We start from the raw sequence: 72,089 nt of genomic DNA on the forward strand, positions 1-72,089 counted from the left end.
CTCCTTACAGGCAGTGGTGGGAATTGATCACGGGTCACTGGTACTGTACTGCTCTAACCACTGTGCAACCACACCACTGCATTGACGAGTCCTTGAAAGAGAGAACCAGTCATGGGAACAATTCAGTGAGGGGGGCGAGTTCAATTTTTCCCTCTGGTTCAAGAGCCTGATGGTCGAGGGGTAATAACTGTTCCTGAACCCGGTGGTGTTGGCCTGCACCTTCTTCCTGATATCAGGAGCGGGAAGAGAACATGCCCTAGCTGGTGGGGGGTCCTCAATGCTGGATTCTGCTTTCTTGCAACAGCATTCCCTATAGAATTCCACATTAGCCATGAAGGACTGAGTTTCCATACCAACCTTTGATGCAATTACACATCTATCACGTTTGTCAAAGTTTTAGATGAAATGTCCAATTTTCACAAACTCTTAAGGAAGTAGAGGCATTGCAGGCTTTCTAAATAATGACACTTATGAGCTAGATCTCCTACAGATCCTCAGAAATTATAACACCGAGATTATGAAGTTGTTGACGCTCTCCACCTGTGATGTAGACTGGCTCATGGATCTTCAGTTTCCTTCTCCTGAAATCAGTAATCAGCTCCTTGGTTCTGCTGACATTGAGTGAGAGTGTTGTTGCAGGAACACTCAGCTGGATTTTTAATCTCCCAACTATATGCTGATTCATCACCACCTTTGATTTGGCCAACGACATCCGCAAACTTAAATATGGCATTGGAGCTTGGCTTAGCTTTACAGTGGTGAGTATAAAGTGAGTAGAGTAGGGGACTAAACACACAGCCTTGTGGTGCAGCTGTGCTGATGAAGATTATCGCTAATGTGAACTGACTGGCATCTGCAAGTAAATAAAATTGAGGATACAGTTCCATGAGGAGGTATTGAGGCCTAGATCTTGAAACTTATTGATTAGTTTTGAAGGGATGATAATATTAAATGCAAAGCTACAGTCAATGAAGAGCATCCTGATATATACATCTTCGCTGTCCAGACGCTCCAATGTTGAGTGAAGAGCTAATGAAATGGCACCTGCTGTCAACCTATTGTGCCAGTGGGCAAATTAGAGCAGATCCAAGCTGTTTCTTAGGCAAGAGTTGATGCTGTGTATTTCATCATCAGCCTTTCAAAGCACTTCATCAAAGTGGATGTAGGTGCTACTGGATGATAGAATAACAGGTTACTATGTTCTTCTCAGGTACCAACATAATTGAAGCTGGCACAAAGCAGGTAGGTACTTTAGACTGCCAAAGTGAGAGGTTAAAGATATCAGTAAACACTCCAGCTAGTTCATCAGCATAAGTCTTTAGTACTTGGCCAGGTTTGCTGTCTGAAAGATGCTCTCACATCACTCTCAGACTGAAATTACAGGGTCACCGGGCACTGTAGGAGTTTGTGAAGATGCCTGCTTTGTTTACCAGTCTAAGCAAGCAAAGACGGCATTGAGCTCATGTGGGAGCAAGACCTTCTTGTCACCTGTGTTGCTTGGTTTCACCTTGTAGGATATGATAGCATTCAAGCCCTACCACAGCTGTCAGGCATTCTTCAGTTTGGTCCAGAATTTCCCCTTTGCATATGAAGAAACATAGAAAACCTACAGCACAATACAGGCCCTTCGGCCCCCAAGTCCACAGACATGAAGCAATCCCATAGCCGCTCCTCTGCTTCTTGTGACCACTTCTCTGTTGTCCTTGCTTTTGCAGCTGTGCTCTTTATCCTCTCCCAGTCTTCAGGAGGAAGATGGCCAAGAGATCAGATTTCCCGAAATGTGGTCTAGGCAGGTAACGGTAGCATAGCAGAGGTAGAGTATGTTGGTGCCCTTAGTGCCACGGGTGATTTTGATTGATAATTGGTCAGCGATTTCTTCAAACAAGCCTGATTGAAGTCCTTGACAACGATTTGAAAGACGTCGGGGTGAGGTGCTTCTTGTTTGCTGATGGCAGCATTCAGTACCTTGAGTGCCCGCTTAACATTGACCTTTGATGGTATGGGTCACAGAGGAGAACTCTCTTGTTAAGTAGAACAATCAGCACATAATCCTTAGATGTTCCATGTTAAGAGAACAAGAGCACAGCAAGATCACTACATCTCAGCACCAAAAAGAGTTTATCATGAAACACAGATTCCCCACCTTTTGCCTCTTCCAAATCAGCAGTCGGTCCATCCATGTGTATTAAGAAGCCCTCGGGTCTTACCGACATATCCGGCATGTCTGAAGTGAGCCATGCCTCTGAGAAACATAGATGGTGGCAATTCCTCATTTCCCTCCAATACAGTAATCTTGCTCTTAGGTCCTCCATCTTGTTCTCCAGCGACTGTACATTTTCTAACTCAGCCCTGGAACATCTGGATAGTGAAGATGCCTATATCAGAATGATCTTCATGGGATAAAGCTCAACATTCAACACTATCATCCCCTCAAAACTAAATCAGCTCCATGAACTTATCCTCAATTCCTCCTTTATGCAACTGGATCTTCAATGTCCTCACTTGCAGACCGCAGTCAGTTCAGATTGGCAACATCTCCTCAACAATCACCATTAGCACAGGTGAACCTCAAACCTCTGTGCTTAGTCCACTGCCCACTTTCTAGTTATGACTGTGAAGCTAAGCACAGCTCTGATGCCAGATTTAAGTTTGCTGATGCCACCACTGTTGTTAGCCAAATCAAAGGTGGTGATAAATCAGCATATAGGAGGGAGATTGAAAATTTGGCTGAATGATGCCACAATGACAAACTCTCACTCAACATCAGCAAAACCAAAGAGATGATTACCAGGAGGAGGAACCAGTCTTCATTAGGTGATCCATGGTGGAGAGGCTGAGTAACATTAAATTACTTTCCTCTCCACCAATGAACCCCTGACGAGCACAGGATAGGGTCAGTAACTTTAATTTCCTCAGCGTTATCATTTAAAAGGATCTGGCCTGAGTCCAGCACATAAATCTCTTTAGAAAGATGGCACAGCAATATCTCTACTTTCTTTAAAGATTGCGAAGATTAGGCATGTCCTCTAAAACTTTGACCAGCTTCAATAATGCATGCTGGACAGTATCCTGACTGGTTGCGTCATGGCCTATTATGAAACACCACTGTCCTTGAATGAGAAGCCTACTAAAGTTAGTGGGCACAGGTAAAGCCCTCCCTATCACTGAGCACATCTACAAGGGACACTGCTGCAGGAAAGCACCATCCATCATCAACGACCCCACTATCCAGGTCTTCTCGCTGCTGCCATCAGGAAGGAGGACAGGAGCCTTCAGGTTCAGGAACAGTTATTACCCCTCAACCATCAGGCTCCTGAACCAGTGTAGATAACCTCATTTACCACAAGATCCCAATGGTTTCAACAACCTATGGATTCATTTTCAAGGACACAACAATTCCTGTTCTCAATATTATTCATCACTATTGTATATTTTTAACATCCCACTGCTACGGGCGGAAGTTCCCACTTGCTTCAAAAAGGTAACAATTATACCAGTGCCTAAGAAGAATAATGTGAGCTGCCTTAATGACTATCACCCAGTAGCATTCACATCAACAGTGATGAAATGCTTTGAGAGGTTGGTCATAGCTGGACTGAACTCCTGCCTCAACAGGAGTTGACCCATTGCAATTGCAATATTGTGCCTATCACCACAATAGGTCAATGGCAGATGCAATCTCAATGGCTCTTCACACGGTTTTAGACCATTTGGATGACACAAACACCTACATCAGGATACTGTTCATCGACCATAGCTCAGCATTCAATACCATCATTCCCACAATCCTGATTGAGAAGTTGCAGAATATGGTCCTCTGTAACTCCCTCTGCAACTAATTCCTTGACTTCCTAACCAGACCACAATCTGCGGATTAGTGATAACATATCCTCCTCGCCGACGAACAACATTGGCGCAACTCAGGGGTGTGTGCTTAGTCCACTGCTCTACTCTCTATGTACACATGACTGTGTGGGTAGGCATAGCTCAAATACCATCTACAAATTTGCTGATGATACAACCATTGTTGGTAGAATCTCAGGTGGTGATGAGAGGGCGTACAGGAGTGAGATATGCCAATTAATGGAGTGGTGCCACAGCAACAACCTGGCACTCAATGTCAGTAAGACGAAAGAACTGATTGTGGACTTCAGGAAGGGTAAGACAAAGAAACACATACCAATCCTCATAGAGGGATCAGAAGTGGACAGAGTGAGCAGCTTCAAGCTCCTCAGTGTCAAGATCTCTGAGGATTTAACCTGGTGCCAACATATCAATGTAGTTATAAAGAAGGCAAGACAGCGGTTATACTTTATTAGAAGTTCGAAGCAATTTGGCATGTCAACAAATACACTCAAAAACTTCCATAGTTATATAGTGTAGAGCATTCTTATAGGCTGCATCACCATCTGGTATGGAGAGGCCACTGCATAGGACCAAAAGAAACTGCAGAAGGTTGTAAATCTAATCAGCTCCATCTTGGGTACTAGCCTACAAAGCACCCAAGACATCTTTAGGGAGTGGTGTCTCAGAAAGGCAGTGTCCATTATTAAGGACCTTCAATACCCTGGGCATGCCCTTTTTTCACTGTTACCATCAGGTAGGAGGTCCAGAAGCCTGAAGCAATTCAGGAACAGCTTTTTCCCCTCTGCCATCCGATTTCTAAATGGACATTGAATCTTTGGACACTACCTTACTTTTTTTAATATACAGTATTTCTGTTTTTGCATGTTTTTAAAAATTTGTTCAATTTAACTAATTGATTTATATATTTTTTAAAAATTTATTTGTTATTTTTTTCTGTTAGATTATGTATTGCATTGAACTGCTGCTGCTAAGTTAACAAGTTTCACATCACATGCCACTGATAATAAACCTGTTTCTGATTCTATATTATTACTATTTTGTTTTTGTATTTGCACAATTTGTTGTCTTTTGTATATTAATTGCTTGCCTGTCTTTGTGTGTAGTCTTTTCATTGATTCTTTGTATTTTAAAGATTCAAACGATTGTATAATCAAAGAATGTATAAATTATACAACCTTGAGATTTGTTTGCTCCACAAAGCAAGAAACCGGAAAGAATCCAATTAAACAAAAAAAAAGGCCAACACCCGATGTGCAAAAGGAAGGAGAACTAAAACACAAATCATGCAAACAATTGAAGCGAATAAGAATATTCTGAAACAAACCGAGTCCTCCAATCTGATCCATGGAGCAGCCCCGAGTAGACCCAAAGTCCCACTTATCAGTTCATCATATTAGCAGGCACGGAGCACAGCAGCTGGGGAAGTATTCATAGCAACAGCGCCACAGAAAGAGGAGTGACCATCACGGATAGCGAGTGAATTGGCTCTCTTTTCCAGTGGGCACTTATTGTGAGTGGCCTCTAAAAAATAAATCTGAGGGTAATCTAGACACTAGAATACTACAGCACAGTACAGGCCATTCGGCCTGTGATGTTGTGCCGACCCATATATTCCTTAAAAACAAGTACTAAACCCACACTACCCCGTAACCCTCTATTTTACTTTCATCCATGTGCCTGTCCAAGAGGCTCTTAAATACCCCTAATGTTTTAGCCTCCATTACCATCCCTGCCATGTCATTCCAGGCACCCATAACCCTCTGTGTAAAACTTACCCCTGATGTCTCCCCTTAACTTTGTACATATGCCCTCCGGTCTTTGCTATTCGTGCCCTGGGAAACAGGTACTGACTATCCAGCCTACCTATGCCTCTCATAACCTTGTAGACCTCTATCAAGTCCCCTCTCATCCTTCTGCACTCCAAAGAGAAGAGTCCCAGCTCTGCTAACCTTGCCTCTTAAGACTTGTTTTCCAATCCAGGGAACATCCTGGTAAGTCTCCTCTGCACCCTCTCCACAGCTTCCGCATCCTTCCTATAATGAGGTGACCAGAACTGAACACAGTACTCTAAGTGTGGTCTCACCAGAGATATGTAGAGTTGCAACATGACCTCTCTACTCTTGAACTCAATCCTCCTATTAATCTATCAAGACATACACAGTATGTACAGCGTATTCCCATTAATTGGACCATGATTAATTGGAACAGCCACTATTTTGGAGAACTTTTACAGAACAAACACTAATCGAGAAAATTGCTGAGATTCCCTTTCTCTATTTCGGATACTATGATGATTAATGGGGCAGTAGACTGTTGATCAACAGGTTCTAACTAACGCCAGCCACATGTACATTAAACACAACACCATACTTAGAGCATTAAATTCCATGTGTTTGTGTTCAAAGAACAATTTTTTGTGATAATTAACAAGAAATAAGCAGTGAGACAACTCCAAACTGCTCAGCTTGTTGACTTCATTAACTTTGCCTCCAATTTTCACCCTGCCCTCAAATTTACCTGGTCCATTTCCGACACCTCCCTCCTCTTTCTTGATCTTTCTGTCTCTATCTCTGGAGACGGCTTATCTACTGATATCCACTATAAGACTCTCACAGCTACCTGGACTGTTCCTCTTCCCACCCTGTCTCTTGCAAAAATGCTATCCCCTTCTCAAAATTCCTCTGTCTCCGCTGCATCTGCTCTCAGGATGAGGCTTTTCATTCCAGGACGAAGGAGATGTCTTCCTTTTTTAAACAAAGGGGCTTCCCTTCTTCCACCATCAACTCTGCTCTCAAACGCATCTCTCCCATTTCCCGCACATCTGCCCTCATCCCATCCGCCCGCCACCCCACTCAGGATAGGGTTCCCCTTGTCCTTACCTACCACCCCACCAGCCTCCGGATCCAACGTATAATTCTCTGTAACTTCCGCCACCTCCAACGGGATCCCACTACCAAGCACGTCTTTGCATTCCCCCCTTTCTGCTTTCCGCAGGGATCGCTCCCTACGCAACTCCCTTGTCCACTCATCCCCCCCATCCCTTCCCACCGATCTCCCTCCTGGCACTTATCCTTGTAAATGGAACAAGTGCCACACCTGCCCTTACACTTCCCCCCTCACCACCATTCAGGGCCCCAGACAGTCCATCCAGGTGAGGCAACACTTCACCTGTGAGCCGGCTGGTGTGGTATACTGCGTCCGGTGCTCCCGGTAGGGCCTTTTATATATTGGTGAGACCCGACGCAAACTGGGAGACCATTTCGCTGAACACCTACGCTCTGTCTGCCAGAGAAAGCAGGATCTCCCAGTGGCCACACATTTTAATTCCACGTCCCATTCCCATACTGATATGTCTATCCATGGCCTCCTCTACTGTCAAAATGAAGCCACACTCAGGTTGGAGGAACAACAGCTTTGGGTAGCCTCCAACCTGATGGCATGAACATTGACTTCTCTAACTTCCGTTAATGCCCCTCATCCCCTTCTTACCCCATCCCTGATTTGTTTTTTTCTCTCTCTCTGCCCATCACTCTGTCTGTTCTCCATCTCCCTCTGGTGCTTCCCCCCCCCTTTCTTTCTCCCTAGGCCTCCTGTCCCATGTTCCTTTCCCTTCTCCAGCTCTGTATCACTTTCACCAATCACCTTTCCAGCTCTTAGCTTCATCCCACCCCCTCCAGTCTTTTCCTATCATTTTGCCCTCCCTCTCTTACCTTCAAATCTCTTAGTATCTTTCCTTTTAGTTAGTCCCAACGAAGGGTCTCAGCCCGAAACGTCGACAGCGCCTCTCCCTATAGATGCTGCCTGGCCTGCTGTGTTCCACCAGCATTTTGTGTTTGTTGTTTGAATTTCAAGCATCTGCAGATTTCTTCGTATTTGCTCCAAACTGTTTTGATCACTGCTATTTCAATCATTCAGGTTTAGGGATGCTAGAAATAGCCAGTGAAAATGAAACAATTTCACTACTTCAACAAGTTAGGACCATTGAAGAATTTGAAGGTATCAGCACTCATCTTGAATGCTACAATGAAAATGAAGAGTTGGAGGGTGGAATTGTTGACTGCATTATATGAAGGTAATCCATTATCTACACTAGGTACTATTGTTAGTGTTCTAATTTGTTTTGTATTTCATTGAAATACATAATTTGATACTCACGTTTGTCATTTTTATACCTTTTTAACTACTTCCATGATACTTCGGCTAATGGGGGCAGAACTTAATTGGCCCAAAAAGCAATGGTCTCGATCTCTCAATTAACCGGAATTCACTGTACTTTGATGATAAATTACTTTGAGCATTACCTGCTCCACCCCCACCCGATCTGGACGTCAAAAGCGTAACGGGACCGTCCTCACTGATGCTGACAGAGCGGCGGCTCTCCTCGCGCATGCGCTCTGCCGAGGCGCTGTCTACACACTCACCAGTGCGCAGGCGTACTACCGTCTCCCCGCCCCACTGCCGGCTCTCCTTCCCTCCGGCAGCGAATGCTCTGGTTGCTGGCGGGCAACGGGTTTCTCAGCCTCCGAGATCCGAATTTTATCCCCGCGTTTCCAGGACCTCCGGTGTACCTATCTCTGTCTGGGGACCCAAATCCCCTTCCACGACGTTAAATGAGGAGTTAGCTTTAAAACTACAACTCCCAGCTTGCGCGGAGATTTTTTTTTCAACGTCACTACCGGCAGTTGGGCCGGAACGGAAGTCGTAAGGAGAAAGACGGCATCCGCGTGGAGTGAGGAGTGTAATGGACACTCCGTCTCCTCAGAACGATATAGAGACCCTACCACCCCTGGGTGGTGGGTCCTTGTGTCCCCAAGCCGGAGGTCCTCCGGGCGGAGCTGCCCAGTGTCCCCAGAGCAGAGGTGCTCCGGGCGAAGAGCCTCAGTGCTGTAAGTGTGGAGGTCCCCTGGGTGAAGTAGACCGGCCCCTGGGGGTGACTGCCCATGCCGAACCCGGACACCATATCTCTCGCCGCCGCCGGGCCCAGCGCCCCTTCGATTTTAGCCGGCATGGACGCCGGCACGTAGCGCTACGGCTGGCCTACCTGGGCTGGGACTACCAGGGCTTCGCCAGCCAGGAGAACACCAGCAACACGGTGGAGGCTAAGCTGTTTGAGGCGCTGACCAAGACCCGGCTGGTGGAGAGCAGACAGACGGCCAACTACCATCGTAGCGGCCGCACCGACAAGGGAGTCAGCGCCTTTGGACAGGTGGGGGAGGGTGCAGTTGGACCCTGGCGGGGCAACCGATTGGCATCTGGGGTGGACCGCATCGACCCCTTCCCCTTCGCCCCCTCTCCCTCCCCACTACCCTCTCCCTCTTCCTCCGATGTTGAACTTCAACGTCTGTCCGACCACCTTTGGGAGATCAAATATAAAGGGACAACACACAGTTAATCACAATCACGTTTATTATCATAGACATATGTCGAATTATCTTGTCTTACAGCAGCAGTGCAAAGAAAAATGTTTTAAATTACTATAAGTTACAAAAATAAATAAATAGTGCCTTACATCAAGGCAGTGTTCATGGACTGTTCAGAAATCTGATGCCTGAGGGAAAGAATCTGTTCCTAAAAAGTTCTTCATGATCCTATTCCCCCTCCCTACTGAGACAGGGCACATACCAATGATGAGGTGGATGCTGTCTCCTTGAGACACCGTTTTGAAAATGCACTTGATTGTGGGAAGAGTTTTGCCTGAGCTGGAGGTGTCCCAGTCGGCAAGCCTCCATAGCTCCTTTTGATCCTAATCCTTCTCTCCATACCAGGTGGTGATTCAAACTTCTAATGAAGTAGAGCCGCTGTTGTGCTGCCTTCATGATTATATTAATGTGTGGGCCCAGGATAGATCCTCTGAGGTTTAGTCACCCAGGAGCTTGAAGCTACTCACCCTTCCCACGGTTAACTCCTCAATGAGGACTGATCTGTGTTCTCCCGACCACCCCTTCCTGAATTCCACAATCAATGGCACCAATGTATGGAGGGATCTTGGGTTTCGGTCTGAATCAGGTTTATTATCACTGGCATGTGACGTGAAATTTGTTAACTTAGCAGCAGCAGCAGTTCAATGCAATACATAATCTAGTAGAGAAAATAATAATAAATAAGTAAATCAATTATGTATATTGGATAGATTTTTTAAAAGTGTAAAGAAACAGAAATACTGTATATTTTAAAAAGTGAGGTAGTGTCCAAGGGTTCAATGTCCATTTAGTAATTGGATGGCAGAGGGGAAGAAGCTGTTCCTGAATCACTGAGTATGTGCCTTTTGGCTTCTGTACCTCCTACCTGATGGTAACAGTGAGAAAAGGGCATGCCCTGGGTGCTGGAGGTCCTTAATAATGGATGCTGCCCTGAGACTGGCTGCACACAGTATGAAAGGATGGTAAAGAAGGCTTATGGCATGGTTGCGTTCATCAGTCAGGGTGCTGGGTGTAAAAGTCAAGTTATATTGTAGTTGTATAAAACTTCAGTCAGATTGTATTTAGAGTGTTGTATTCAGTTCCAGTCACCCCATTACAGGATGGATCTGGAGGTTTTGGAGGGGGTGCAGAAGAGTTTCACCAGGTCTCTGCCTTGATTATGAGCTATAATGAGAGGTTGGACAAACTCGATTGTTGTCTTTGACCAGGATTATGTTTATTCTTACTGACACGTCATGAAATTTTTGTTACGGCAGCAGTACAATGTGAAACAAAAATTACTATACGTTACAGTATAACTAATAAGTTTAACTCGTTAATATTATAAAGTTTTGAAGATATCCTTGCTGGTAGGGAGCTTGTGGATCTGACTGAATCTTTAACCCTCTGCAATATCTTTCGATGCCGTGTATCAGAGTCTCCGTACCAGGCAGTGATGCAACTGGTCAGAGTGCTCTCCACCTAACGTTTGCAGAGATGTGCTTGTCTTTGGTGACAGACCACTTCTCTCAAACTCCTAATGAAGTAGAGCTGCTGGAGTGGGGGATCCTGCGAGGAGAGCTGACAGAGACTTAGCAGATTAAGAGAGGCACAGATTTAGTAAATAGCGGTATCTATCCCCCCCACCCCAGGCTGAAATGTCTAATAGTCGAGAGCATGCATTTAAGTTCAAAGGAGATGTGTGCGGCAGGTTTTTTTTTACACAGAGTGGTGGGTGCCTGGAATGTACTGCCAGGGCTGCTGGTGGAGGAGGCAGATACAGCAGTAGAGGTGTTTAAGAGGCTTTTAGATTGGCAAGGGGGTGTGTTGGGAATAGAGGGTTGCCTCTGTGGGCAGAAGTGATGAAAAGTCATTACCTTAATTAATATGGCACAACATCATGGGCCAAAGGGTCTGCTCCTGTGGTGTACTGTCTGTTTTGTATTTTACAGATCAGATGGTCTGTGGGTTTGGAGGTTATCTTTGAGGGGTTTTTGCTATTCTCTGTATGTTTGTTGCCCTCATCCTTGCTGGGAGAGGTACTCGGTTTTGTAGCTGAGGGGCCACCTGGAGATGCTTCACTGTGTCCTGCAAAGAGAGAGATTGAAATGAATGGAGAGAGGGGCAGTTGAACAGATTGAAAGGGGGGTGACAGATGGAGTGGGTGCAAGACACAGGTGAACAGAGAGAGAAGGAAACGTACATGGAGATGGAGGGTGAGAGACAGCAGAGAGAGAACCTTGTACAGGTATATACACACACATAGAGAAGTATGGACATGCAGCCACGGAGAGAGGGAGAACAGGAGAAGGGATGGAGAGTGGGAGAGAAGTGAACAGTAACAGAGAGATGCTCAGATGGACACGCACACACGGACAAGTTCGGACACCTACACACATTCTGAGTGGAGGAGATCAGTATTGAATGTCGATTTCCAGGGGCTCTGCAAAGGATTTCATTTCCCTTCTGGTGGGCTATCTGAGGGAGTGGCCTCTAGAATTAAGGGAGCATGAAGTTTCAGATGTCCAGAGCTTGAAGTTCAGGAGGATAAATGTTGAACCTTCTGCTCCAAGGGTTTCAGCCCACGTGTGACACAATTTGCTCCAGCTGTAGGCATCTATCGTATCTCAGCGGGTAGAGACAGCAACACTCGGTCCCCAAGACCTGGCTTCAAACCTGAACTCTGCCTTTACGTGTGTCTCTGTGTCAATACTTTAGGAGCATGTTCTTCCCTTCTACCATCAGATTTCTGAGCAGCTGAATGTGACTTCACTATCCTCCATCTATTCACTTTTTGGAACTTATAGTTTTTATGTATTGCATTGTATGACTTATGTGAATGAGAGTAAACGTGATTTAGATTCTCTCTGCCCCCATGTCTCTCACTCTCTTTCTCGCTCAGTGTCCATATGTATCCCTCGTGTGTGTGTGTCCGTCCATCCATCCGTGTCCCTCTATCTGTTCACTTGAGGAGCTCTGAGATCCATCCACATAGCAACATTGCAGGATAAGGGAGGGTGGTGTGAGGGATGGTGAGGAATGGGTGGCGATGTGCGGAAGGGAGATGTATGGTTGGAGTAAAAGAGTGGAGGATTGGTATACAGAAGGGGATCTGAGGGTCCTACTTCAGTGTGGTGTGACCTTAACACTGTTATATCTCTTTCTCTTGTTTTCTCTCCCCGTTTTTCACTCTTCACCCCCCACCCCCTCAGGTGATCTCCCTGGACCTTCGCTCACAGACGCTGTCTCCGGACGGGACGGAGCTAGTGCCAGGTGCCAGGGAGGGGGCAGAGGGGGAGCTGCCCTACACCCGGCTGCTGAATCGAGTGCTACCGGGGGACATACGGGCACTAGCCTGGGCACCGGTGCCCTCAGACTTCAGTGCCCGTTTCAGCTGCCTACACCGTACCTACCACTACCTGTTCCCGTTGGCCGGACTGCGACTGGATGCCATGCAGGAGGCGGGTCGCCGACTGGAGGGCACCCACGACTTCCGTAACCTGTGCCGGCCAGATGTGGCGGGAGGCGTGCTGGAGTACCAACGCACAGTAATGCGAGTGAGAGTGCTGGGGGCCGGGCCTGGCCTTGGCTGCCTGGAGGTGCGGGCGCGTGCCTTTCTCTACCACCAAGTGCGCTGCATTGCTGCCGTGCTGCTGCTGGTGGGCCGTGGCCTGGAGGAGCCCGATGTCATCGACCAGCTGCTCGACGTCCATAGCCACCCCCGAAAGCCTCAGTACAGGTGAGCCCTCTGGCCTGCTGACCTCCAACTCCTGGCCTGTGACCTCTCTGCGCCCTCTAACCCCTAGGCTCCAACTTCACAGGCATTCTGATGCAAAACCACCAATCCCTGATTTATGATCTCTCCAGCCTGCCAACTTCTGACTCCTAAGCTCTGACTCTCAACCTCCCCAGTCCACCCTTGACCCTGGCCTTCCTGGAAGCCTGATCTCTCACTTCAGGTATTGACTCCTGACCCTCAACCACCTCAGGTTTCTGACCTCTGACCCCTGGTCTTCAACCTCCCCAGCCCTCTGACCCCGGCCCATCCCCCAAGGCATTCTGACTCACATCGGTGCATGCTTTACCCTTGTACACTGTTACTCCTCTGTTACTCTTACCTGCCAATCCTGGAGCGTGTCCTATTCACCCTCTGTTTCTTGGCCGGTCCTGGGACCCCCAACTCCCATTCCTCTTGCTTTTAACAGTGGGGATTTGGCATGTGTTCACTGATGTTACCCTCTCCACCCCTCTCTGCAGTATGGCTGTGGACTATCCCCTCATTCTCTACGACTGTGCTTATGAAAACGTGAAGTGGATCTTCGATCCAGAGGTACACGCCTTCAATGTGCGGCATCTCCAGGCTCTGTGGGCAAGTCACACCATCAAAACTCGGATCCTGCACACCATGCTGAGCGGACTGGGGCAGCCGCCCATTCCCCCGGAACCAGGTGGGGGGAAGGTGTGCGTGTTTGTTCTCCCCTCCCATATTTATGAGACGGGAAGGGGTACGTGTGTGTGAGAGACTGGGAGCAGTCTGTGAGCAAAAGAGGGGGTAAGCGTGAAAGGAGGGATGAGAATGAATGGGGGAGGATGTGGGTGTGTGTGGGGGAAAGTGAGTATGTGTGGGAGGAAGAGAGGAGGAGTGCATGTGGGAGAGGGGGAGAGAGTTTGTGTGTGGGGAGGGAGAGGGTGAGTTTGTGGGTGGAGGAGTGGGGTGCATGTGTGGGGGGGTGAAGAGATTGGGAAAGGGGAGTGTTTTAGTCTGTTTAAATGGGCACGTGGATGTTCTGGAACAGGACATATCTGAACAATGTGCAGGGAAAAGGGATTTGTTGTTAATTACTAGTTAATTGGTTTGGTAAAACTTCGGTAAGTGTGGTTGAGTATCAGGAAAAGTCAAGGGTATAAAACAATGGTAGGCCACGCACGCTTGGATATATGTACAGTTGTGATCAGTCTGTTATAGGAGGAGTGTGGGTTGGTTGCAGAAAAGTTTCAGCAGGGTGCTGTCTGGATTTGAAGGCCTGTTGCTGCAAGGACACGTTGGACAACCTTGGGTTATTTTGGGCGGAGCAGTTGAGACTGAGAGGGGAGTTCCGATAGAGGTTTATAAGATTATCAGAGGCACAGATAGAGTGACAGCTGGTATAATTTCCCCAGGGTGGAAACATCTAATGCCAGAGAGAATGATTCTAAAATGAGAGGGGGGAGTTCAAAGAAGGTGAAGAGGCAATTTTTATTTTACATGAGGAGCAGTGTGGAGTGTGCTGCCAGGGTGGTGATGGAGGCAGATATGATAGAGCCCTTTGATGTGCGAGGAACGGGGGCCGTGGGCGTAGTGCAGGGAACAGAGGGGCACGGGCAGTGTGCGGGCAGAAGAGTTTAGTAGGTCATTCACTGATGAATAAGAAGTTCAGGAGGTAGCTGCACGAACAGGCAGGGAACGGAGGAAAATGGATCACGTGAGGGAGATGGGATCAGTTTGATTGACATGGTGGTTGGTGAAGACCTTGAAGTTCAGGAGGATAAATGTTGCTCCTGTACTCCAGGTTTGCAACACGAGGTCCTAGTTCTTGACATGATGGCAGGTGTACCCAGTGCCTTGTGTATTAGTCTGTCCTCTGGTGCAGGGCAAAGGGTCGGTCCCCACCACCCTACAGGATTTGCACTTTGGTAGGTCAAACCATGGTAAGATTTGCACATAGAGCAATAGGGCACTAAGGAGGGGTAGAACAAAAGGATCTGGGAATTCAGGATGAAGAGGTCAATACTCCCCAATGCCATTAGGCTTTACAATTCTACCGCCAGGACTTAAGAACTTTTTAAAAGCTATTATTAATGCTTTTTGAGATAGTGATTTAGATGCATATCATATTTTTTACTGAGTTAAGTATTGTATGTAATTAGTTTTGCTACAACAAGTGTATGGGACATTGGAAAAAAGTTGAATTTCCCCATGGGGATGAATAAAGTATCTATCTATCTATCTAATTCAACAGGTAAATGCGGTTGTAAGGAGAAATTTTGGTACATTGGCTTTTCAAAATCAGGGCATTAAATACAGGAGTTGTGTTGTTCTGTTGAAGTTGTCCAAGACACTGGTTGGGGCAAATTAGAGGTATTGTGTAGTTCTGGTCACCTACTTGAAAGATATCAATAAACTTGAAAGCATACAGAGGGAATTTACAAGGATGTTGCTGGAAGACCTGAGGTATGGGGAAAGGTTGAATTGGTTAGGACTTTATTCCATGGAGTGTAGTAGAATGAGAGGAAATCTTATAGGGCAATACAAAATATTGAGGGGTATAGACAGGTGAATGAATGCAGACTTTTTCCCCTTCAGGTGGCATGAGACTAGAACTAGAGGTCTTAGGTTTATGGTGAAAGGTGAAATATTTAGGCGGAACTTGAGGGCAATTTTCTTCACTCAGTTGGTGGTACAAGTGTTGAAAAAGAGTTGCCAGTTGAAGTGGTAGATGAGGGTTCAATTGCAACATGTAAAGAAGCTTGGATAGTTATGTGGATGAGAGGAGTATGGAGGGATATGGTCTGGATGCAGATAAATGGGAGTGGGCAGAAGAACCGGCTGGCACAGAGTAGATGGGCTGAAGGGCCTGCTTCATGTTGTAGTGCTCTGTGACTCTATGACCTTGTAGGAGATGCTGGAACTAGAGGGGCAGTGAGACCCTAGCGCTTTCCACTAGCTGGAAGGGCAGTGTGAACTTTGGGAGCACCAGACACTGGGGGAAGGGAGCTGTAGGGAGCGAGCGGGAGGGGCAGCGAATTGGGCACCGAGGATAACTGCCATTCCTTTGCTTATGCTCCTGCAGAGCCAGAGGCCGAGGAGGAAGAGGAGAGCACTCTGACTACCTGGGCCCGGACCCAACCACCTGTCACCAACCTCTCTGATGTGCTGCTAGATGGAGTGAAGCCCAGGATCTACAAGCGGCTGATGGAGCGGCCGACTTGCGAGGAGCTCGACTCCCGGATCAGGCACTATGCCAAAAAGGGCCGTATCCAGCTGCCTGAAAGGATGAGGGAAGCAGAGGATTGCCAGGAGCTGGTAAAGCAGCAGGGCTCTGCTGAGCGCCAAGAGCTGAAGGGAAAACAGGACTCTGTAAAGCACCAAGACCTGAAGGAAAAGCAGCAGGACTCAGTGGAGATTCCCGAGGTGGAAGGATAGCAGGACAATATGGAGACGCTGTAGCCACAGTAGCACAGGGACCATAAACTGTAGAGTGCCTGGGTGTACAAGAAATTATAGATGTGGCAGGACTCTTGAGAGTCCCCAAGAACAAGAAGGGTGGTAGGACCCTGTTGTGGCCCATGAACTGGAGGGGCTGCAGGATCCTCTGCAGCTGATGGACCCAGAGGGACAGCAGGACCCAGGGGAGAAGCAGGGGCACAGGCAGAGGCAGGGGAGGTGTTGGTTAGCAGTATCTCAGGGACCCGGGATGAGGAACAACACTGGAGATGTATGGGGAGAGTTAGTTGGAAACCCATCCAGGGAGAGGGTCAAGGAGCAATGGGAGGGTTGGAAAAGAGGGGCTGGGGTCATAAAGGCAGAGCACCTAATACATTAGATGAATTCTGATACATCCCTCACTCTAACTGTGAATCTCCTCTGTGTGCTCTCCATTACCCTTTATTCCTCGATCTTGCAATTACTTCTGTTCCTATGTTCACAATGCTCCAATCACCATCCTGCTTAGGGGCTGGGGGGAGCAGGGAATTTCAGAGACTCAACAACCTCAGAAGGAACTTCTGCATATCTCAGTTTTTTAAGCTACCGACACCTTTACTTTGTCGCTTTATTCCCTTGATCGTGACTCTCCCACAAGTTACAGTAGAGACTTTTAAGGGACTATTAGTAGGGTACTTTATTGTCGCCAAACAATTGATACTAGAGCGTACAATCATCACAGCGATATTTGATTCTGCGCTTCATGCTCCCTGGAGTACAAATCGATAATAAATACAGGTGCCCCCCCCCCCCTTTTTACAAAGGTAGAGCATTCCTGTGAATCCTTTCTTAAGCCGAAATGGCGTAAAGCAAAGAACCATTCATTTATATGGGAAAAATTTTCATAAAAGCGAAAATCATCTTTGTAATGCGAAAACAGATTACTAATGTAGGTCTTTTGTAAAAGCCAAGTGGCGTAAAGCAGGGGCCACCTATAATAAAAATTTAAATTATAAATCATAAATTAAAAATAGAAATGGGAAAGTAAGGTAGTGTAGCGGTGTGCTACACGCAGCGCTAAAATAACGACACGGAGTCGGTAAACTGCAGTCAAAGATAAAGTTTATTCCAACTTCACAGTCTTGCTTTAAAGCCTCCCTCCCCCGCCGGATGCCTCGAGAGGCACGTACTGACACCACCTCAGGCTTTCTCCCTTTGTTCCGGACCTAGCCTTTGTGCCTGCACGCTGGCTAATTGTCAGCTGGTTCGAGTGTGCTAGTAATTGGGTCGCCACAGTAGTGCAAAAAAAAACCCCGAGAGACAGGTCCAGATATTTGGAAGGTACGGCCCAGATCCGGGTCAGGATCCATTCAGCAGTTGGAAAGAAGCTGTTCCCAAAGCTGGCCGTACGAGTCTTTAAGCTCCTGAACCTTCTCCCAGAGGGAAGAGGGACAAAAAGTGTGTTGGCTGGGTAGGTTGTGTCCTTGATTATCCTGGCAGCACTGCTCTGACAGCATGTGATGTAAAGTGAGTCTAAGGACGGAAGATTGATTTGTGTGATGTGCTGGGCTTTGTTCATGATCTTCTGCAGCTTCTTCCGGTCTTGGACAGGACAACTTCCATACCAGAAGAATGCTTTCTACGGTGCATCTATAAAAATTATTGAGGCTTTTAGGGGACAGGCCAAATTTCTTCAGCTTTCTCAGGAAGTAAAGGCGCTGGTGGGCCTTCTTGGCAGTGGACTCTGCTTGTTTATACCAAGTCAGGTCATTTGTGATATTCACCCCGAGGAACTTAAAGCTTTTGACCTGCTCCACCTGCACACCACCGATGTAGATGGGGTCGTGCGGTCCGCTACTCCTTCTGAAGTCAACAACCAATTCCTTCATTTTGCTGATGTTGAGGGATAGGTTATTGTCTTCGCACAATACCACCAGGTTCTTAATTTCCTCTTTGTACTCAAACTCATCATTACCCGAGATATGGCCTACAATTGTGGTGTCATCAGCAAACATATATTGAGTTCGATGGAAACTTGGCTACACAATCGTGGATATACAGTGAGTACAGCAGGGGGCTGAGTACACAGCCTTGTGGGGCACCGGTGCTCAGAGTGATTGTAGAGGAGAGCTTGTCCCCTATTTTTACAGCCAGGGTCCTGTCTGTGAGGAAGTTGAAGATCCAGCTGCAGATCTGAGTGCTAAGACCCAGGTTCCAGAGCTTAGGAATCAGTTTATTTGGAATGATGGTATTAAAGGCAGAGCTGTAGTCAATGAAAAGGAGCCTTACATATGCATCTTTATTCTCCAGGTGTTCCAAGGAGGAATGTAGTGCCAGAGAGATGGCATCTGCAGTTGACCTGTTGCTCCGATAGGCGAATTGCAAAGCGTCAAGGTTGACCGGTAGATGTGCGCCATAACCAATTGCTCGAAGCACTTCACAGCAATTGATGTCAGAGCCACAGGTCGATAGTCATTCAGGCATACATAGATGAAAGAAAATTCAAAGTCCAAAGTAAATTTATTATCAAAGTATGTATCCCGTATACTACCTTGAGATTCATTTTCTTACAGCCGTTCATAGAAATAGAAAAAATCAAAGAAATGTATTAGAATCAATGAAGAACTACACACAAAGATCGACAAACAATCGATGCTCAAAAAAATACAAACTGCAATAAAAACAAAATGGTTGATTGATTAATGCCGAGAACATGAGTGGTAGAGTCCTGGAAGCAGAGTTCATAGGTTGTGGAATCATTTCAGTGTTAGGTGTGTGAAGGTGTCCACGCCAGTTTGGGAGCCTGACGGTTGAAGCATAATAACTGTTACTGAACCTGGTGGTGTAGGACCTGCGGCTCCTGTACCTCCTCCCCAATGGCAAGGAGAGCAGCGAGAAGAGAGCATGGCCTGCGTGGTGGGGTTCCCCGATGATGGATACTGATGTCTTCCGGATGTGCTCAATGGTAGGAAGGACTTCATAGTATGTAGGTCTGGGAGTGCATTGAAGGGTCGAGGCAGAATGGGTCAGCGCGGACTACATGGCTGAAGGGCTTATGGTACTCTAAAGTTTTATGACTCTAGAACATAGAATGTACAGCACACAGTGGGCTATTTGGCCTACAATGTAATACCAACCTTTTAACGTACACCATGGTCTATCTAACCTTCCCATACAGTTGATAACCCTTCATGTTTCATTCATCTATGCACCTATCTAAGAGTGCCTTTAATGTCTCTAATATGTCTGCCTCTACTGCCATGCCTGACTGTATGTACTATGCACACTTTCCAGCATTCACTTTAAACAGACGTCCTCTGACATTGGCCATTGCCATGCTGAGGGAAAAAAGCACCGGCTGTCCACTTTATGCCTCTCATAATCTTGTACAGCTCTACCAGTTTGTCTCTTATCCTCCTTTGCTCCACAGAGCAAAGTCCCAACTGGCTGAACCTTTCTACATAAGACGTCTGCAGAAGTTTGGTGACATGCCAAATCCCCGTAGGCTTATCAGAAAGTAGAGGTTTTGGTGAGCCTTTATCTTGATTGAATCTGGCTGTTGGGCACAGTTTGAGAGACTAGATATTTCTACCTGTGTCCCCGACGTTCATAACTTCAATCCACACATATTTCACATCACAGTCTGTTGCCTCTATATTACAATTTAACTTTCTGACACCTTTCACCGCTCCACCTCCTTCCTCCTCTGTTGTGTTCTTTCACAGGCTTTTAATTTGGAGTATTGAGTTATTGTGCAGATAACAAAAAAATGTTGGTATTGGTTTATTATTGTCACATGTACCAAGATACAGTTAAAAGCTTGTCTTGCCAACCGTTCATGCAGAACAAATCACTGAACAGAATGTAGAATAAAGTTATCAGCTGCAGAGAAAGTGCAGTGCAAGTAAACAATAGGGTGCAAGGTCAAAGCGAAGTAGACTGCAATAGGATTTTATCTTATTGTACAAGAGGTCCATTCAATAGTCTGATAACAGAGGTAGAAGCCGTCCTTGAGCCTGGTGGTATGTGCTTTCAGACTTTTATAACCTGTCTGTGGGAGAAGAGAGACTGACTGGGGTGGGGGGGTGTGTAATCAATTGTGCTGACTGCTTTAGTCAGACAGCGAGAAGAATAGACAATGGAGGAAGGATGTTTTCTGTGAAGTGCTGTGCCCACAACTCTGGTTTCTTGCATTCTCGGTTATCACTTGTTACAATTTACATTAATCAGTGTTCAGTTTGGATAAGTAAAGTCATCTATGCAATCTCCATCAGCATAGGTGCACCACGAGGGTGTGCTCCACTCGCTTTATACTTGACTGAGGCTATGCACAGTTCGAATCAGTCAGGTTTAATATCACTGGCACATGTCATGAAATTTGTTCACTTTGTGGCAGCAGTGCAAGGTATTGCTTGATAACAGAGAGAACTGAATTACAGTTAACACACACACAAAAATATATATCATAGTTTTAAAGAAGTAGTGCAAAAACAAGGAAGGAAAAGAAAGAGATAGTGTTCATGGGTTCAAAGTTCTTTCAGAAATTGGATCGCAGAGGGGAAGAACCTTCCTGAATCGCTGAGTGTGTGCCTTCAGGTTTCTGTACCTCACTCTTGATGGTATTAATGAAAAGAGGGCATGTCCTGAGTGATGAGGGTCCTAAATGGACACTGCCTTGCTAAGGCACCACTCCTTGAAAACGTCCCCAATAGTACAGAGGTTCGTGCCCATCATAGTGTCCAATGCCATATTTGAGTTTGCTGACATCACCACCATGATTGGCTGAACCAAAAATGGCGACAAATCAGCATATAGGAGGGAGAGAGAAAATGTGCTGAGTGGTGCCACCATAACAATCTCACTGAATATCAGCAAGACCAAGGAGCTGATTATCAACTTCAAAAGGAAACTGGAGGTCCACTTTGGTAGATCAGAGGGGAGAGGGGCAGGAACTCAAATTCTTCAGCGCTATTGTTTCAGAGGATCTGTTCTGGGCCCAGCCAGTATGAAGAAAACACGGCAGCTGCCGTACTTCCTTGTGAAGATTAGACATGGCATCTAAAACTTTGACAAACTTCTATAGATATATGGCCCAGTTGCATCACAGCCTGCTATGGAGACAGCAATGCCCTTGAACGGAAAGTAGTGAATATGGCCCAGCCCAGTTCATCACGGGTAAAACCCTTCCCACTACATGAAGTGTTGATGAAGGAAAGTAACATCTATCATCAAGGACCCCAAACACACAGGTCATTCTCTCCACACTGCTGCCATTAGGAAGAAGCTGCAGGAGCCTTGGGACTTGCACCATCATGTTCAGGAACAGTTATCATCCCACAACCATAAGGCTCTTGATAACTTCCCTCGCCACATCACTGAACTGTTCCCACAATGAATGGACTCAACTTTCAAGGACTCTTCATCTCATGTTCTTATTGAATTCCTCTGTATTTGCACAGTTTGTACCCTTTTGCTCATTTGTTGTTGTCTTTCATTGATTCTATTGTTTCTTGGATTTATTGTGTGTGATTGCACGGTTGCATATGTTGACATATATGTACAGTGCCAATAAAAAGTATTCACCACCCCCCACCACCACCATCCTTGGGAGTTTTCATGTTTTATTGTTTTACAACAGTGGATTTAATTTGGCTTTTTTGACACTGATCAACAGAAAAAGACACTTCTCTACAGATCTTTACAATTAATTACAAATATAAAACAAAGTAATTTAATGCACAAGTATTTATCCCCTTCAAGTCAGTTTTCATTAGATGCACTGTTGGCAACAATTCCAGCCTTGAGTCTATGTTGATGGGTCTATCAGCTTTGCACATTTGGACACTAATTTTTCCCCATTCTCCTTTACAAAGCCACTCAAGCTATGTCATATTGCGTGGGGATTGTGAGTGATCAACTTTTTTCAAGTCCAGCCACAAATTCTCAGTTGAATTGAGGTATGGTCTCTGACTTAGTCGCTCTTGGACGTTAACTTTGTTGTTTTTATGCCATTCCTGTGTAGCTTTGATTTTATGCTTGGGGGTCATTGTCTTGCTGGAAAACAAATCACCCAAGTTGCAGTTCTCTTGTAGACTACATCAAGTTTTCCTCCAGGATTTCCTGTATTTTGCTGTATTCATTTTACCCTCTATCTTAACAGGCCTTCCAGGGCCTGCTGGAATAAAGCATCCCAACAATGTGATGCAGCCATCACCAGGCTTCACAGTAGGGATGATGTGCGGTATTTGGTTTACACCAAACATTAGACATTAGAACTTTTTCCAGCTTACTTCATAGTCTCCCACATGCCTTCTGGAAACTCTAGCCGAGATTTCATGTGAGTTTTTTCAACAGTGGCTTTCTCTTTGCCACTCTTCAATAAAGTTCTAACTGGTGAAACACCCAGGCAACAGTTGTATGGGCAGTATCTCTCATCTCAGTCATTGAAGCTTATAACTCCTTCAGAGTTGTCTGTTTCTTGCAAGGTCACTCGGTTTTTGAGGACAGCCTGCTTTTGGCAGATGTATGGCTGTTCCATATTCTTTCCATTTCTTGATGATTGGCCAAACTTTATTCCAAGGGATATTCAGTGACTTGAAAATTTTCTTATATCCATCTCCTGACTTGTGCTTTTCAATAACCTTTTCATGGAGTTGCTTGTCTTCATGGTGTAGTTTTTGCCAGGATACTGACTCACCAGTAACTGGACCTTCCAGATACAGTTACTACAATCAGTTGAAACACATTGACTGCACACAGATCTCCATTTAATGAATTATGTGACTTCTGAAACCAATTGGCTGCTGCACCACTGACTATTTGGTGTGTCATATTAAAGGGGAGTGAATATGCAATAAATTATTTTGATCATTATATTTGTAATTAATTTAGATCACTTTATAGAGATCTGTTTTGACTGACACGAAAGTCTTTTCCTGATGATCAGTATCAAAAAAAGAAATTAAATCCACTGTGATTCAATGTTGTAAAACTAAAACAAGAAAATTCACGGGGGGGGGGGTGGAGGAATACTTTTCATAGGCACTCTGATAATAAATTTACTTTGTGCTTTGTAATGAACCAGGATGGAACAAAAGGTAAGGCCTCCCAAGTTTTCTCATGATGCAAGAATTTTACAGATACATTTTGGTAAGGACAGTGTCATTGTACACTGGTATACAACATTACCTGGAGCTGAATGCAACCCGGACCGTGGTGACCAATGCTGCCCTGGAGGCACTACCTGGCTTGTGTGTCATGAAAGAGCTTGATGCATTGCTATCTACTGAAGAGCTCTGCAAAGCCATTGACTTGTCTCATCAGTAGAAAACCCCAAGGGAAAGATGGAATTCCCCCCACTCAGTCTATAAAACGGGAACCCTGCCTTGCTGCATCATCTACATAAGCGTCTGTGTCTTTGCTGGGAGAAAGGCCACATCCCTGAAGACATGCAATATGCCAACATTGTCACACTTTACAAAAACAAGGACAACCATAGTGCTTATAACAATTACCATGGACTATCTCTCCTTAGTATTGTGCGGAAATGTCCATCCATGTCGTTTTGGCACAACTTCAGAGCCTTGCATCTGGAGTCTCAGTGAGGGTTCAGAGCAGGCAAGTCTACAGTGGACATGATCTCACTGCTCCAGCTGTGGAAGTGCTGAGGGTGACAGAAGCAATTGTACACAGCCTTCATTGATCTGATTGAGGCATTTGACCTCATCAGCAGAACCGGTCTCTTCAAACTCGTACTAAAGTATGGCTCCCCACCCCACCCCAACAAGATTGCATAGCATAAAACCATCCTTCCATAAGGACATGCACAACACTACCTGCTTCAATGTAGCAACTTTTGATGCCTTTCCAGTGAGCAGCGGAGTGAAACAAGGTTGCCCTGGCACTGACACTCCTTGGAATCTTCTTCACTATGCTTTCACAGACTACACTGAAGGCATCTACCTTTGCGCAAGAACTGATGGCATGCTGTTTGCAGATGATGCAGTATTGATGCCACACACAAGAGGGACTCCCAACAACTGATTAACCACTTTGCCCATGCCTACAAGGAGTTTGGGTTAACCATTGTCTGAAGAAGACAAACGTCATGGTCCTGGGTGTAGAATCTCCTTCAAACTTCACCACTGATGGTTGCTCTTGATGTAGTCGACTCCTTCACCTATCAATGGGTCAACCATTACCAGTTCCCTGTCTCTCAAAGCAGAGGTGAACAGCAGGTTTGCCAAAACTGCAGCTGCCGTGGCCAGACTGAGCAACAGAGTGTGGAACAACAGACAGCTGACAAAGAAGACCAAGCTGCATGTGTGCTCAACACATTCCTCTATGCCAGTGAGGTTTGGACACCATGCATCAACCAGGAGAAAAGGCCAAACTCATTTAACGTGCTTCAGGCACATTTGGCAGGACAGAATCACTTGTAGAAATTTTCAATTGGTCACATACCAAATCCCTTCAAACTCCTACTGAAATTTAAATGCTACCATGCTTTCTTCCTGATTACATCCATGTGCTGGGCCCTGGAGAGATCCTCAGAGGTGTTGATGCAAGAATTTAAAGTGGCGCACCCTTTCCACTGCTGATGCCTAAATAAGGGCAGGTGTGGGTTCTTAAGATTTATCCTTCCTGAGGTGTTCCCAATCCTATATTGGAGCGCTCTGCTCCCCACAATCTCATTCTTCAGAAGACTGGGACCCAGAGGAGTTTTCATGAAACTTAATTCCCCTCCCTCTCTCCCTAAACTACCACCATGGACTGGTTTCCCTCCCCCTAACGTCATAGCCCTATGCCCTGAGACAGGGAACCTATAGATACAAGCTGAACCCATGTGCAGTGTGAGCTCTAGGAGATGGGAAGAAATCTAGTGAACAGTGAAGGGGGTATGGGGGACAGGTGAGGGGTCTGGGGAACTGTGGGTGGTGGTCTAGTGCCTTGGGGCAAGGTCCAAGGGGTCAGAGGTACCAAGGGTACTGAGTCTGGGTGACAGGATCATAGGAAAAGTGGCTCATCAGGAGGGGGAAGTGTGGAGAACCGGGGATAGGAGTGGTGGACAAGATCTGGTGAATGGGAAGAGGGATCTGGTAGGCCGATGTCAGGGTTTGGTGACGTGGAACAGGATCCAAGGTTGTGCACTTCTTCTTTTTCTTTTATTGCTTTTTACTGGTATATGGCAGACCAATCAAAAAGATGTATTAATGCCACCTACTGAATTGGAGTGTTTTTAAAATTTATTTATATACACCCAGCCCTATTGAGTTAAATTGTATTGAGTAACCCAACAAGTTCTAAGAATTTAAGAAGGGTAAAGTTGGAAAGTCCAATATTTATAGGGACTTGATAGTTAGGGGGTCAGAAAGGAGATTCTGTGGCCACAAAAGAGACTCCAGGATGGTCTGTTGCATCTCCAGTACTTGGGCCCAGGATGTATACATTTTGTATACAAATTATACAAAATGTATACATTTTGGGATGTAATGTTAAAATTGTACAAGGCATTGGTAAGGCCAAATTTGGAATATTGTGTACAGTTCTGGTCACCGAATTATAGGAAAGATATCAATAAATTAGAGAGAGTGCAGAGACGATTTACTAGGATGTTACCTGGGTTTCAGCACTTAAGTTACAGAGAAAGGTTGAACAAGTTAGGTCTCTATTCATTGGAGCGTAGAAGGTTGAGGGGAGATTTGATCGAGGTATTTAAAATTTTGAGAGGGATAGATAGAGTTGACGTGAATAGGCTGTTTCCATTGAGAGTAGGGGAGATTCAAACGAGAGGACATGATTTGAGAATTAGGGGGCAAAAGTTTAAGGGAAACACGAGGGGGTATTTCTTTACTCAGAGAGTGATAGCTGTGTAGGATGAGCTTCCTGTAGAAGTAGTAGAGGCCAGTTCAGTTGTGTCATTTAAGGTAAAATTGGATAGGTATATGGACAGGAAAGGAGTGGAGGGTTATGGGCTGAGTGCGGGTAGGTGGGACTAGGTGAGATTAAGAGTTCGGCACGGACTAGGAGGGCCGGAATGGCCTGTTTCCGTGCTGTGATTGTTATATGGTTATATGGTATCAGAATAGCTCAAGGGGAAGCAGAAACAGCCAGAGGCCATAGTGCATATTGGCACCAATGACATAGAGAGGTACACCACAGAAACAGGTCCTTCAGCCCATCTAGTCCATGTTGAAACCATTTAAACTGCCTACTCCCATCGATTTGCACTGGGACCATAGCCCTAAATACTCCTACCATCCATGTCCCTATCCAAACTTCTCTTAAACATTGAAATCGAGCTTACATGCACCACTTGTACTGGCAACTCATTCCACACTCTCATGATCCTCTGAGTGAAGAAGTTTCCCCTTATATTCCCCTTAAACTTTGTATCTTTCACCCTTAATCCATGACCTCTGGTTGTAGTCCCACCCAACCTCAGTGGGGGGAAAAGCCTGCTTTCATTAACCCTATCGATTCCCTTCATGATTATATATACCTCTATCAAATCTCCTCGCAATCTTCTGTGTTTTAAGGAATACAGCCCTAACCTCAATCTTTCCTTATAACTCAGGTCCTCCAGATCTGGCAACATCCTTGTAAATTTTCTCTGTGCTCTTTCATCCTTGTTTACATCTTTCCTGTAGGTAGATGACCAAAACTGCACACAGTACTCCAAAATAGGCCTCACCAATGTCTTGTAAAACTTTAACTTAACATCCCATCACCTGAGTTCAATATATTGATTTATGAAGATCAATGTGCCAAAAGCTTTCTTTACACCCCTATCCATCTGTGACCTCTTTCAATGCATAATGTACCTGTGTTCCCAGATCTCTTTGTTCTACCACACTCCTCAGTGTCCTACCATTCACAGTCTAAGTCCTACTGAAATGCAAAACCTCGCAGTTGTCTGCCTTAAATTTAATCTTCCATTTTTCAGTCCATTTTCCCAGCTGATGCAGATCCCTCTTCAAGTTATGATAGCCTTCCTCACAGTCCACTACACCACCTATCTTGGTGTCAACTGCAAATTTGCTGATATAGTTGATCACATTATCATCCAGGTCAGTGATATAGATGACAAACAACAAAGGACCCAGCACTGATCCCTGAAGAACACCACTTCACAGAGCTCCAGCCAGAGAAGCAACCATCTACTACCACTCTCTGGCATTTCCCACAAAGCCAATGTCTAATCCAATTTACTACCTCATCTTGAATACTGAGCATCTGAACCTTTTTAACCAACCTCCCATGCAGGACCTTGTCAAATGCCTTGTCCATGTGGACAACATCCACTGCCTTGCCCTCATCCATTTTCCTGATGACTTTCCCACAGATGTCAGACTCACTGGCCTATAGTTTCCGGGTTTATGTTTAGAACCTTTTTTGGACAGCAGACGACACTGGCCATCATTCAGTCCTCTAGTACCTCTCTTGTCGCTAAGGATGATTAAAATATCTCTGCTAGAACCCCAGTAACATCTGCACTTGCCTCCTGGAAGGTCCGAGGGAACGCCTTGTCAAGCCCTGGAGATGTATCCACCCTGATTTGCCTCAGGATAGCAAATGCCTCATCCTCCGTAATCTGTACAGATTCCATGAATTGATGCTGCTTTGCCTCACTTCTATCGACTTTGTATCCATCTCTTGAGTAAATACAAATGCAAAAAAAAAATCAAGATCTCCATCATTTGTTTTGGGTTCACACTTAGATTACCGTTCTGGTCTTCCAGAGGACCAATTTTGTCCCTTGCAATCCTTTTGCTCATTATACCCATAGAATCTCCTTCATGTTCTCTGCTAGAGAAACTTCATGCCTTCTTTTAGCCCTCCTGATTTATTTCTTAATTTGATCTCTTGCATTTCTTATACTCCATTAGCACCTCATTTGTTCCTACTATGCTCCTCTTTTTCCTCTCTTAACCAGGACCTTGATATCTCTTGAAAATCAAGGTTCCTGTTACATACCCTGAGGGTATCTTGTGACTGTCTTATGACTATGATATAATTGAGTATCTGGTGAGCATGATGTAATGGTCTTGTGATGGTGGGGTGATGTAATTTTCTGCCAGTGTGAGGTCACATGATGACAGGTTCCAACAGATATAAAACAGGAAAGCCTGCTGTGACGCAGGAGTTTTTGTGTTGAGTCATCGTTTAATTCATCAGTTACTCTGTTATGCTGCGTATTTGGTCTCTTGACGCAGTTTCATTTTAAAGTGGAGTTTTACTTTCTATTGTAAGGTACAGAATCATTGTGCCGGCAGTTTTGCCAGTTTGTTTGATGTATTTTTGATTTAATTTTAAAGTCTAAGTATTGGAGAGTGAAGACCTTACTGAAGTACGGGAACCCGAAGGATCGAGTAAAGTTGTTGTCGTCAGCAGTTTACTACAGGATCAACATTATTGGATCTTTGTTCAGGAAATAGTGACCTGCATCTGAGATAACCTCTACCTGTAAGAGTAGAAAGGGTTGTGCAGTGTTCATTTGCCGAGAAAAAGGTCAGTTCCTTTAAGCCGTTTTTATTTCCTTCATCGTGAATCCTTCGAACAAGGCTTATTTTGGCTGGGATCAGCAGTAACGTCATGTCGCCGAGGAATTTGTTAGTTCAGGAAAGTCTCTCCTAATTGACTGTATAAATCATTTGGACTTTCGTATTTACCACGTTTAAGACTGTGTTCACATTTATCACTTTAAGACTGTGTTCCAGAGTTGCTGTATAGCAGTTAACTTCTGGTTAAGTTAGTCGTTTGTTTACTTTTCATTTTTATTGAGCAGAGTTTAATAAATGTTAATTTGTTTGTAAAACCCCGACTCAATTTTATATTCATTGTGGCCAGATACATATCCTAACAGTTCCTCACACTTGTTATCTTTACCTTTTATTCTGATAAACTTAAAAGTTTATTATCAGAGTATATAGATGTCATCACATATAACCCTGAGATTCTTTTTCTGTGGGCATACTTAGTAAATCTATAGAACAGTACTAAAACAAAATGTAAATGTGGGTATAAATACATAGCAATAAATAAAGAACATGAAATAACGATATAAGACAGTCCCTAAATGAATGTAGCTATCCCTTTTGTTCAAGAGCCTGATGGTTGAGGGGTTGTAATTGTTCTTGAACCGAGTGGTGCGAGTCCTCAGTCCTGTACCTTGTACCTAATGGCAATAGTGAGAAAAGAGCGTGGCCTGGGTGGTGAGGATCTTTGAGGATGGATGCTGTTTTATCTACAGTAACGTTTCATGTAGATGTGCTCAATGTTTGGAAGGGTTTTGCCTGTGATGCACTAGGCCAAATCCACTACCTTTTGTAGGATTTTCCACTCAAAGGTATTGGTGTTCCCATAACAGCTATAATGCAGCCAGTCAACACATTTTCCCACCACATATCTATAAAAGTTTGCCAGGGTTTTTAATGACATGCCAAACCTCCGCAGACTCCTGAGGAAGTAGAGGCGCTTCCTCTACTGAAGATAGGAACATACAAGTTTTGTACTCTCAAAGTTTCAATTTTGTTGGCCTCCCATTTACAAAGTACACCTTTGCCAGGAAACAGTCTGTCCCAATCCACACTTGCCAGATCATTTCTGATACCATCAAAATTGGCGTTTCTCCAATTTAGAGTCTTAACCCGTGGACCAGATCTAGCTTTTTGCACATTTACTTTGAACCTAATGGTGTGGTTACTGGGTGCAAATTGTTTCCTTGCACAAGCTTCTGTTACCTGCCCTGTCTCATTTCCTAATAGAAGATCAAGTATCGCACTCTCTCTCATTGGGACTTCTATGTACTGATGAAGAAAACCTTTCCTGAATACATTTGACAAACTCTATCCCATCTAGTTCTTTTACATTATGGGATTCCCAGTCAACATGTGTAAAGTTAAAATGACTTCTTATAACAATCTTATTCTTCCTGCAACAGTCTGCTATCTCTTTACAAATTTGTTCCTCTAAATTGCTCAGACTGTTTGGTGGTCTGTAATATAACCCCATTAACATGGTCATACCTTTCTTATTTCTCACTTCCACCCATGACATCTCACTGGTGAATTCTCCAGTCTGCTCTGATGGCATAACATTTTCCGTTGTTAATAATGCCATCCCTTCTCTAATCCTTCCCGCTCTGTCACATCTAAAACAATGGAATCCCATAATATTGAGCTGCCAGTCCTGCCTCTCCTGCAACCAAGTCTCACTAATGGCTACAATATCATAATTCCAGCTGTTGCTCCATGCCCTGAATTCATCTGTCTTTCCTACGATACTTCTTGCATTGAAATACATGCAGTTCAGAACATTAGTTCCACTAGGCTTAGCCTTTGGATTCCTGACTTTGTATGAGGTCTCCACAACCTCTCCACTAATTGTTTTGGTACTCCGTTTCCAATCCCCATGCAACTCTAGACTTAATCCCTTAGCCACGTTTAAAATGCATAATCTTCCTAGTTCTACTGTAGCATGTGGCACGGGTAGTAATCCTGAGATCACAACCCTGGAGGTCCTGCACTTTTACTTAGCTCCTAATTCCCTGAACTCCCTACACAGAACCTCATTCTCGTCCCGCCCATGTCATTACTATCTACATGGACTACGACCTTTGGCTGTTCACCCTCCCTCTTGAGAGAGCATGAAACTTGATCCGAGATGTCCTGAACCCCCTATCACCACTGTATGCCTGACCTCCCCCACCCCCTTCCCTTCTGAGTCACAGAGCCAGACTCAGTGCCAGAGACCTGACCGCTGTGATTTTCCTCTGCTAGGCCTTCTCTCCCCAACGGTATCCAAAGTGGCATACCTGTTGTTGACTGGGATCGCCACAGGGGTATTCTGCACTGGCTCCTTAACCCCTTTCCCTTCCTGACTGTCACCCTTCCTATGTTCTGCACCTTGGGTGTAACTAACTTTCTACTACCTATCACCCCTTCAATTGCCAAATAACCAAATAACAATAATGCCAATTGTTAGAGGCTGCAGCTGGATGCACTTCCTGCAGGTGTAGTTGTCAGGCACACTGGAGGTCACCATATCCCACAAGAGGAGAATTCAACTGTCCTGCCTGGCATCTCTACTGTCCTAACTGAGCAGATAGAAAGAAGGGGGGGGGGGAATAAAAAATTTTCTGAGAGTTTTTCTTTTTTGTCGTCTCTGACTGAAGCCTCTAAGAGCTAAAGACTGAAGATCACTACTCTCTGTCCACTCCAACAATGGCAGCTGCGCTTGTCCCTGCCTTCCTTTAATTTGTTCCTGCTAGTCAATCCCAAATGCTGATTGATCACTGGTCAGAGCTCCAAAAATATTCTCAAAGAGGAGCGGGAACAGCCAGAGGTCATGGTGCATATCGGAGCCAATGACATAGGCGTAAAGGGGAAGAGGTCCTAGGCAGTAAGTATATAAGGGTTAGGAAAGAGGCTGAAGAGAAGGACCTCCAAGGTTAAAATCTCTGGATTACTCCCTGTGCCATGGGCTAGTGCAGGTAGGAATGGGGTGTTAGCATGGCAGGGTTTCAAGTGCTTTGGATCATTGGAACATTTTGTGGGAAGGGGTGACCAGTATAAGAGGGACGGGTTGCACCTGATTTGGAGGGGAACCAATATCCTGCCGGAGAGGTTTGCTGAAGCGACTTGGAAGAGTTTAAACTAGTTTTGCTTGGGGCTGGGAACTGGAGCCCAGGTAAGTGAGGGAAGATTTGGACTGGAAGGTAGATGTCAGAGAAAATGCTGAAAAGCAAAATCAAAATAACAGGATAGTTTGAAGTGTGTCTATATTTTAATGCTTGGGGTATTATGGGTAAGGGTAATGAACTTAATGCATGGATCGGTACATGGAACTATGATGTTGTAGCCATTACAGAAACTTGGTTGAGAGAGAAGCAAGAATGGGTGATTAATGTACCAGGTGTTTGAAGTTTTACAAAAGATTGAGGAGGTGGTAAGGGGTGGAGTTGAACTCACGGACAATATCACAGCTGCACTCAGAGTAGACGTAATGGAGGGGGTTACACACTGAGCCCATTTGAGTAGAACTCAGGAAAAGGAAGAGTGCAATCACACTGATGGGATTGTACTACAGACCCACTCCAACAGCCACTGAGATATTGAGGAACAGATATGTATCAGATTAAGGAAACGTGTAAAAATAATAGGGTTGTTGTAATGGGGGCTTCCAACTCGCTTAATATAAGTGGGGTCTTTTTTCTTGCAAGGGATTTAGATGGAGCATAATTTGTTAAGTGTATCCAGGAAGGTTTCTTAAATCATTATGTAGACAGTTCAATGCGAGGAGTGGCTGTACTGGACCTGGTGTTGGATAATGAGCCTGACCAGGTGACTGCCTTTCAGTGGGTGAGTAGTTAGGGAACAGTGACCACAATTCCTTAACTTTCAGGATAGCTATAGATAAAGATAGGTATGGTCCTTGCGGGAGATTTTTTAACTGGAGTAAGGCAAATTACAAGGACATTAGGCAGGAACTAAGAGTTTATTGGGAATACCTTTTCTCTGGCAAATCCACATCAGATATGTGGAGGGTGTTTTAAGATCAATTGCACAGAGTACAGGAAAGATATGTTCCTGTTAGAAGGAAGGATGGGGATGGAAAGATAAGAGAACCTTCGATGTCCAGAAAAGTGATGAATTTAGTCAAAAAGGAAAAGTATGTAAAGTTTCAGAAGTTGTGACCAATGAAGCACATGAGTATAAAGGAGCCAGAAAAGAACTAAAAGGAACTAAAGCCAGGAGTGGCCATGAAAAATCCTCGGCAAGTAGGATTAAGGCATTCTATTGTTATGACCTCAGCCCCCTCCTTTGTGAGAATCACAAGAGAGAGAGAGAGAGAGCCTTACGGTTTGGAATGTGGGCTGGTCGCTCAACAAGACAAAAGCCTTGGACATAGCCATTGTCTTGGGAGATACCTTTGTGGAATAAGGAACTGGCCTACGTGCAGACCCTCAGGGCAAGGTGAGATGGGTGATGGGGGAAAGATTGCCTCGCCCCCCGACCCTGATGGAGATCGACAACCCTGCCAGACCAGATAAAAGGTGGGCTGCCGAGGCGGGGCCTCAGACGCACCAAGGAGACGCACCAGAAGACACGCTAGAAATCCTGCGACAGCGTTTTGATAGCGACAGCCGGTGGTGGGGTTCGTGTGCGTCTTTTCCTTGCCTGGGATTGGCGACCTCGCCACGGAAGAACGGCTTAGCTACAGGGGAGGCCACAGATGAGAGTCCATTCCCCAACGAGACTTCCGACGAACCAAACTCCTACAGGTTGGAAAACCTGTCGGGTAACTGTTTCATTCAATCTCTCTCTCTCTTTCTAACAAAAGTGCACCAACGCGACACCACAACAGACGGCAGCTGGTGGAACTGCAGTGGCCGCAAGAGACTTTCAGATATACAGCGAACAATATATACATTACTCCTAGACAATGATAGAGCTTATTTCTGATTGATCATTACTATACCTGTGCTTTAGATTGAGTTGTGACGATGTATATGATCTGAATGTTTTGTATTAACCATACGTTTGTGCCCCTTTATAAATAAAAACGTTTGAAAATAGTAGCACCAGGCTTCAGCGGACCTATCTATCTTTGCTGGTAAGTCACCCGGTTACTGGGGAACGTAACACTATACATACATCAAAAGCAAGAAGATAACTAGGGAGAAGGTGGGACCACTCAAGGATAATGGGGGGAACATTTGCTTGGATGTGAAGAATGTGAGTGAGGTACTTAAAGAGGACTTTGCTTCAGTATTTACCAAGGAAAAGGATATGGAGGACCATGAGATCAGTGCTGAGTGTATAAACACGTTAGGGAGTTTAGAGTTCAAGGAGGAGGTGTTGGATCTCTGAATGAGTATTAAGGTGAATGGGCCTGATGCAATTTCCACCAGGTTATTAAAGGAGGCAAGAGATGAGAATGCTGGTCCCTTGAGCAGTATCTTTGTAGGTACAGGCAAGGTCCCTGAGGGCTGGCCAGTGGCTAATGTTGTACCTCTGTTTAAGATGGGATCAAGGGAAAATCCTGGGAACTATAGACTAGTCAGTCTCAAGTCACTTGTAGGGAAATTGGTTGAGAAAATTCTTAGGGATAGGATATATGAGCATTTGGAAACCTGTAGCCTAATTAGGGAAAGCCAGCATGGCTTTCTGCATGGTAAAGATGTGTTTTACCAAATTGATTATGTTTTTTGACAAAGTGAGGAGAGAGAGAGAGATCGATGAAGTAGGCAGTAGATGTTGTCTTCATGGGTTTTTGAAAGGTGTTTGATAAAGTCCCTCATGGGAGGTTCATCCAGAAGATTAAGGTGCATGGGGACCATGGTGAATAGGCTGTTTGGATTCAGAATTGGCTTGTGCATTGAAGACAGAGGGGAGTGGTTGAAGGGATTTATTTGAGCTGGAGGTCGGTAATTAGTGGTGTTCCACAGGGATTTGTGCTGGGACCTCTGCTGTTTGTGATGTATATAAACCGGATGAAAATGTAAATGGGAGGGTTAGTAAATTTGTGAATGATAGCAAAATTGGTGGAAATGAGGATAGAGTAGAAAACTGGCAAAGAATACAGCGCAATATAGATCAGTCGCGGATCAGAATCAATCAGGTTTAGCAGTTCAATACAATACATAATCTAGCAGAGAGAAAAAAAATAAAATAAAACATAAAAGATAAACAAGTAAATCAATTACATATATTGAATAGATTATTTAAAAATGTGCAAAAATAGAAATACTGTATATTTTTTTAAAAAAGTGAGGTAGTGTCCAAAGCTTCAAGGTCCATTCAGGAATTGGATGGCAGAGGGTAAGAAGCTGTTCCTGAATCACTGAGTGTGTACCTTTATGCTTCTCTATCTCCTGCCTGATGGTAATAATGAGAAAAGGGCTTGTCCTGGGTGTTGGAGGTCTTTAATAATGGACACTGCCTTTCTGAGACACCACTTCCTAAAGAAGGCCTGGGTACTTTGTAGGCTAGTGCCCAAGATGGAGCTGACTAGATTTACAACCTTCTGCAGCTTCTTTCAGTCTTGTGCAGATATGGACTGAGGCATGGCAGATGGAGTTAGACCCAGATAAATGTGAGGTGTTGCACCTCAGTAGGGCAAATGCAAGGAAACAGTACACTGTTAAGGGCAAGATCCTTAACAGTGTTGCTGAGCAGAGAGACCTTCAGATCCAAGTTCAAAACTCCTTGAAAGTGGCCACAGAGGTCGATAAGGTGGTTAAGAAGGCTTATGGAATGCTTGCTTTTATTAGTCAAGGCAGTGAGTTCAAAAGTCAGGAGGTTGTGTTGCAACTTTGTAAGACTCTGGTGAGGCCACATCTGGAGTATTGCATTATGTTCTGGTCACCCCACTGTAGGAAGGATGTTGAGTCTTTGGAGAGGGTGCAGAAGAGGTTTACCAGGATGCTGCCTGTTTAGAGGGCATGTGCTATCATGGGAGGCTGGAGAAACTTGGCTTGTTTTCTCTTGAGTGTCATAGGCTGAGGGGAGATCAGATAGAGGTTTATGAGAGTTATAGATAGAGTGGATAGAGAGTATCTATCCAGAATAGTTGGGGGTGTGAGGGAGTGAGGACGTGAGGGGTAGTTTTTTCCTTGGGGAGTTAGAGATGCCTGGAATACCCAGCCTGGTAGAATGTTAGAGTCAAGTCACTTTTATTGTCATTTCGACCATAACTGCTATGTACAGTACATAGTAAAAATAAGACAACGCTTTTTCAGGACCATGGTGTTACATGACACAGTACAAAAACATTATAGGCAAATACATTTTAGGTTTCTAAGAGACATTTAGATAGGCACACGGATGTAAGGAAGCTGGAGGGATATGACATTGTGTAGGAGGGAGGGATTAGCGTTTGGGTGTTTTTGATTTGCTTTTTAGCTGGGTTGTGGGCCGAATGGCCCATTTCTATGCTGTACTATTCTATGTTCTCTCATGCTTCATGACTATACTCTGTCAAACTGACAATATCACTTCCCAGGGTCTGCTTTCTCTCCCACTAATATGCCTGACATTCCAATAACACGTGTTGGAATGTCTCTGGAAGTTGACACAATCTACTTTCACCTGAAGTATGTTTACCAAGTCTAATCAAAGTGGCATTTAAACCAGTATGGCCAAATCTTAAGTCAACTAATTGGTGCCAAGCTGTATCGGACCTTGCCCTTACCTTGGGCAACATCGGTGTAGTGGAGAGGGGAGACTTGCAGCATGGGCAACTGCCAGTCTTCCACACAACCTTGCCCAGGCCTGCCACCCTGGAGAGGACACTCCAGTGGACTTTTCAGGCACAGATCTATGGTCTTGTGAGACTAACAGTTGCCACCAACCCAACTAATTATAACTTCCTCCCTCCTCTCCTCTGAAGTGAAGTAACCTTTTCTAATGGTAAGACTCTTGGCAGTGTGGGGGATCAGAGGGATCTTTGGGTCCGAATCCATAGGACACTCAAAGCAGCTACGCAGGTTGACTCTGTGGTTAAGAAGGTATATGGTGTATTGGCCTTCATCAATCATGGAATTGAATTTAGGAGCTGAGAGGTAATGTTGCAGCTATATAGGACCCTGGTCAGACCTCACTTGGAGTACTGCGCTCATTTCTGGTCACTTCACTACAGGAAGGATGTGGAATCCATAGAAAGGGTGCAGAGGAGATTTACATGAATTGGGAAGCATGCCTTATGAAAATAGGTTGAGTGAACTCAGCCTTTTCTCCTTGGAATGATGGAGGATGAGAGATGACCTGATAGAGGTGTATAAGATGATAAGAGGCATTGATTGTGTGGATAGTCAGAGGTTTTTTCCCAGGGCTGAAATGGTTGCCACAAGAGGACACAGTTTTAAGGTGTTGGGGAGTAGGTACAGAGATGTCAAGGGGGTAATCTGCCAACACAGATGCCTTGTGCAGGAAGGCACAGAGGCGACTGTACTTCCTAAGAAGGTTGGCGTCATTCAATGTCTGTGGTGAGATGCTGAAGATGTTCTATAGGTCAGTTGTGGAGAGCGCCCTCTTCTTTGTGGTGGCGTGTTGGGGAGGAAGCATTAAGAAGAGGGACGCCTCACGTCTTAATAAGCTGGTAAGGAAGGCGGGCTCTGTCGTGGGCAAAGTACTGGAGAGTTTAACATCGGTAGCTGAGCGAAGGGCGCTGAGTAGGCTACGGTCAATTATGGATAACTCTGAACATCCTCTACATAGCACCATCCAGAGACAGAGAAGCAGTTTCAGCGACAGGTTACTATCGATGCAATGCTCCTCAGACAGGATGAAGAGGTCAATACTCCCCAATGCCATTAGGCTTTACAATTCTACCGCCAGGACTTAAGAACTTTTCAAAAGCTATTATTAATGCTTTTGAGATAGTGATTTAGATGCATACTGAGTTAAGTATTGTATGTAATTAGTTTTGCTACAACAAGTGTATGGGACATTGGAAAAAAGTTGGAATTTCCCCATGGGGATGAATAAAGTATCTATCTATCTATCTATCTATCTAAGAGTGGTGAATGCGTGGAATGGGCTGCCGGCAATGGTGGTGGAGGCGGATACGATAGGGTCTTTTAAGAGACTTTTTGATAGGTACATGGAGCTTAGAAAAATAGAGGACTAGTAATAATAAGCCTAGTAATTTCTAAGGTAAGGACATGTTTGTCATAACTTTGTGGGCTGAAGGGCCTGTATTGTGCTGTAGTTTTTCTATGTTTCTATGAATTCCAGATGTCTCCCCTTCAATTGTCTATCTCACAGTACATCCCAGATTGAGAGAACATGGTCTTTAATTAAAAGCTTTGCTTCCTCCTTAGCGGAATAGCAATATCACCATCACTGATTTTCATAAGATTGTTTACCCTGCCAAACGACTGCTTCACTTCTTTCCACCCCGACTAGAGCTGGGATCCACAAAAAGCAGTCATACACTCCTGAATAAGCAGCATAATAATATTTGTGTAACTTCCAACAAGACGTCTATACGACTATTGTACACATCCACCTTAGGACCAAACAGTTAGGCTGTACGTCTTCTATCCATTGCAATTCAAGAAGAATATTTCAATACTATCAACTGAAAATTTATTATATAAGGTTTTACTAATTGACACCTGAAGTTCTGGGACATAGCCTGCTGCACCGATGTTACGAGACCCTGGGGCTTTAGATCAGTAAGGGGGCGTACCCTAGGCGACAGGGATTGGATACCGGGGAAATGGGGCGTGGCCTAGTTCCGGACTTCCGGAAGCGCTCGCGTGGTGGTAGTTGGTAATGGCGCGGCGTCTCATGCGGTTACTGCCGCCAGTCAGTGCGGGTTTAGGGGACGTGCCCGTGTGCCGACGGGGGTTGGCGGTCGGGAGCACGGGTGCCGGCCGGCTGACGGCGGCGGAGCTCGCGGCCCGGGTACGGCGAGAAGCCGAGCGGGAGGCCCAGGTAACTGTACCGTGACGTCATGCGCGGGGAGTAAGGCTGACGTCGGTGCGATGGCAGCGTCAGATTGCGGTGACGTCACTGCTCGGGACAATGGCGTCAGGCACCCCGTCCACTTCCGTTGCCCCCTCCTCCACACGCCTCATTCCTCCCTCCCTTGCCACCCCTCAGTCCTTCCTATATTTAAACTCCCAAATCTCCCCTCCTGCCCCTGTGACTGCGCTGGTTGCCTCCCACGGTCCAAGGACGTACCGGTTAATTGTCCTATGATTAGGCTAGTGTTAAGTTGGTAGGCTGCTCAATGGGATGGAAGAGACTGTTCCATGCTGTGTCTCTACCTACATACCTTATATAGAAAATACACTTCTACATAGTACATGGATAGGAGAGGTTTGGGGTGAAGGGAGGGAGATTTCATAACAAGTATAGTTAATATCTGTCAGAGGAGCAGCCCCTGTATGAGGCATTTAATTGGTATTACTGATAAAGGGATACTGACCAAAAATGGTACCTGGAACTGGTGTCAATTGGGTCGGCACAGGTTGTTGGGCTGAAGGGGGCGGTTCCCGTGTGGTGCTTGTCTGTGACTCTGGTACTGTCCTTCTGACAGGGCAGGGAAGGACAGACGCTGCACTCCCAGCCGGTCCAAAAGCTGAGGCGTATGACCCGTTCTCTGCAGCAGGCCCATCCCAATGTATTGGCGAAGGTGCTGAAGAAGGGACTGATCTTCCAGAGCCCGGAGCTGGTGGTCGTCAACAAACCCTACGGGGTCCCGATGGAAGGTGGGTAACGGGTCCTGACACAAAGGGGGTGGGGATCCAAACACGCCTGTGTCCTGAGAATGGGAGGAGGGAGTGTGTGATGGTACGGTGTGGAGCGAGCTTCACTTTGTGTTTGACCCCAGGAGTGTGTGATAGGACAATGTGAGGGAGCTTTACGATGTGTCTGATCCCTGGAGTGTGTGATGGGGCAGTGATGGAGCTTTACCATGTAGGCACAATTTTAATCTAGTCCTCTCCTTACCTCTCCACCCCCTCCCCCATGTGAAGCTTGTCCCAGGGGGGCCCCAGTGTCCGTGATGTGCTGCCCGTCCTCTCGAAGATGCTGCACGGGATGCGTGCGGAGCCTCTGCACCTCTGCCACTGGCTGGACAAGGACACCAGCGGCGTCCTGCTTCTGGCCTATGACCAGTCCTCGGCCCTCGGGGTCCAGCAGCTGTTCCAGACTCAGCAGGTCACCAGGAAGTTCTGGTAGGTGTTCCTCATCACAATGCCTGTCCTGAGCAGGGGGGTTGTGTTTGTGTGTGTGGGTTGGTGCACGTATCTGCACAGCTGTGTCCATGTGCGTCATCGTGAGAGTGTGTGTATGTGTCTTAAGTGTTTGTACATGGGTGTCTGTGTGCATGTGAGACTGAGGATCTGAAAATGGGTATGTTCATCTCTGGAAGACATCAATGTGTGTTCTGATGTCTTCTCTCTCTTTTTTCGCTCTCTCTCACTCAGACTCACTCTCTCACACACGTCTGTGTCAGTGTTCACATAAGCCGTATGATATTCAAACTGACCTTTCGGCCCACGATGATGTGCAGAGCTCATTAAACTAGTAATTAAACACCAAACTCAACTAATCCTTTCAGCCCGCACAGTGTCCTTTTCTCTGTACATTTGTTTGCGTATCTTAAACACCTCTCTCGTAGCTGCTGCCACCACCACCCCAGGAGCATATTCTGGGCACCCTCTGCTCTCTGTGTAAAAGAAACCTATCCCCTCATACCTTAAATGGAATTCCTCTGGTATTCGAGATTTCAACCATGGGTAACAGATACTGGCTGTCTATCTATGCCTCTCATAAACTTAAACCTCTATCAGGTCTCCCCTCAACCTCCATCGCTTCAGAGAAAACAATCCAAGCTTGTCCAGCCTCTCCTCATGACCTCCAAAGCTTCTACTTCCTTCCTGTCATGGGGCAATTACAATTGTGTTAAATAATTGTGGAGGCCTGGGCAGTGTTGGGGAACATGGGTCCAGTTGCATGGTTCCAATGAAGGGTTGCAGCTCAAAACAGTGACTGTTTACTCCCATCCAGAGATGCTTCCTGACTGTGTGTGTATTGCTACAGTTACCTGGTTCCCTGAATGAAGAGAGACAGGGTGGTGAAGAAGGTGTTTGGCACACTGCCCTTCATTGGACAGGGCACTGAGTACAGGAGTTGGGATGTTCTGAAACAAGACATTGGTGAGTCTGCACCTGGAGTATTGTGTGCAGTCCTGGTTGCCCACTTGTCAGAAGGGTGGAATTAATCTGGAGCGGGTGCATTCACCAGGATTTTCTCTGGGCTAGAGAGTTTGTGTTATATAAGGAGAGACTGGACAGGGTTGGAACAGTTTTTCCTGGAGGGAAGGAGGCTGAGGGGTGTAGATAAGGTGGGAGTGTGTGATGGTACTGTTCATTCGGGTTGTGCCTGAGCGTGAGTGCGGGTCAGAGTGAGTTTATGTGGGAAACATCAATGTGTTCTCTCTCTCTCACTCTCTCACTCTCTCTCACTCTCTCTCTCTCTCTCTCTCTCTCTCTCTCTCTCTCTCTCTCTCTCTCTCTCTCTCTCCTCACTCTCTCTCACTCTCTCTCTCACTCTCTCTCTCACTCTCTCACTCTCACTCTCTCACTCTCTCACTCTCTCACTCTCTCTCTCTCTCACTCTCTCTCTCTCTCACTCTCTCTCTCTCTCACTCTCTCTCTCTCTCTCACTCTCTCTCTCTCTCACTCTCTCACTCTCTCACTCTCTCACTCTCTCACTCTCTCACTCTCTCTCTCACTCTCTCTCTCACCTGTCTCAGAGTACACACAGGACCAGTGTGGCACACAAACTGACCCTTCTGCACGCAATAATAATTCAATAAACTTCTGTATGATCTCCATGGTAGTGGAGCGCCGTGGTGCGTAGAGTCTAGCATGGTGCTGTGACAGCTTGGGGGTATCAGAGTTCGGAGTTCCATTTTGTCACCTTCTGTAAGGAATTTGCCCATCCTCCCTGTGAACATGTGGGTTTCCTTCAGGTGCTCCGGTTTCCTCCCACATTCCAAAAACATACCAGTCATGGTAAATTGTCTTGTGATTAGGGTAAAGTTACATAATTGTGTTGCTGGATGGTGCAGCCTGTTGGACCAGAAGGGCCTGTTTCGCACAGTACTTCTAAATAAAAAATGAAAAAATCTCCCCAGTGTCTGCCATTTCAGAGAAAACAATCTAAGTTTGTCCAAGCAACACACACAAAATGCTGGTGGAACGCAGCAGGTCAGGCAGCATCTCAAACCTCTCCTCATAGCACACACCCTTTGATCCAAGCAGTATCCAGGTGAAGTATAAACAGCCAGCATAATCTGAGATCCCAGCCAACCCTGTCATTTCTCTTTGATCCACCTTCAATTGAAAAGATACAAAAAGCCTGAAAGCACGTACCATCAAGCTCAAAGACAGCTTCTACCCTGCTGTTATAAGACCATTGAAACGGTCCCCTGGTATAAGACTGACTCTCAATCATTCCAGGCACTGAATGGTCTTTGTGTGGGTGTTGGGGGGGGGGGGGGGGGGGAGGAGATGCTCACACAACTTTGACCTTGCCCCCTCTCACCGTAAGTGCATGCCCTCTGAAACTAGGTATTTTGTCCCTGAGGAAGAAAGACACTAATAAGCTTATAAACTTCTATCAACATCTGCTGCTCCACAGAACCCAAGTTTGTCCAACCCTCCTTATAGCACATGCTCTCTAATCCAGGCAGCATCTTGGTGGTCATTTTCACCCTCTCCAAGGCCTCCACACCCTTCCTGTGGCTTATGCATGTGTGACCAGCAGTACTATAAATGTAGCCTATTATGAGCTTTATACAGCCACGACATAACTTTCCGACTCATGGACTGATTGCCTCAACTAGTAAAGCAGGTATACCACCTTCCTTCCCACCTTAGTGACTTGAGCGTCTGCTTTCAGGGAGTTGCATACTTTGAGCCCCAAGATCTCTCTGTAGGTCAACATTGTTCAGGGTCCTGCCATCCATTAAATGTGTACTGTCCCTTTGCACTTACCTGGATTAAACTCCTATGTTCACCTGAATCGGCAGCTGATCTGTATTATGTATGTTGTATCACGTGGCAGTCTTCTACACTGATGCAAGCTTCTGTGTTTTTGCTTGTGTGCACACCCATGTCTGTGTTTGCCTGTTCATTTATCAGATTGCCATTTCCCCCATTCTCCCTGAAAGTAGGTACTCTATGATCTTGTCCTTTCGTTATAACTCAGCTTCTCTCACATTTAGTTCTCCTGCATGATCTACATCCCAACCTCTGTTTGTTTATCCCATCAGCACACTATTCCTTGTGATCAAAACACTTACCTGATCAAAGTACCATCCTGGTTCTTTAATCTATCTCCACAACAGGCCCATTCTTTTGCCATCCCTTTCTAATTTGTCGGGGTCTTAAGTTGGCCCTTTTGCAGGTGTGAGGTGTTAGACCTTGAGAAACTAGTTTGGCAGGGAGATGGGAATCAGAATGTGAGTGCAGGGATTAAGGTAGAAGGACAAGGGCATGATGCTAAGAGTTCTGAGTTGATGAGGAAGGACAGGCAGGGGAAAGAACATTGTAGCCAGTTATAGGGGTTGAAATGTGTCAGTGCTAGGAGTATTAGGAACAAGGAGGATGAACTTAGAGCATGGATTAGTACGTGGAACTACGATGAAACTTGGTTATTGAAACTTGGTTGGAGGAAGGACAGGATTGGATGATGCAGGTCCCGGGGTTCAGTTGTTTTAAAAGGAATAGGATGAGAGGTAGAAAAGGGGGGGGGAGTGGCATTACTGGTCAGGGATAGTATCACAACCGTAGAAAGGGAGGACGCTGCAGAGGGAGTGTCCACGGAGTCGGTCTGGGTGGAAGTCAGAAATAGGAAGGGATCAATCTCTGTGCTGGGAGTAGTCTATAGGCCCCCAAATAGCCCTCGGGGATACCGAGAAGCAGATAAGCAGGCAGATTTTAGAATGGTGCAGGAAATACAGGGTAGTAGTTATGGGTGATCTCAATTTCCCTCATATTGACTGGCACCTCCTGAGTGCGAGTGGGATAGATGGGGCTGAATTTGTCAGGTGCGTTCAAGAAGGATTCCTGACACAGTATGTGGACTGGCCGACAAGAGGAGAGGCTATACTGGATCTAGTTCTGGGTAATGAACCTGGTCAGGTGACAGACCTCTTGGTGGGGGAGCATTTTGGTGAGAGTGACCACAACTCCCTTAGCTTTAGCATAGCTATGGAAAAGGGATAAAATCAGACGAAATGGTAAAGTGCTTAACTGGGGAAGGGCTAACTTTGAAGGGATGAGGCAGGAACTAGCGAGAGTAAATTGGAAACAGATGTTCAAAGGGAAAGCACAGAAGTAATGTGAGAGAAGTTTAGGGACCACTTGAGTTGCATTCAGGATAGGTTTGTCCCACTGAGGCAAGGAAAAAATGGTAGGAAAAGGGAACTGTGGCTGACGAAACGTGAGGCAACTCGTCAAGAGGAAGAAAGAAGCATATGTTAGATATAGGAAGTAGGAGGGGCTTATGTGAAATATAGGGTAGCCAGGAAGGAGCTAAAGAAAGGACTTAGGAGAGCTCGAAGGGGGCATGAGAAGGCCTTGGCATGTAGGATTATGGAGAACCCCAAGGCATGCTATGCATATGTGAAGAATAGGAGGATGACGAGAACGAAGGTGGGTCCGCTAAAGGATAAAGAGGGCAACATGTGCCTGGAAGTGGAGGAGGTTGGGGAGGTCCTAAATGAATACTTTGCTTCAGTATTCACAAGTGAAAAGGATCTTGATCAGGGTGAGGTTGAAGTAGAGCGGGCCTGTGTACTGGACAATGTGGAGATTAAGCAAGAAGTGCTGGATTTTCTTAAAAACATTAAAATTGATAAATCCCCAGGGCTGGATATGATACACCCCAGGTTGTTGTGGGAATTGAGAGAAGAGATCGCAGGAGCATTAGCTATGATCTTTGAATCCTCTTTGGCTGCAGGGGAAGTGCCGGAGGACTGGAGAATGGCAAATGTAGTTCCCTTGTTTAAAAAAGGTAATAGGGAGAAACCTGGGAACTATAGACCGGTGAGTCTTACGTCGGTGGTATGCAAACTACTGGAAAGGATTCTTAAGGATAGGATTTACGAGCATTTGGAGAAGTACAGTCTACTCATGGATAGTCAACATGGCTTTGTGAAGGGAAGATCGTGCCTCACGAGCCTCATTGAGTTTTTTGAAGAGGTATCAAAAGAAATTGATGAGGGTAGGGCAATGGATGTGGTCTACATGGACTTTAGCAAAGCATTTGACAAGGTCCCTCATGAGAGACTCATCCAGAAAGTCATGAGGCATGGGATAAGTGGAACCTTGGCTGTTTGGATAAAAAATTGGCTTAAAGGAAGAAAGCAGAGCGTAGTTGTGGGAGGAAAGTATTCTGCCTGGAGGTCGGTGACTAGTGCAGTGCCGCAGGGATCTGTCCTGGGACCCCTGCTATTTGTGATTTTTATAAATGACCTGGATGTAGAGGCGGAAGGATGGGTGAGTAAGTTTGCAGATGACACAAAGATTGGAGGAGTTGTGGATGGAGCTGTAGGTTGTCGAAGGTTACAAGAGGATATAGACAGGCTGCAGAGTTGAGCAGAAAAATGGCAGATGGAGTTCAATCTGGACAAGTGTGAGGTGATGCATTTTGGAAGGACAAACCAGAAGACTGAGTACAGGATTAATGGTCAGTTACTTAAGAGTGTGGATGAACAAAGGGACCTTGGGGTTCATTTCCATACATCCCTCAAGGTCGCTGCTCAGGTTGATAGGGTAGTTAAGAATGCCTATGGGATGCTAGGCTTCATTAACAGGGGGATTGAGTTCAAGAGTAGAGAGGTCATGTTGCAACTCTACAAATCTCTGGTGAGACCGCACTTGGAGTATTGTGTTCAGTTCTGGTCATCTCATTATAGGAAGGATGTGGAAACTATGGAGAGGGTGCAGAGGAGATTTACCAGGATGTTACCTGTTTTGGAGAATAAGTCATATGAAGCAAGGTTAGCAGAGCTGGGACTTTTCTCTTGGAGCGTAGAAGAATGAGAGGGGATTTGATAGAAGTCTACAAGATTATGAGAGGCATAGATAGGGTGGATAGTCAGTACCTGTTTCCCAGGGCACCAATAGCAAACACCAGAGGGCATATGTACAAAATTGAGGGAGGGAAGTTTAGGGGAGACATCAAGGGTAAGTTTTTTACACACAGGGTTGTGAGTGCCTGGAATGACTTGCCAGGGATGGTGGTGGAGGCTAAAACATTAGGGATATTTAAGAGCCTCTTGGATAGGCACATGGATGAAAGAAAAATGAAGAGTTATGGGGTAGTGTGGGTTTAGTACTTTTTTTTAAGGATTATGTGGGTCGGCACAACATGGAGGGCTGAAGGGCCTGTACTGTGCTGTAGTGTTCTATGGTTCTATGATGCTATCCAGAAGGTTCTTTGGAAGCTAAGAATGCCTTGCAAATCTTGTTATTACAGCTGTTTTATTAGATATTCATAACAAAGAAAAAGAGCAACAGAAAGGAATGTGTTGGCATTGGAAATGATCTAGGAGGTGTAGTTTGGGCTAGCTTGTTTTTTCGGCAAAGGAATTCTTGGTAAGCAGGAGGCTTTCAAAGTTGAAATATTGAGATTACAAAGTTTTGTTATTGTGTTTATAAAAGGCAAGGTGGAACATGTTTAGCGAATTGTGGGTTTTGAGAGATATTGAGACTTTGATTAAGAAAAAGAAAGGGGTGCATAACAAATATAGGCAGCAAGGAACAAATGAAGTGCTTGTGTACAAGAAGTGCAAGAGAACATGAGGAAAATCGGGAGGGCTAAAAGAATGCATGACGTTGGTCTGGCAAACAAGATAAAGGAGAATTCCAAGAACTACAAACAGATAGCAAAGGACAAAATTGGCCCACTGGAAGATCTGTGTGGTTATGCATGCATGGAACTGAAAGAGATTGGGAGATCTTATATGGATTTTTGCATCTGTTTCTTGGGAGACGGACACTGAGGCAAAACACTAGTGTATCTAGATGACAGAATCTGAATGTATCCAGCTTGCCATCTTGAGTCAAATTAGGGTGGATAGGTTCTTAGGGTCACCTTGACAGGCCTGGACTTATCTATCCTAATTTACCTCAAGACAGTGCAGAAAATAAGTAAGGATGTGCTGACATTGGAGAGGGTTCAGAGAGTTCATGAGAATGATTCTGGGAATGAAAGAGTTATATTCAAGATTCAAAAAACATTATTGTCATTCTAACCGTACATCAGCTCTGCAGGGCAGAATGAGACAGCGTTTCCCAGGAGCAGTGCAATCATAACATAACAAATGCAACACTAAATAATAAACACAACAACCACATGTCAGTTAAAAACAAGTTATAAGTGTCCAGTGCCAGTTAAAGTGTCCAATGCAGAGTCAGGTAGAGCAGCTATTTAGCAGTCTGACTGCCTGTGGGAGGAAGCTGTTTAGTAGCCTCGTGGTTTTTGTTTTGATGCTCCTGTAATGCTTACTTGATGGCAGAAGAACAAACAGTTCATGGAGAGGGTGTGAGGGGTCTTTAATGATGTACCGTGTCTTCTGGAGGCATTGACTCTGAAAGAGGTCTTGGACAGAAGGTAGGGCGACCCCAATAACCTTCTCTGCTCCCCTAACCACCCTCTGGAAGGCTTTTTTGTTGGCAGTACTGCAGCTGGAGTACTAGGTTGTGATGCAAAAGGTCAACACACTCTCAACCACGCCTCTGTAGAATGTAGTTAAGATGTTAGTGGGAGTGATGCTTATTTAAGCTTCCTCAAAAAGTGCAATCTCTGCTGGGCTCGTTTCACAATCCCAGTGGTGTTCCTTGACCAGGTGAGATTGTCCGAGATCTGCACCCCAAGGAACTTGATGTTTTCCACTCTCTCCACTGTGGAGCCGCTGATGCTGAGGGGTGTGTGCTCAGGCTGAGACCGTCTGAAATCGACGATCATCTCCTTGGTTTTGGTGACATTAAACATCAAGTTGTTGTCGCTGCACCAGCTCTCTAGGTGTTTAACCTCCCTCCTTGTACATTGTTTCATCATTTTTGCTGATGAGCCCCACCACTGTGGTATTTGAGCAGTGAGCAGTGGCTGGAGGTTCTGGCCTGTTCTCACTGGAATTTAGAAGAAGGAGGAGGGGGAACCTCATTGAAACCTATGAGTGGATGTGAAAAAGATATTTCCTTTGTTGGGTTGTATAGGATCAGAGGGCACAGCTTAGAATAGAGGGACGCCCATTTATAACAGAGATGAGGAATTGTTTTGGCCAGAGAGTGGTGAAACTGGGATTTCTTGCCACAAGTGGTTGTGGAGGTCATATCATTGGCTGTATTTAAGGTGTAGGTTTTCTGATTAGTCAGTATGAAAGGATATTGAGAGAAGGCAGGAGAATGGGGTTGAGAGGGAAATGGATCAGTCATGATGAAATGGCAGAGCAGACTTGAAGGGCCAAATGGCCTAATTCTGCTCCTGATGATCTAAAATAACAGTGAAAAAGCTTTTGTTAGCATCCTTGGCTGGAGAAGCAAGGAACTGGACCTGTTGAAATTTGTCTATCCCTCAATGAGGCTATAACGGATGCAATCTCACTGGCTCTCCACTTAGGCTTGGATCACCTGCACAGTAGCAATAACTACGTCAGGCAGTTGTTTATTGATTATAGCTCAGTGTTCAACACAATCATGTCCTCAGTTCTCATCAACATGCTCCAAAACCTGGGCCTCTGTACCCCCATCTGCAACTGGATCCTTGACTTCCTCCCAGGACGATCACAGTCAGTATGGATTGGTAATAACATTTCCTTCTGTCTAGCACTGGCACACCTCAAGGATGCGTGCTTAGCCCACTGCTCACTCTACACCCATGACCACGTGGCTGGGCACAGCTCAAACACCAGTTATAAATTTGCTGATGACACAGCTGTTGTTGGCAGAATTTCAGATGGTGACAAGGTGGTGTACAGGAGCGAGATCAGCTGGTTGAGTGGTGTTGCAACAACGACCTGGCAGTCAACGTTACTAAGTGGACTTCAGGGAATACACACTAATCCTCATCAAAGGATCAGCAGTGGAAAGGGTGAGCAGTTCAATTTCCCTGGTGACAAACCTGGGCCCGGCACGTTAAAGCAATTACTGTCTGATGCAGCTATATTTCATTAGGAGTTTGAGAAGACTTGGCATGTCACCAAAGTCTCTCAGCTTTCTGCAGATGTGGAGAGTATTCTAATCAACATCTGGTATGGAGGGGCCTCTACACAGGATCAGAAAAAGCTGTTGGAAGTTGTAACCTCAGCCAGCTTCATCATCGCCACTAGCCTCCCCGGCATCGAGGACACCTTCAAAAGGTAATTCCCCAAAAAGCCAGCATCCTTCACCCAGGCCAAGCCCTTTTTTCATTGCTACCATCAATGAAAAGGTACAGGAACTTGAAGGCACACTCAATGTTCCAGGAAGAGCTTCATCCCCTCTGCCATCAGATCTGTGAATGGACAATGAACCCATGTATGTGACATCACTTTTTGTTTGTTCTCTTTTTATGAACTACTGTACGTACGTTTGTGTGTGTATATATTTGTAATTTCTAGCTTTTAAAGTTATCGTGTATTGCATTGTACTGCTGCTGCAAAACTACAAATTTCATGACAGTGATATTAAACCTGATTCTGATTCTGGGATATATCTGGTGTCCTCTGTTCCCATGTTTGAAGAAAGAAGCTGTGCATAGGAAAGCTGGGTCTAAGTTTAACTTGTTAGGTACGTCCAGCTAGGTAACTGTACGATGTCTGCACACTGTCTCTGCCTTTACGCTATCCTTACCCTTGCCTTGCTGCAACTTCCACAGTTGGGGCCAGCTGTCGGTGGACCTGGATGAAAGTGTAGAAGGGTGGGTAAGTAGGTTTGCAGGCAACACAAAGATTGGTGGTGTTATGGACAGTGAAATTTGTTAAAGGACACAGTGGGATGTACATCAGTTATAGATGCAAGCAGATGGAGTTTAATCAGGTGAGTGTGAGGTGTTACACTTTGGGAGGTCAAACGTAAGGGGTCAGTACTGTTAATGGCAAAGACTTTGACATTGTTGATGTACAGAGCACTGTTGGGATCCAAGTCCACAGCTCCCTGACACTGGCCATGCAAGTAGAGCGAGTGGTAAAGGTGCTGTACGGCATGCTCGTTGTCATTAGTCGGTGCCTTGAGAACAAGAATCAGGAAGTTGCATCTGTGTAAAACTTTGGTCAGGCCACACCTGGAGTATTGCATTCAGTTCTGATCACCCCGTTACAGGATGGATGCCGGGACTTTGGAGAGGGTGCAGACGAGGTTCACCAAGATGCTGCCTGGATTACAGGGCATGCGCTATAACGAAAGGGTAGACAAACTTGGGTTATTTTCTCTGGAGCAGCAGTGGCTGAGGGGTAACCTCAGAGAAGTTTATAAGGTTAGGAGAGACAAAGAAATTTCTTCATTGCTGGTATCATATACCCCAGGGACAAAATGTCAGAAAGGAGAGGGAAGAAGTTCGGAGGAGATGTATGGAGGAGGGGGGAGTTTGTTTTTTAAACAGAGTGGTGGGTGCCTGAAATGTGCTTCCAGGGGTAGTAGTGGGGTTAGATATGATAGAGGTGTTTAAAGAGGCTCTCGCGAACATGGACGTACAGGGAATAGAGGGATATGCGCATTGTGTAGGCAGAAAAGATAGGGTGTCATTTGTTTAAGTAGTACAGCCCAGTATTGTGTCTGTTCCTGTACTGTACCTCTCCAAGTGTTGACCTGCTCCTCTCTCTCTCTCTGTCTCAGGGTGGTCACAGTGGGAGTCCCTGTGCCTTCGGAAGGAGTCATTGACATCCCCCTGGTGGAACGAGAGGCATCACGACCCAGGAAGCATTTCAAGGTCAGAGAATGGGAGCCCTAGGAGTGAGCACCCTCTTCTCCAGCACTTCGCCACTCCCCGGAAAATGTCTCATTATGCCCTGATCTCCAGGCGAGGCAGTTAGAGCACCAAGATACCCTCCAGCCCCTCGCCTGATGCTTCCACTGTCAGTCTTCTCCCCCACCCCTGGCATGCAGGCTTCCCTGTTTTTCTCCACAGTGCTCATCCCCCCCCACTATGGAAACACCCTCCCTGCACCCAGCCTTGTCCTCCGATGGGATCTTCTCTCCCTTCCTGGATCTCCAGGGTATGCAGTCCCAGTCTGTGCTTCGCCTTTCGCCCAGTACAACAGACCTGTGCACCTGCTGTGACACATTTTGGGAGATCAATCCAGCAAAACATTCATTCCGTGAACGGCAGGGCACGAGGGAGGGAGAGTTGAAATTGAGGGACCTCAGAGGGTAAGTGCAAAGTTAGTTGAAGGCGGCGACACAGGTTGACAGGGTGGTGAAGTATGCTGGGCCTTCAGCCAGAACACTCAGTTTAAAAGTTGGTATGTTATGTTGCAATTGTATAAGTGATCGGTGAGGCTACACTTGGAGTATTGTGTTCAGTTATGGCCAGTCCTGTTAGAGGAGAGACTTGCTTAGAGGCGTTTTCTGCACTGGGAGGCGTGCAGGAAAGGTTTATTAGGATGTTGCAAGGTGAAGAGGGCCCGAGTTATACGGAGAGGTTGGCCAGGCTAGGGCTTTGTGGAATGTGGGAGAACGAGGGGCAATGTTATAGAAATTTCCCATCGGGTTCAGCAGCTTTGGAAGGTAAGACTTGAGCTCTGACCCCTGGGACACCCTCCCCCAGCCACAGTAAGGTCAGTTTATTCCCATTCTCTGGTCCGTAAGCAGTTCCTGACCCGTGTTGACCTGTTGGAACCTCTGACTGCAGGAAGCCCTCACAGGAGGGTCTGCCCAGCCCGCTGATGTAACTGCCCCTGCCCCAGAGCACACTGCCACATTGCCTGTGACTGGCAAGCCTGGCCCTCGTGCTTACTCCATTTATTCTTGGTCTCCATCTCCTTTCCTCCCCTTTCTCTCAGCTCCTTTTCCCTACATTTCTCTGTCCCTCCCTCACCCTCCCCATCACTCCTTCTCCTGCCCCCTTCTCCCCACCTCACTCTCACTCCCCTGCCTCCCTCTCTGTCATCCCCAGTGAAACTTTCTCCCTCCCACTTTTCCTCTTCATTCTAACCTCCCTTCTACCCTGCCCCACTCTCCTCCCAGTCCCATCTTCCCGCATCTCACAATGAGCCCTCTCCCCCAACGCTGTCTCCTTCCCCATCTCCCATTCATCCTCTTTCTCTCTCCCCCCTGCATTCTACCTCTCCCTCTTTCTGCCATTCTTCCTCTCCCTATCTATACCTCTACCCCCTCGCTCATTCTCACTTCTAACTCTTCCCTTCCAACCCTCCCCCTCCCCTCTCCCTTTCCCACTCCTGTCTTCCCCCATTCCACGCTCCCAGCTTCAGGCACAGAATTAAGCTCCCTCTGCACCACCCCATCATCCTCTCCCAGGGTCAGACACAGAGTGACGTTCCTTCTGTCTGTCCCATAGATGGCCCTGGCTCCCCTCTTTCGAGTGGGTGATGCTGCAGGGAGTGTGGTGAGGGTGAGGCAGAACCGGTCGGCACACAGCGCAGTGACGCGCTACCGAGTGCTGGATACCTCCGGTCCCACAGCATTGGTGGAGGTTCAGCCAATCACAGGTGAGTTCTAGCAACACTAGTGGCAGGTCGTCATGCAGCGTTAATCAGTGGGGTGCTGTCTGTTGTATCTGTCACCTGAGGAGGGTGGCAGGAGAGGCAAAGAAGGCCGGGACAGGGCTTGGATATAATATTCCCAAAGGAAATGTCCTGTGAGGCTGTGGAGATCGGATTTGGGAATTAGAAGGGGTTCATTTGGCATGTTTGTCTTCATTGATCAGGGTGTAAAATTAACAAATTTCACAGCATGTGCCGATGATATTAAACCTGCTTCTGATTCTGCTTTAAAGGAGACTTCCAAGGTCAGTTACTTTACCTTCACACAAAGGTACCAGGGAGCTGCCTGGATTGGAGGGCATGAGCTTGAATACACATCGGTTCTTTTCTCTCGACGCTGAGGGAAGACCTGTTAGAGGCTTGTAAGATTTCGAGAGGAATAGAGTAGACAGCCTTTTTCCCTAATAGTCTAATAATGTCTAATAGTATGGAAAGTTTTAAGGAGATGTGTGGGGTAAGTGCTTTCAAACACAGATTGGTTTATAAAATTACAAGAGGCATGGAAAGGTTAAGAAATGTCAAATAAAAGAGGGTGTATGTTTAAGGCAAGAGAGGAGCTGCTTAAGGAAGATGTATGGGGCAAGTTTTTTCCCCAGTTTATAGAATTACGAGTGGCATAGATGGGTTAAGGAATGTCAGATACGAGAGGGCATATGTTTAAGAGAGGTGTGTGAGGTAAGCATATTTAACACAGAGGGGTGGGTTTCTGGGGCAGTGGTGGCGGAAGCAGGTATGACAGCATTCAAGAAGCATTTAGTTAGGTGCTCGACCAGTCAGGGAACAGAGAGATACGGACCATGCACAGGTCAGAGTTTAATTTGGCACCCTGGTCGGTGTGGACGATGTGTGCCGAAGGACCTGTTCCTCTGCTGAACTGCTCTGTGCTCACCTCAGTGTGAGCGAGAGCACGATCACACATGCAGTGAAATTGCGGGTAGTGTAGGAATAATGAGGTGTGAATATTAAGAAGGTTTAGCGGCTCTGTAATGAACTGGGGCTACATGGATGGGGCAGAAGCTGTTCAGTGTGTCCCAAACAATGCAAAGATAGTTGAACTAGAGCAGGAAAACTGGACTTTCCTCGGGAAATGAAGCAGGGCTGGTGGCTGAGGTGTTGGTGGAGGGGCACTTTGGGACCATGTAGTATGGAAGTCCCAATGCATAGGATTGCAAACGGCTGTAGGCTCAGGCAGCTCCATCATAGGCACAACCCACCCCATCATCTTGAATTCATCTTCGAGACACAATGCTTCAACATGAAGGGTGTTCGCCATCCAAAACGTTAAGAGTGGGTCTTCAGTAACAAGGAGAGGGCATTCTCCTTGTTACTGAAGACCCACTCTTAATGTTTTGAGAACAGCTTCTTCCCTTCAACCGTCAGATTTTAGGATGGTCCATTAATCTGTGAACACTACCTCACTATCCCAGTCCTATGGAAGGGACTTGGTCTGAAATGTTGACTTTTGTTAATTTCTCTTGATGCTGCCTGACCTGCTGTTCCTCCAGCACTCTGTGTCTGTTGCTCACTGTCTCACTATTCTTCTTTATCAATATTTATTTATTTATATTGCAACTTGGAGTTATATTTTGTCTTGCACCATACTGCTTTCCCCAAGCAGCAAATTTCATGATTCAAGTCAATAATAATAGATCCAATTTTGATTATCTTTAAAAATAACTTCGGAAAAATGAGAGTTCTAGCCTGAAAGTTAAAGTTCTCAATTAGGGCCAATTTTAAAAGATAGACGGGAACTTGCAAAGGTTGCTTGGGGAGAGACAGAATTGGACAGAGGGAGACTGGGATCAGTGTGTTCCACTTCCAAAGCCGGCAGGATTTTGATTGGTATGATTCAGGTGGGCTGAAGGGCCTCATTTCCTGCTGTAGCAGTCACTAGATCAATCACCCTCGTGGAACAGGAGAGGGGGAGCAGGGAGAGAAAATAATGTACGGCTTGGGGTGTGGGAAAGAGAGGGTGTTACAGAGATGGGTAGGGGTATAGGGGAGGGAGAGAGGGTCGTGGACAGGGAGTGGCGCAATGGAGGAATGGGATTATGGAGACAGGAGGGGCTCGGAAGGGATGGGGTCATGGAGACTAGGAGGGCCACATGGGAGGGATGGGGTCATGGAGATGGGGAGAGGCGCATAGGCGGGACCGGGTCATGGAGACGGAGGTGGGGATCACAGATTGGGTAGGGTGCAGGGGAAGGAGGCAGAGAGTCACGCGGAGGGAGTCGAGTAGGAAGTAAGAACCTCGGTGAGTCCTCCCCACGGTGGACTCCCCACACTGACCATCTCCTCTCTCTCTCTTTAGCGGTGAAGCACCAGGTGCGGGTGCACATGGCCCTGGGTCTCGGCTGCCCTGTCCTCGGTGACCACAAGTATTCCAAGTGGAGCAGCCTGGAGCCACAGGTATGTGTGGAGGGAGGGGCCAGAGAGAAGGGGTGAATGGCTCAGGGAGAGGGAGCATGGGGCCACAGGGGAGAGAAGGCACGGGATGGAGTGAGGTGGGAGGGGAAAAGAGGCAGGAGGGAAGGGGGAGGGAATGGGAGGTGTTAGAGGGCTGGGAGTCTTCCCCCTCTCACACCACACTAACTCATTCTCTCCTGTCTCCACACAGAAGCTACCTCGTTCAGTACTCACCCTCCTGGGCTTGACCCAACCGACGTCACGTCACCTGGGTCTGCACCTACACTGCCGGGAGATCACCCTCCCACCAACCTCCCCCTCCCTCCCCCCGACCCCCACCCTCCTCTCCACACTCCCACCCCATATCCTGCACTCCCTCCGCAAGCTCAGGCTCCATCTCCCCGCTACCAGCAAGGACGACCCACCAGTGAATGGCTGAGGGCAGGACAGCGCGGAGAGAAGTAGGACTCGCCTCAGGACTTGATTCCTCATTCCCCTCTTGTCCAGCTCCCTCTCCCACCTCTTCCCTCTCCCCCTCTCCCTACCCACTCCTCTTCTCCACCCAACCCTTTTTACCTTCCTCCTCACCCCTCCTGCCTTTTCTCCTCTCCTCTTTACAGACCCTGTCTCCCCCTTCCCCTGCTCCTCATCCTGCTCCCTTCCCCCACACCCTACCCCTCCTTCCTCAACCCCTCTTCTCACCTGATCTTTTCACTCTCCTAAATAAAACTGTGAACTTCACATACTTTGAAGGTTCAGGTTCTTTGGGTCTGGGGGAGAGTACGTTACCAGTGGCACTGGGTCATGCAGTACAGAAACAGGCCCTTTGGCCCATCTCATCACTGCCAGCCAAGGTGCCCTCCTGAGCTGATCCCATTTGTCCATGTTTGGCCCATATTGCTCTAAACCTTTTGTATTTATGTACCTGTTTGTGTCTCAATTGTAGTTGTTTCTCCCACTTCTGACAACTCCTTCTAACCTACCTCCATGTAGGCAGCCTATCCATAGAACATTACAGCACAGAAACAGGCCTTTTGGGCTGTCTTGGCTGTGCCGAACCATTTTTCTGCCTAGTCCCACTGACCTGCACCTGGGCCATATCCCTCCATACACCTCTCATCCATGTACCCGTCCCAAGTTTTTCTTAAATGTTAAAAGTGAGCCCGCATACACCACTTCATCTGGCAGCTCGTTCCACACTCCCACCACTCTCTGTGTGAAGAAGCCCCCCTCCATGTTCCCTTTAAACTTTTCCCCCTTCACCCTTAACCTCTGTTTTTTTTCTCCCCTGGCCTCAGTGGAAAAAGCCTGCTTGCTCTATCTATACCCATCTTAATTTTATACACCTCTATCAAATCACCCCTCAAATCACCTGTCCCTTTAAAATTTTCCCCAGTCATCTTAAACCTCTGCTCTCCAGTTTAAGACTTCTTGACCTCATAGGTAGCAAGATTGTATCACCTATCCTCTGCACCTCTCGTTTCATAAACCTGTGTCAGGTCACCTGTTAGCCTCAAACAAGAGAAAATCTGCAGATGCTGGAAATCCAAGCAACATATACAAAATGCTGGAGGAACTCAGCAGGCCAGGGAACATCTATGGAAAAGAGTACAGTCGACGTTTCAGCCGAGGCACTTCATCAGGAAGATGGTGCTTTCCACCCAGGTGTTAGGGTCCAGGGTGTTTCAGAGCGGCCCAACTGGGAGGATGAGCAGCCAGAGGTCGTGGTACATATTGGTGCCAGTTACATAGACAAAGAGGGTAAAGGTCTTGCCCAGTCTGTATAGAGAGATAGGGAAATGCCAGAGGAACAGAAGTTCTGCATAGGGCATTCAGGGAGTTAGGTGCTAAGTTACAGGGCAGGACCTCCAGAGTTGTGATCTCAGGATTGCTACCAGTGCCACGTGCTAGTGAGGCCAGAACTAGGAAAATTATACAGTTTAACATGTGGCTCAAGGGTTTGTAAAGGAAGGAGGGAATATTATTTTGTATCATTGGGCTCCCTTCCAGGGAAGGTGGGTCCTGTACAGAAGGAATAGTTTGCACCTAAACTGGAAGGGGACTAATACTGTAGCGGGAAGGTGTGCTAATGCTGCACGGTGGGGTTTAAACTAGAGTTTCAGGGGGATGGGAACCAGAGTGCCAGAACAGTTAGTGGAGAGGTGGTGGAGACAGATGTTGGTAAGACCTCAGACACAGTCAGGAATCAAAAGGTTGAGCATGGTGGAACTGGTGCCCTGAGCTGCTTGTATTTCGATGCCAGAAGTATTGTAGGAAAGGCGAATGAGCTCTGGGCATGGATCAAAATCTGAAATCATGACATTGCAGCCATTAGTGAGAATTGGTTGCAGGAGGGGCAGGACTGATGGCTCAATATTCCGGGGTTCCGTTGTCGTAGATGCGACAGGATGGGAGGGATTAAAGGAGGAGGAGTGGCATTACTGGTCAGGGTAAATGTCACGGCAGTGCTCCATTAGGGCAAACTGGTGAACTCATCTCGTGAGGTAATATGGGTGGAACTGAGAAACAGGAAAGGCATGACCACGTTAATGGGGCTAAATTACAGACTACCCTACAGTGCTGGGGATTTAGAGGAATAAATTTGTAAAGAGATCACAGATTGTTGCAAGAAACTGAAGATTATTGTAGTGGGTGATTTTTAACTTTCCATATATTGACTGGGAATCCCATACTGTAAAAGGCCAAGATAGGATAGAGTTTGTCAAATGTGTTCAGGAAAGTTCCCTTCATCAGCTTGTAGAAGTCCCACTAAGAGCATGCCATTCTGGATTAGCTGTTAGGGAATAAAACGGAGCAGGTGACAGAAGTTTGTGTAGGGGAATGTTTTACCACAATGCCATGAGTTTCAAAGTAAATGCAAAGGAAGATGGGTGTGGTCCGTGGGTTGAGATATTAAATTGGAGTAAGGGCAATTTTGATGGTACTAGAAATGATCTGGCAATTGTGGATTGGGAGACACTGTCTTCTGGCAAGTGGTAAGTGGGAGGCCTTCAAAAACACAATTTTGAGAGTACAAAGCTTGTATGTGCCTGTCAGAATAAAAGGTAAAGATAACAAGTGTAGGGAATTTTGGTTTTCAAGAGACACTGAGGCCCTGGTTAAGAGAAAAAAAAGCAACAAATGAGGTGCTTACGGAATGTAAGAAGTACAAGCGAACACTTAAAGAAATTGGGACTAAAGGAAGATATGAAGTTGCTCTCGCAGACAACGTGAAGGAAAACCCTAAGGAATTCTGCAGATATGTTAAGAGCAAAAGGATTGCAAAGGTCAAAATTTTGGTCCTCTGGAAGACCAGAAAAGTAATGCAAGCCCAGAGCCAAATCAGATGGCGGAGATCTTAAATAATTTTTTTACAGCTGTACTTACTCAAGAGATGGACACAGAGTCTATAAAAGTGAAGTAAAGCAGCAGCATCTTCACGGGCTCTGTACAGATTACGTTTGCTATCCTGAGGTAAATCAGGGTGGATAAGTCCTCAAGGCTTGACAAGGCATTTCCTCGAACCCTATGAGAGGCAAGTGCAGAAATTACCAGGATCCTGGCAGAGATATTTACAGTAAATCATCCTTAGCGACAGGAGAGGTACCAGAGGAAGAAATTATAGGCCTGTGATTCTGACATTAGTTGTTGAAAAGTATTCTAAGGGACTGGATATGTAAGTATTTGCATAGACATGGACTGATTAAGGATAGTCAGCATGGTAGGTCATGTCTAGCCAATTTTTCTAGGAAGTTACCAGGAAACTGGATAAAGGCAAGGCAGTGGACTTTACCAAGGCATTTGCCAAGGTCCCTTATGGGAGGTTCAGTCGCTCAGTATTCAAGATGAGGTAGTAAATTGGTTTAGACATTGGCTTTGTGGGAAAAGCCAGAGAGTGATAATACAGGGTTGCTTCTCTGACTGGAGGCCCTGTGTCTCGTGGTATGCCGCAAGGATAGGTGCTGAGTTGTTTGTCATCTATATCAAAGATCTGGATGATAATGTGGTCAATTGGATCGGCAGATTTGTAGATGACACCAAGATTGCGGTGTAGTGGAGTGCGAGGAAGACTGTCGTGGCTTGGAAAGGGATCTACATCAGCTGGAAAAATGGCAGATGGAATTTAATGTAGACGAGTGCAAAGTTTTGCACATTGGTAGAACCAAGCAGTGTAGGTCTTACTCATTGAACAATAGGGCGCTGAGTGTGACAGAACAAAGTTATCTGGGAATACAGGTACATGATTTATTGAAAATGGCATCACAGGTAGATAGGATTGTAAAGAAAGCTTTTGGCACGTTTAGTACAGGAGATAGGATGTTAGATTGAAGTTGTGTAAGAAATTGGTGAGGCCTAATTCGGAGCATTTCTGTGCAGTTTTAGTCACCTACCTACAGGAAAGATATTGACAAGGTTGAAAGAGTACAGAAAAAATCTACAAGGATGTTGCCAGGTCTGGAGCACCTGAGTTATAAGGAAAGACTGAATAGGCTAGAACTGTATTCTTTAGAATGTAGAAGATTGAGAGGAGATTTGATAGAGGTATACAAAGTTTCCACTGAGGTTGGGTGAGGTCATGGGGTTAAGGGTGAGGAAGGAGAAGTTTAAGGGGAACCTGAGGGGATACTGTTTCTCAGAGGGTCATGTGGAATGAGCTTCCAGCACAAGCAGTGTATGCAAACTAATCAAGTTTAAGAGAAGTTTGGATAGGTACATGGATAGTAGGGATATGGAGAGTTATGGTCCCAGTGCAGGTTGATGTCTAAATGTCTTCAGCATGGATTAGATGGGCCAAAGGGTTTGTTTCTCTGACTATTTGGAAATGATCCCTCATCCAGCAGATTACCTGGAGCATAATTGTGTCAACTTTAAAACGCTGATCAAGCCAAGCCAGTTTAGCTCACAGAATAGAGAACAATGTCACTTCATAAAATAGTAGCCTCCATCTCCTTGGTCATGGCAGAAACAAAGGCAATTGGTCTGTTTGCTTCCACTGTCCTTGATTCACTCGAATACACTGAATTGTAAACTGTAGTTCTTTCTAGCCAACCTCTCCCTCCTGTTGATCCAAAGATATTTATCTTAAGATCACTATCCTCCTCTATTCTGTTAACTACTCTTAGCACTGTCATGAACCCCCAGCATGTGTGTGATGCTTACATCATACAAAGATAAAGGTAGCATTTACTTGCTGAATTTATACACTCTGTATACAGACAATCATCTCTACACCATCCTCTTCTGTTCAACTTCAGCCTTCCACCTTTTAAGGTGATACACATTAAACAATACAATTACCAGGGTATATAAAATTGATATTACAGCAGCATGCAATATTGTCCTCAGCCATGGATATATTTGATCATTTGATCCCCAATTTCAAAAGTTATCCCAGAAGTCGGAGTCACTCAATATTTAATTTGCTTTATCAGTATGTCTTAATAACTTTTGTATGTTTAGTCCATTGATGGATTACCTCCTTTGCCTACTCCTCAACTTGTGTCCAGTCTGTAGTCAAATGAGGAATTGGTTGCAATTCAGTAACAACGTAGTCCCACAAATATCAACCCGTATCAGTGCGTTGGACTGAAAGGTTCTCCTTCATTACCTTAGCTACTGCCAGCTGAGGCAAAGTTCAACCTCCAGTAGTCAAAACTAAAGTCATGCTCCCAAATGCAACATTGTGACTTTCCAAAAGACATTCTTCCCATCCCTTGGTATAATTCGTTGTTGCTGTCACTTTGTCTGTTCCACCCTCCACTGCATATTGTAAGAAAAACTCATTATTTACAGGCAGAATAGACAATGAACAATTCTCATTAGTACTGAAACCACAATTCAGACATTTCTGTTGTGTCATCTCTGCTGGGTAAGTGGTTTTCCCCTTTGATGGCATCTTGATAAATCTATCCCTTTCCAAGTACCATTAATAACAATGGCATGTGTTGGTGGGTTACTTAAGGATAGCCAAGTATTCTCATGATATTTGCCCACATTGTGAATCCTTTTCAAATAGTAGGTTAAATTATTTCCATGTTGGGGAATATGAAATACTGCACCATCATAAAACCATCACAGGTACCCAGTACTCTCTTAGATAGTTTAAGACTTCTAATATGACACAAGGGTACCTTTTCTCCAACCCATTCTACGAGGAGTGATGATAAGTTTGTGGCCTAAGGTAGGAGTCAATTTTAGAAAACCTAGCACATTTATTTTTCAACATAGTCCCCTCCTACGTTTACACACTTAGTGTGGTGAACTACATATACCTGTCTGGACTGCTCCTGTGGCTCCTCCCACAGACCCCTGCTGACTGCTCCTGTGGCTCCTCCCACAGACCCCTGTATAAAGGCGATTGAGGCCTGAGCCCGGCCTCATTCTCCATGATGTAGTGTTGTTCATTCTTCCAGTCAATAAAAGCCGATATCTCGCTTCTTACGTCTCAGAGTGAGTTATTGATGGTGCATCACTTAGTCCAGCGGTCGTGGAGCACACGGATCCCTTTATAGAAGTGGTCCACAGCAGGGGTGATTGTTAAGTTCGTGGCCTAATGTAGCAGGCGATGAGTTATACAGCTCTCGTTACATGCACACGCAGTTCAACTCTTTGAGTTGATAAGTTCAACTCTGAGTTAATAAGTTATCTTCTGCCTTAGGCCACAAACATCAATCACCCCATGCTGTGGACCACGTCTGGAGGTCCAAGACGCTGACTTCTACAAAGAAGGGATCCATGTGCTCCACAACCACTGGACTAAGTGTGTAAATGTAGGAAAAATAAATGTGCTAGGTTTTCTTAAATTGACGCCTACATTAGGCCACGAACTTATCAATCACCCCTCCTATTACTCATCTGAAACCCAATTTGATACATGGTGTGCATCAAGCTGTAATAGATACATACCAATCATGGCGAGCAACCAACTAGCACATATAGAACAGATTTCAGGTTTATGTACTTCCTTAGGATAAGTGGTATATGCAGTTGTCCATCCTAGGACACTAATATACCTCCTTTGTCTTTTCCAGGGTGCTGTCGGCTCCCTCGTATCCCCATAGATCATGATACCAGTGGATCATCTGATTTTGTCGTCCCTCTAGGACCACAAACTTCCCTTCATATACACTAGGACTACTCCACCCTCAACACATACATCCGGCTCTTTGTATATTTCTGACCCTGCTCCTTCTGTTAGTTTTTAAACTCTTTATCTTTCTTCTACTGGCTGCGACTCCTATCCATTTAAAGCACTAACTCATCAGCCTTCCTATTCCCCTCGGGATAAATCTGAGTGGGCTTTCACCTTTATGGTTCCATATTCTTTCCCCTTGGGCTCTTTCAAATATATACCGCAACAGAGCAGCAGATGGGAGAGGCTTTCCTTCCGCTGAAACAAGCGCACTCGCTTCCCACAGAGGCAACTGCTCTGTCAGGCTATGACAAACGTACATTACATGCTATCAAAGTGTATGACGATTCTGGCAGCTTTCTAGGTGGCTAACCAGATATACTGCAGCTGCCTGAGCACTCATGGTGTTGGGTAATTTTATAGCTATAGTTAACCTTCCTTGGCCCTCTTCATCCTCGACATATATACCACACACAGCACTCCTCTCACCCATCTGTACGGATGATGAGCCTTCTTTGTTCTCGGGTATTGCTTTCCAATTTCTTTTCACTCCCGCCCCCCTTATTATTCAGATACAAATGGTCCCTTGGGATCGTTTGCTATCATATCCAGATGCCCATGGGGTTCTGCAATACAATAAAGATTAGCTGACTGACTAAGACATTTTAACTTGAACATCCAGTAGTAGCTAGAAAAATGCTGAATTGCTGTTTGGACCAGTCCAATATTTAAATTTAGCTTCCATTTGCACTTTACATAACAAAACACTGGTAGCTTCAAAACTATTTTCCAAGGGATCTCAAACTCATTATCAATATGTCAAAAGTCTTGAGCAACATCTATTATATTCTGTAGAAGAAAGCATTTTGTTAGTAAAAGCAGCTTTTAGGATTGCTTTTCAAATGTTCCAGTCTTCCCAAAATATTAATTTCAAATCTAACTATCCACTAATGAGCAATTTCCCCAAATGCCCATTTCCCTCAGAAATGTGGGCATCTCCTTTCTAGATTAGAGATGCACAAGTTTCATTCTCAACCCAGATTACTCCTGGCCAGTGTGGAATGTCAATTTTTCCATGGAAAATGAATAAAGAAACACAAAACAAAAATAGTCAGGACAAACAAAAATCAATGTTTGTACTGTTATTCCTTTAGAACCTTCCACAAGTAACTGCAAAACTTAATATACACCTTCTCTATACCAATGCAGTTCTGTGGGGATAAGGTTCTGTTTAATCCTTTTTGCTAATGCAGTGATGGCTTGGAGAAGGGAATTGGGAGGGGTAGGTCGGGGCAGGGAGGCAACCAAAGCATGATTGTACAATGGGTGCATCTCTTTTATAGATGTGAATTGTACATTTGTTAAACTTGTTATGTACTGCTCAAACCACCTTTGTACTATGCTTTCTTGATTTAAAAAAGCAGTAAAAATATTGCTGAGAAAAAATAAACAGTTAATTACCTCCAAGAAAAGCTTTCACACAATTTTCAAATAACCATGGAAGAGAAGAAAAAACTGCTGGGTGGAGGAGCCCCATTAATACAAGAAGACCAGGTATGACATACAAAGGGTTATTTCAAGAGTAAAGAAACAAAAGTTGGACACGACACTGGATGCAGGTCAACTCTGGCAGGGGCTTGCAGGACATTACTTCTTAGAAATGTTTCACTACCAGATGAGCTGAATGCCTTTTATGCCCGATTTGAAAGGCAGAATATAACTACAACTGTGAAGATCCCTGCTATACTCAGTAACCCTGTGATCTCTGTCTCAGAGGCTGACGTCAGGCTGTCTTTCAGGTGGGTGAACACTCACAAGGCAGCAGGCCCTGGTGGAGTACCTGGTAAGGCTCTAAAAACTTGTGCCAACCAACTGGCAGGTGTATTCAAAGACACTTTAAATCTCGCACTGATAAAGTTGATATAGTTCAGCATTTAACACTATCATACCCACAGTTCTGATTGATAAGCTACAGAACCTGGGCCTCTGTACCTCCTTCTGCAATTGGATCCTTGACTTCCTTTCTTTTCTTTTTTTTACAATATTTTTATCCAGAAGAAAAAATTTACAGAGTGCAACACATAGATACATCTCAACATAACTTGTATATATAATTCATATATTGTAATAAAATGGATCAAAATGTTATAGCATAACACATAAAGGAATACCACTCTGTAATCAAAAATTTAAAGATAGGTCATACATCATTTAAAGACTTCCTAACCAGAAGATCACAATTTGTGCAGATTAGTAATAACATCTCCTCTTTGCTGAAGATCAACACTGGCACCTTGGGGATGTGTGTTCAGCCCACTGCTCTACTCTTTATGCTCCCATGACTGTGTGCCATCTATACACTTGCTGATAATACAACTATTGTTGACAGAATCTCAGATAGAGACGAGAGGGTGTACAGGAATGAGATACAGCAGCTAGTCGTGAGTGGTGTTGCAGCAACAACCTTGCACTCAGCATCAGTACGACCAAGGAGCTGATTGTGGACTTCAGGAAGGATGCAGAGGGAACATGACCCAATCCTCATAAAGAGATCAGAAGAGGAGAGACTGAGCAGTTTCAAGTTCCTGTGTGTCAGTATCTCTGAGGATCTGATCTGGTCCAAATATACTGATGCAGCTATAAAGAAGGCAAGACAGCAGCTATATTTCATGAGGAGTGCGAGGAGATTTGGTTTGTCAAGGAGATGGTGGTGGACTTTAGGAGATCTAGGCCTCATATGGAGCCAGTGATCATTAATGGAGAATGTGTGGAGCAGGTTAAGACCTACAAGTATCTGGGAGTACAGTTAGACGAGAAGCTAGACTGGACTGCCAACACAGATGCCTTGTGCAGGAAGGCACAGAGTCGACTGTACTTCCTAAGAAGGTTGGCGTCATTCAATGTCTGTAGTGAGATGCTGAAGATGTTCTATAGGTCAGTTGTGGAGAGCGCCCTCTTCTTTGTGGTGGCGTGTTGGGGAGGAAGTATTAAGAAGAGGGACGCCTCACGTCTTAAGCTGGTAAGGAAGGCGGGCTCTGACGTGGGCAAAGTACTGGAGGGTTTAACATCGGTAGCTGAGCGAAGGGCGCTGAGTAGGCTACGGTCAATTATGGATAACTCTGAACATCCTCTACATAGCACCATCCAGAGACAGAGAAGCAGTTTCAGCGACAGGTTACTATCGATGCAATGCTCCTCAGACAGGATGAAGAGGTCAATACTCCCCAATGCCATTAGGCTTTACAATTCTACCGCCAGGACTTAAGAACTTTTTAAAAGCTATTATTAATGCTTTTTGAGATAGTGATTTAGATGCATATCATATTTTTTGCTGAGTTAGGTATTGTATGTAATTAGTTTTGCTACAACAAGTGTATGGGACATTGGAAAAAATGTTGAATTTCCCCATGGGGATGAATAAAGTATCTATCTATCTATCTATCTATCTAACTCTACAGATATGGGGAACATTCTGACAGGCTGCATCATTGTCTAGTATGGTGGTGGGGGTGGGGGGGAGGTGCTGCTACTGCACAGAATCAAAAGAAGCTACAGAAAGTTGTAAAATTAGTCAGCTCCATCATGGGTACTAGCCTCTGTAGTAATTTTCAAAGAATGATGCCTCAGAAAGATAGCGCCCATTATTAAGGACGCTCATCACCCAGGATATGCCCTCTTCTCATTGTTACCATCAGGAAGGAGGTACAGAAGCCTAAAGGCACACACTCAATGATCCAGGAATAGCTTCATCCCCTCTGCCATCTGATGCCTAAATGGGCATTGAACCCATGAACACTACCTCACTGTTTTCCCCGTTTATGCACTACTTTTAACTATTTAATATACAGATATATTCATTCTCCCCTCCCACCCTCTCACACACACGTTTTCTCTCTCTCTCTGAAACGCACTTTACACACTTGAAATATCCAAACCATTTACTTTCAATCATCTCAGAATATCTCTTATTCCTAAGGGTTAAACCGTTTCCAAAATATTCAGATACAAACCGACAAAACTGATGAAATGTGTTACTCTGCCTTTATTCATCATACACAAGTAAAGAACATTCTGACCCTCTATAACTCCAATCTGTGATTTTTGTTATGATTTAAATTACATGAACTGTTTGCTGTACAGCTCTGGGCATAAATGACCCACGTTACCACATCTGAAACAGTAGAATTGAGCGCCGTACTGCCCTTCTACAATCTCTCTGCTGGCTTCTGTCTTGACCAGCATTTCCCACATGATATTCTGTGCATTTTCTCGGAAGGGCCTCAGGAGTATTCCTAAAGTTAAAATACACCTCCCGCACATCCTTCTCCCAAGCTCTAATCATTTTCCTAAGGATCAAATAATTCCAACATCGTTCTAGATTTGACGGTGCTATGAGACACTAATGTTCTTAACCATCTATTTGTGGGTCGTTGATCCATACACCGCTTGAAACACCATCCACAGACGGGACGCAAATGTGACGTTTTCCTTTCCTCTGGTTAACAGCTACATAACGTGTTTATTGGGTCCCCGTTGTAATTATCCATAACAGCCAATTTCTTTCTTTAAGTCCTCATTTTGTTCCCCCAGCATACCGATATGCTTCTGGCAAAGCAGACTATTTGTTATGATGCAAGCACTTTATAATCAATCTAGTAATCTAGTCCATGTATTGCTTTCTGGTAACTAATTACCTGAAACAGTTCCCTAGGATTGTCCCCGGGCATATATGTCAGAATATCCTTAGCAATATGCATCATCTGCTGTACCCCAAATAGTGTAGTGTAAGTTATATTCTGGGGTTTGATTCCCTGCCCCGGCCCCTCCCTCTGCTAGTAACTAGAAGGGTTGCTTGAATTTCTAGCATCTTCAGATTTCCTCCTGTTTGCATCGGTAGCACGGGCTCTTTTTGATTGTACGTCGGCGGAAGGGGGCGGAGCTCCTCGCTATAACCATATTTGGATGCCTTATCTGCTAAATCTTGCCAATACATACCTCCATATTCAGCCCCTTCTCCTCTTTTATGTCCAAAGGTACATATCAGAATCAGAATCATGTTTATTATCATCAGGGTGTGTCGTGAAATTTGTTAACAGCAGCAGCAGCAGTTCAATGCATTGCATAATACAGAAGAAAAATAATAAATATGTAAATCAATTGCAGAATGCTTATATTGAATAGATTAAAGTGATCACATTGAGAAGGAAAAACTAAATTCCAATGTGTCGGTAATTCAGTGGAATAAAGGAAATTGCAATACCATGAGAGGAGAACTGGCCAAGGTTGACTGGAAAGGGACACTAGCAGGAAGGACAGCAGAGTAACAATGGCTGGAGTTTCTGTGAAAAATGAGGGAAGTGCAAGACAATATATTCCAAGGAAGAATAAATTTTTGAATGGAAAAAGGACACTACCTTGGCTGACAAGTAAAGTCGGAGCCAAAGTAAAAGCAAAAGAGAGGGCATACAAGGAAGCCAAAGCTGGTGGGAAGATAGAGGATTGGGAAGCTTTTAAAAACTTGCAGAAGGAAACTTTGAAGGTCATTAGGAAGGAAAAGATGAATTATGAAAGGAAGCTGGTGATTAATCTCAAAGGTATCAGTAGTTGTGAAGTTGTTGGAATCAATTGTTAGGAATGAGGTTATGGAATTCCTGGAGGCGCGTGACAAGATAGGCCAAAGCCAGCATGGTTTCCTGAAAGGAAAATCCTGTCAAACTAACCTACTGCAATTCTTTGAGGAAATTACAAGCAGAGATGCAGTAGATGTGGTGTCTTGGATTTTCAGAAGGCCGCACATGAGGCTGCTTAGCAAGATAAGATCCCATGGAATTACTGGGGAGTTACTAGCATGGGTGCAGCATTGTCTAATTGGCAGAAAACAGAGAGTGGGAATAAAGGGATCCTATTTGGCTGGCTGCCAGTTGCCAGTGGAGTTCTACAGGGGTCGGTACGATAAATGTCTATGATTTGGACTATGGGATTAATGGACGTGACTAAATCTGCCGATGATACAAAGATAGGTGGAGGAGCGGGTAGTGTTAAGGAAACAAAGATCCTGCAGAGAGACTTAGGTCGTTTAGGGGAATGGGCAAAAAAGTGGCAAATGATATACAATGTTGTAAAGTGTATGTTCATGCATTTGGTGGAAGAAATAAATGGACAAACTATTATTAAGATGGGGAGAAAATACAAAATGCAGAGATGCAAAGGGACTTGGAAGTCCTTGTGCAGGATGCTGTATCCAAAGAGCCGTGCCTGTCACGTGACAGCACTGCCCTCACCTGGTCGGAAGGCGCATCACATGCCAGTCAACATTTTGCCCCTCCCAACTAATCAATGCACACTTAACCATTGGCCACCTTAATTGGATTAACCCAACTAACACCAAGCCGTTAACCCTCCAGTGAATCACCTGGGCTGGACCCACCAGCCCGCCCCCCCCCCGACCTATAAAGGGTGCCACATGTGCTTAGCTCGCTCTTTTTGCCATCCTCGAGGGACCACCCTGCTTCACTCCAGGCTGATTACCGCTGGAGACACGTGGTGAGTGTTTATTGTTGTCCCTGTAGCAGAGAGCCATGCCTGTCCATAGTCAATGTATGGCCTGTATCGTAGTTACTTTTCCCTTGCTTGTATGTGTACCTGTACTCTGTCCCCACACCATTTTCCCGTGTATTGTACTGCCGACCCGACTTTTCCCCACACTCGTCTATTCTAAGCACGTTTGTGCCAATATTGTAGCCACTTGTGTTCCCAAGCTCTTCTCCCCTTGTAAATAAACTCATTATTAAAACTCTGTGTCCAGAGCCCTTGCCTTTGAGACGCAAAGAATCTGTCTCATTTTCATCACAACAGATGCCTAAGATTTAACCTCCAGTTTGAGTCGGTGGTGAAGAAGACAAATGCAATGTTGGCATTCATTTCAAGAGGATGAGAACATTAAAGCAAGAATGTAATGTTGAGACTTTATAAAGCACTGGTGGGCTGTATTCCCTAGAGTTCAGGAGAATGAGGGGGATCTCATAGAAACATTCTGAATGTTAAAAGGCTTGAATGGATTAGATATGGCAAAGATATTTCCCATGGTAGGGCGTCCAGGACAAGAGGGCATGACTTCAGGATTGAAAGATGTCCATTTAGAACAGAGATGCAGAGGAATTACTTTGGCCAGAGGGTGGTAAATCTGTGGAATTTGTTGCCACAAGTGGCTGTGGAGGCCAAGTCAATGAGTGAATTTAAGGCAGAGATAGATAGGTTTTTGATTAGCCAGGGCATCAAAGGGTATGGGGAGAAGGCGGGGGAGTGGGGAAGACTGGAATAATTAGATCAGCCCATGATTGAATGGCAGGGCAGACTCGATGGGCCGAATGGCCTACTTCTGCTCCTATATCTTACGCCTTGGGTTGATGCTGCTTTTCTGAGATACCGCTCTTTGAAGATGTCCTTGGTACTTTTTTAGGCTGGTACTCAAGATGGAGCCAACTAAACCCTCAGCAGCTTCTTTCGGTCCTGTGCAGTAGCACCCCCTCCCCCCATAGCAGACAGTGGTGCAGCCTGTCAGAATGCTCCCCATGGTACATCTATAGAAGTTTTTGAGTGTTTTTATTGACATATCAAATCTCTTCAAACTCCAGTCTTGCCTTCTTTATAGCTCCATCAATATGTTGGGACCAGGTTAGGTCCTCAGAAATCTTGACACCCAAGAACTTGAAAATGCTCACTCTTTCCCACTTCTGATCCCTCTATGAGGATTGATATGTGTTCCTTCATCTTACCCTTCCTGAACTCCACAATCAGCTCTTTCGTCTTACTGACGTTGAGTGCAAGGCTGTTGCTGCGACATCACTCCACTAATTGGCATATCTTGCTCCTGTACACACACTTGTCTCCATCTGACATTTTACCAACAATAGTTGTATCATCAGTATATTTATATATGGTATTTGAGCTATGCCTAGCCATACATTCATGGGTATATAGAGAGTAGAGCAGTGGGCTAAGCACACACCCGAGGTGCACCAGTGTCGATCATCAGCGAGGAGGAGATGTTATCACCAATCCGCACAGATTGTGGTCTTCCAGTTAGGAAGTCAAGGATCCAATTGCAGAGGGAAGTACAGAGGCCCAGGTTCTGTAAGTTCTCAATCAGGATTGTGGGGATGATGGTGTTAAATGCTGAGCTACAGTTGATGAACAGCATCCTGACACAAGTGTTTGTATTGTCCATGTAGTCTAAGGCTGTGTGGAGAGCCTTTGAGATTGCATCTGCCGTTGATCTATTGTGGCATTAGGCAAAATGTAATGGGTCCAGGTCCTTGCTGAGGTAGGTGTTCAGTCTAGTCATAACCAACCTCTCAAAGCAATTCATCACTGTAGATGTGAGAGCTACTGGGCGATAGTCATTAAGGCAGCTCATATTATTCTCAGGCACTGGTATAATCATTGCCTTTTTGAAGCAAGTGGACAATTATTATTCCCCTCTGTGTAGCATATTGATCCCGCAGCTTTTGATTCTGTTTTAAACACTTCGTATGATCGATTGTATTGTGTTTCTTCTCGGGTTATTTCTGTATCACCTACATAGCAGCTTTACAATCAGTGCACTGTTCCTTTAATTCCTCCAATTTGTTCTTAGCTAAAATGGCTTCTTCTTCCTGTTTACTCCTTTATCAGCTGAAATGTGAGAATTTAGATATCGGTTCACAAGCACCAAATCCATACTTCTCGGTCTCAGTCCCTGCAAATCAGTAACATCTCCCTTAAGGGTTTCTACCTCCTCCTGGAGTGTTGTTTTCATCTTTTAAACTATCCCACTCTGTTAGTTTCTCAACGGAATTGCTCGGCTTCAGCTTTTTGCCATCATCCTATATTTCCTATCGTAATCTATCTCATTTGGTGTCAGCTTTTTGCTGATATCCTTTTTAAATCCTCACTGAGGCAGGCCACTGTCATTGACTTTAGTAGCCACTTAAATTCCTTGTCTGACAATTTCCCTTTGGCAATTTTTAAAAGAGCTTTGCCACCTTCAGCACTGGTGTGTCCAGCATACTCCCTATATTGGGGCCATTGCCCCAATACGCTCTTCTGGAGGAAACCCCTCTAATCAAAACAATCCAAGTCCTTTCGACTTGCAGAATTCCCTGAATTTTTCATCTGTGTCAGTACAAACGAGCTACCGTGTCCCACGTGGTCTGACTCGAGTCTGCAGCCGACTCATCGGGAGTTTGAACCTCGAGCCCACCCAGGGATGCCAATTCTGTTACTAGAATCACCCCTTGCAATAATGATCAGGGAGGCACAGAGAGAATCTGTAGTTACCAACAAGTACCTTTATTATGAATAAACTCTTCGCAGGCTTTATTATCTCAATGGAAGAACATTTGAACTTAACCAACCAAACAATAGAAAAGATAATACAAGTTAAAAAGGAATATTTGCTGCTGGACGTGTTTCTCATAGTCCAGTTTAAATCTTCATATCAATGGGGAACCTCACATCCACGATAGTAAACCTCTAGAGCATCATCGCTACCAGCACACATGAAGCGTTTTCTTTAATACTCATTTCTTAGCAATTTGAATATTGCATTTCAGTCATTGGCTGCACGTCACGTGTCTAACTTTTAATGCCTTCTTATTAGATCTGCTCCAAACCAGTATCCATTTATTAACCTCTTACCAGCAGGTGACAATTGGTAATTTACAGCTCTTTGTTCTCAATCAGCAACCAGCTTGAATCATGCAGGACAAATAGAGACCCCAACAATCAAAAATGTGCATGTTATATCCAACCGCAGAACACCAAATAACTTCTCATCTGGAAATAAGCCTATAAGATCATAGATACAGGAGCAGTATTAGGCCATTTA

General features: G+C 45.3%; 2 protein-coding genes across 2 annotated transcripts; both read left to right on the plus strand.

Moving 5' to 3' along the window:
- Positions 1–8,351: 8,351 nt before the first annotated feature.
- pus3 (pseudouridylate synthase 3) lies at positions 8,352–28,132 on the plus strand. The gene is made up of 4 exons (XM_073033422.1): positions 8,352–9,073; positions 12,479–13,005; positions 13,524–13,714; positions 16,097–28,132. The coding sequence occupies exons 1-4, from the start codon at positions 8,609–8,611 to the stop codon at positions 16,447–16,449; spliced, it is 1,536 nt and encodes a 511-aa protein (XP_072889523.1). The 5' UTR covers positions 8,352–8,608; the 3' UTR covers positions 16,450–28,132.
- A 6,479-nt stretch (positions 28,133–34,611) lies between these two features.
- On the plus strand, positions 34,612–55,830 carry LOC140719211 (pseudouridylate synthase RPUSD4, mitochondrial-like). The gene is made up of 8 exons (XM_073033650.1): positions 34,612–34,626; positions 38,693–38,894; positions 39,502–39,673; positions 39,941–40,141; positions 50,798–50,891; positions 52,479–52,629; positions 54,995–55,092; positions 55,301–55,830. Exons 1-8 carry the CDS (start codon positions 34,612–34,614, stop codon positions 55,526–55,528), a joined length of 1,161 nt encoding a protein of 386 aa, XP_072889751.1. The 3' UTR covers positions 55,529–55,830.
- Positions 55,831–72,089: the final 16,259 nt, after the last annotated feature.

Source organism: Hemitrygon akajei, chromosome 31 (genome assembly GCF_048418815.1).
Source record: "Hemitrygon akajei chromosome 31, sHemAka1.3, whole genome shotgun sequence".
NCBI lineage: Eukaryota > Metazoa > Chordata > Chondrichthyes > Myliobatiformes > Dasyatidae > Hemitrygon > Hemitrygon akajei.

What these genes read in the sequence shown, in the direction of transcription:
- pus3 (XM_073033422.1), top strand. Translation starts at nt 8,609, where the DNA reads ATGGACACTCCGTCTCCTCAGAACGATATAGAGACCCTACCACCCCTG. An exon ending in CCCCGAAAGCCTCAGTACAG is followed by an intron (nt 13,006 to 13,523) that starts GTGAGCCCTCTG and finishes CCCTCTCTGCAG; the next exon opens with TATGGCTGTGGACTATCCCC. An exon ending in GCCCATTCCCCCGGAACCAG is followed by an intron (nt 13,715 to 16,096) that starts GTGGGGGGAAGG and finishes ATGCTCCTGCAG; the next exon opens with AGCCAGAGGCCGAGGAGGAA.
- LOC140719211 (XM_073033650.1), top strand. An exon ending in CAGGTCACCAGGAAGTTCTG is followed by an intron (nt 40,142 to 50,797) that starts GTAGGTGTTCCT and finishes TCTCTGTCTCAG; the next exon opens with GGTGGTCACAGTGGGAGTCC. An exon ending in GGAGGTTCAGCCAATCACAG is followed by an intron (nt 52,630 to 54,994) that starts GTGAGTTCTAGC and finishes CTCTCTCTTTAG; the next exon opens with CGGTGAAGCACCAGGTGCGG.